Here is a 72,089-nt window from a genome sequence, read left to right as displayed (position 1 = left end):
CCGTGCAGCACAAAATCGTGTATAATACAAGCAAATTCTGTGGCGCACTAAGAAGCAATTCCGTGGCGCACCCTTTTCAGTGGCGCACCTAAGAAAAAGTGCGCCAAGAAACCTTATTTTTGTGGCGCACGATCAGGTGCGCCACAGAAAGCTTATTTTTGTGGCGACGTTTCTGTGGCGCACCACCCGTGCGCCACAGAATCAAATTTTCGTGCGCCACTGATGAGGCTTTTCCTACTAGTGCAAGCATCCCCAAGCTTAGTTCCTACTCGTCCTTGAGTAGGTAAACGATAACAAGGATAATTTCTGAAGTGACATGCTGCTATCATAATCTTGATCAATACTATTGTAAAGCATATGAGATGAATGAAGTGATTCAAAGCAATGGTAAGATAATGACTAAACAACTGAATCATATAGCAAAGACTTTTCATGAATACTACTTTCAAGACAAGCATCAATAAGTCTTGCATAAAAGTTAACTCATAAAGCAATAGATTCTTAATAGAAGGTTTTGAAGCAACACAAGGAAGATATAAGTTTCAGCAGTTGCTTTCAACTTCAACATGTTTATCTCATGGATAATTGTCAACACAAAGTAATATGATGAATGCAAATAAGCAAGTATGTAAGAATCAATGCACACAGTTGACACAAGTGTTTGCTTCTAAGATAGAAAGAAGTAGGTAAACTGACTCAACATAAATAAAAGAAAGGGCCCTTCGCAGAGGGAAGCAGGGATTACTCTTGTGCTAGAGCTTTTTATTTTGGAAACATGGAGACAATTTTGTCAACGGTAGTAATAATTCATATGTGTTATGCATAAAACATCCTATAAGTTGCAAGCCTCATGCATCGAATACCAATAGTGCTCGCACCTTGTCCTAATTAGCTCGGATTTCCATGGATTATCATTGCATTACATATGTTTCAACCAAGTGTCACAAAGGGGTACCTCTATGTCACCTGTACAAAGGTCCAAGGAGATAGATCGCATTTGATTTCTCGATTTTGATAGATCTCACCTTAAGGACATCCATACCGGGACAACATAGAAAACAGATAATGGAATCCTCTTTAATGCTTAAGCATTCAACAACAGATAATATTCTCATAAGAGATTGAGGATTAATATCCAAACTGAAACTTCCACCATGATGCATGGCTTTAGTTGGCGGCCCAATGTTCTTCTCTAACAATATGCATACTCAAACCATTTAATCATGATAATCACCCTTACTTCAGACAAGACGAACATGCATAGCAACTCACATGATATTCAACAAAGGTGTAATAGTTGATGGCGTCCCCAGAAACATGGTTACCGTTCAACAAGCAACTTATAAGAAATAAGATACATAAGCAACATATTCAATACCACAATAGTTTTTTAAGCTATTTTCCCATGAGCTATGTATTGCAAAGACAAAGAATGAAATTTTAAAGGTAGCACGGAAGCAATTTACTTGGAATGGCAGAGAAATACCACATAGTAGGTAGTTATGGTGGACACAAATGGCATAAGTTTTGGCTCAAGGTTTTGGATGCACGAGAAGCATTCCCTCTCAGTACAAGGCTTTGGCTAGCAAGGTTGTTTGAAGCAAACACAAGTATGAACCGGTACAACAAAACTTACATAAGAACATATTGCAAGCATTATAAGACTCTACACTGTCTCCTTGTTGTTCAAACACCTTTACCAGAAAATATCTAGACTTTTAGAGAGACCAATCATGCAAACCAAATTTCAACAAGCTCTACAGTAATTCTCCACTAATAGGTTCACTCTACATTATGCAAGAGCTTAAACATGATCTACTTGAGAGCTCAAAACAATTGCCAAGTATCAAATTATTCAAGACAATATACCAATTACCACATAGAGCATTTTCTGTTTCCAACCAAATAGCAATGAACGAAGCAGTTTCAACCTTCGCCATGAACATTAAAAGTAAAGCTAAGAACACCAGTGTTCATATGAAACAGTGGAGCGTGTCTTTCTCCCACACAAAGAATGCTAGGATCCGAGTTTATTCAAACAAAAACAAAAATAAAAGCATACAGACGCTCCAAGTAAAGCACATAGGATGTGACGGAATAAAAATATAGTTTCACTAGAAGTGACCTGATAAATTATCGATGAAGAAGGGGATGCCTTGGGCATCCCCAAGCTTAGATGCTTGAGTCTTCTTGAAATATGCAGGGATGAACCACGGGGGCATCCCCAAGCTTAGACTTTTCACTCTTCTTGATCATATTATATCATCCTCCTCTCTTGATCCTTGAAAACTTCCTCCACACCAAACTCAAAACAAACTCATTAGAGGGTTAGTGCATAATCAAAAATTCACATGTTCAGAGAGGACACAATCATTCCTAACACTTCTGGATATTACCCAAAGCCACTGAAAGTTAATGGAACAAAGAAATCCATCCAACACAGTAAAAGAGGCAATGTGAAATAAAAGGCAGAATCTGTCAAAACAGAACAGTCCGTAAAGACGAATTTTTTAGAGGCACTTAACATGCTCAGATGAAGAAGCTCAAATTGAATGAAAGTTGCGTACATATCTGAGGATCACTCATAAATTTTCGCACATTTTTCTGAGTTTCCTACAGAGAGTTCTACTCAAATTCGTGACAGCTAGAAATCTGTTTCTGCGCAGAAATCCAAATCTAGTATCAACCTTACTATCAAAGACTTTACTTGGCACAACAATGCAATAAAATAAAGATAAGAAGAAGTTGCTACAGTAGTAACAACTTCCAAGACACAACAAAACAGTAGCAAAATAAAAACATGGGTTATCTCCCAAGAAGTGCTTTCTTTATAGCCATTAAAATGGGCTCAGTAATTTTAATGATGCTCTCGCAAGAAATAAAAGTTGAAGCAAAAGAGAGCGTGAAGAGCAAATAAGAAACACTTTTAAGTCTAACCCACTTCCTATAAAAAGGAATCTTGTAAATAAACAAGTCATGTAAGCACAAAGCAACAAGCATAGAAAGGCAACACAAGCGCAACTTCAAGATTCTCAACATAAAGAGGGGAAACTTAATATTATTAAGATGCATATAACCATGTTTCCCTCTCTCATAATAACTTTTCAGTAGCATCATGAACAAACTCAACAATATAACTATCACATGAAACATTCTTATCATGAGCTACATGCATAAAATTATTACTCTCCACATAAGCATAGTCAATACTATTAATTATAGTGGGAGCAAATTCAATAAAATAGCTATCATTATTATTCTCATCACCATAATCATCATATATAGGAGGCATATTGTAATCATAATTAAATTTCTCCTCAATAGTAGGTGGACCAAAAATATGATAGTCATCATCGTAATCATCATATATAGGAGGTAAAGTATCATTAAAGTAAATTTTCTCCTCCATGCTTGGGGGACTAAAAATATCATGCTCATCAAAACCAGCATCCCCAAGCTTAGAACTTTCTATATCATTATGGAAAGAAACATGGATAGTACTAATACTATGGCAATTATTAATATCATCATTTTCAGAATTAGTGTCCCGGAGATCTTCAATATCAAAGGTAGTGTGCTCTTCCAAATCATGATCACTAATATAGGTAAAGGGCATAGGAAGATCATTGTACTCAGATTCATTATCATAATAATCATTAGGAGAAATATACTTACGATTACCTATCGTTATCTCGTACACGCGGGGGCATGCCGTTACCTCTTTCTTTTTATTCCCCCTCTTCTTCTTCTTCTTCTTCTTCTTCGTTCCCTTCTTCTTCTTCTTCTTCTTCTTCTTCTTCTTTTCCTTCTCCTCATTCCCTTCTTTAGGAGGAAGAGCCTTGAAGGGAGGCTTCTCCACATAACCTGATTTATTTCCAGAAACAATGGAAGAAACTTGGGAGGATTCCTCCTTTTCATTAATAAGTTCAAAACACACAGCGGTCCTATCATATTTTGGCAAAGTGTCATCTTCTAAAATATTTTGTATGTAAGTATTTGTGTAGCAATTATCAATGCAATAATAAAGACACCCATGCAGGACACTATTAATATCAAGAGCACTCATATCCACCAAAGAAGTTTTTCTCAATAACTCTTCACATTCCAAAAATAATGTAAGTTCATCATGCTGATTAGGAGTGATTTCATCATCACAATACAAATTTGCAGCACTCATGGGGTTCGAATTATCATTGGAGGAGCATTGAAAATTAAAATGACCCACTCTATGGCAAAGTTCACAAATAAAAGGATAGAGGGCACAAAGTTTTTCACCAAGATCATCTAGAGCCCTAGACCACTTTCTAGTTTTTTCATTCCTGTGATGGATACAATATTCTTCTTCAATTTCATTATTTTCACAAGGTCTATGAACTCCACAAAAATTAACATGCTTATAGGAAATAGCATTCTCAGAAGTTTGAGCATGTTCATTGCAATCATTAACAACAATTTCATTTTCCATGCAAGTGTCTTTAAAAGGTTCATGATACATGTACCAATTTTCTTTAGGAACATTAATATGAGAAGCAAAGGCTCTATAGCAATCGATCATAATTTGAGGATCAAGACCATATTTAGCACTAAGCTCTTGAAAATCAGCAGTTTCAATGAAAGACTTAATGCATTCATATTCATAGTTTATACCTGATTCTTTACCTTTGTCGTTCTCCCAATCTCCAGTATTCTCCTGAATCCGATCAAGAAGGTCCCATGTAAACTCTTCTTTATTGTGCGTGAATGATCCAGAACAAGTAGTATCCAGCAAGGTTTTATCTTGAAAAGAAAGTCTTGCATAGAAATTATCAATGGTGATATTACCAGGAAGCTCATGAATGGGACATTTGAGCATTAAAGACTTCAATCTCCCCCATGCTTGGGCAATACTCTCTCCATCATGAGGCCATAAATTATATATGCGGTTTCGGTCTTTGTGAATTTCACTTGGAGGATAGAATTTAGAATAAAATAGAGGCATAATATCCTTCCAATCAAGAGAATGCCTATTCTTCAGCAATTTATACCAATGCGCCGCTTTACCAGGCAGCGACATAGAGAATAGTTTCTTCCTTACTTCTTTCATAGAAATACCTGCAAACTTGAATAACCCGCATAATTCATGTAAAAACAGTAAATGATCTCCAGGGTGGACAGTTCCATCCCCTTCATAGCGGTTATCCACAACACGTTCAATAATTTTCATAGGTATTTTATACGGAATACTTTCAGCAGGTGGATTTAAAATATCACAAGCATCATTAGAGTTATCGCATATGGGAGATAAAGTATTATCAGAGCAAATTTTCTCCCCCAAAGCTGGGAAGCTAAAAAGATCATAAGAACTAGCTTCCCCAAGCTTAGACTTTTCCATAGCATTAGCAGTAATTGCGTTCATACTAATAACATTGCTACTAGCATGCAAATAAGGTTCCATAGGTTTTTTAATTTTCGCATCAAACAATTCATGTCTTAACTCAGGAAAAAGATTAAAAAGCTCACTAAATTTGTTGTTTTCCATTATGCCTAACTAGTGAAAATAAAAACAAGAAACAAAAAGATATAATTGCAGGATCTAAAGGAAATAGCTTCGAGCACTCACACACCGGCAACAGTGCTAGGAAATAGCTTAGTAGTCGGGGGATGTGAATACCTTTTACCTTACCTCCCCGGCAACGGTGACAGAAAATAGTTTGATGTCTACGCACGCTTCTATTCCTGTAGACAGTGTTGGGCCTCCAAGAGCAGAGGTTTGTAGAACAGCAGCAAGTTTCCATTAAGTGAATCACCCAAGGTTTATCGAACTCAGGGAGGTAGAGGTCAAAGATATCCCTCTCAAGCAACCCTGCAATTAAGATACAAGAAGTCTCTTGTGTCCCCAACACACCTAATACACTTGTCAGATGTATAGGTGCACTAGTTCGGCGAAGAGATAGTGAAATACAAGTAGTATGGATGATTGTAAGTAGTAATTGCAATCTGAAATAAAAATGGCAGCAAGCAAACATGTAACAGAACTTGTTGGAAACGACTTTTCAATACTTAGAAACAAGGCCTAGGGATCATACTTTCACTAGTGGACACTCTCAACAATGATCACATAACTGAATAAATAAATGCTAATCTCAAACACTCTCTTGTTGGATAACAAACACCATTCATTGTGTAGGGCTACAAGAGCACCCTCAAGCCGGAGTAAACAAGCTCCACAACTTCATAAACGAATCACACACGATGCGCACACTGTCACCGTCACACCGTGGAGAGTGAATCCAGAGTTCATATGAAAGTAACCTCTAGAGTGCATAATAGACAAGAGTAACATCTACATATTCAACTATATTACAAAGCTCATGATCACATAAAGATCACATGGGAGAGAGAGATGAACCACATAGCTACCGGTAGATCCCTCAGCCTCGGGGGAGAACTACTCCCTCCTCATCATGGGAGATAGCAACGGCGATGAAGATGGCGGTGGTGTCGATGGAGATGACTCCGGGGGCAATTCCCCGTCCCGACGACGTGCCGGAACAGAGACTTCTGCCCCCCGAAACTAGGTTTCGCGATGGCGGCAGCGCCCCTGGAGTCTTTCTGGAGTATGATTGATTGATCTCGGGTTTTCGTGTCGCGAGGGATTATATAGGCGAAAGGGGAGCGTCGGTGGAGTCCCGAGGGGCCCACACCATAGGGTGGGGCGGCCCCCTCCTGGCCGCGCCGGCTGATGGGGAGGAGGCCCTGGGCCTCCTCTGGCCTGGCTCTTCTGGCTCCGTGAGTCTTCTGGCGAAATTGAATTTCTGTGATTTTTCTGGATTTTTCCGAGCACTTTGGTTTTTGGGCCTTTTCTGCAATAGACAGACATAATAAACAGAAACTGGCACTGTGGCATCTTGTTAATAGGTTAGTCCAATAAATGCCTTAATATGATGTAAAGTGCATATAAAACATGTAGGTATTGTCATAAAACTAGCATGGAACATAAGAAATTATAGATACGTTGGAGACGTATCAGTCCTTAGCGAAGTCATCGCTTTGGACATCTCCAAGAATAATGCAGAGGATCTTGTCGCACGTGCTCACAACACCCGCAAGCCCAACCTCACTTTGAAGATGAGGGAACATGAAGCAAGTGAAAGTGATGAGGATCCCATGGAGTGGGGTCCGGAAGATCTCAAGACCAAATACCATGAACACATGGCTCTCGCCGCCAAGAACTTTTGGGATGGAAACAAGACTAGAAGCTCAAGACGAAGAGGAAGCTCAAGATACTCGCCTCGCGACTCTCCGAGAAGTTTCTCCAAGAGCCCAGGGGAAGGGAAAAGGGGGGGAACTTGCTACAGTTGTGGCGACAAAAGTCACTTCATCGCGGATTGTATCTATGAGAGAAGGGAAGACAATGGTGGGAGGCTCGTCCGCAAGGACAAGTTCAAATCCCTCTCCAAAGGATTCTCCAAGTTCTCCTCCATGCCCGGTGACGCAAAGGTGTCCTTCACCAAGAATCCTAGAGCTTTCATCATCCGTGAGGAGTATTCCTCCGATGAAGGTGGAGAACATGAAGACAAGAGCTCGAACAAGGATGAAGAGGGAGTGGCTGCCATCGCCATCTGCACTCCCTCCAACTCCCTCTTCGACTCTCCTAATGAGAACCTCGTCGCCAACAACTCCCGTTGCCTTATGGCAAAGGTATCTTCGGAGGTAGCATCCCCGTCCAAACCTACATCTTCATCTAATGCCGTATCTATTGATGATGCCACTATTCTTACCATTAAGCGTGAGATTGTGGGTTTGGATGCTTTTCTCACTAACATGCAAGGGGTTACCAAGACCCATGTTGAGGCTTTCATGGCTCAACTTGGTGCGGCTCAAGACCTTCTAGAGGAAAATGAGAGGCTTGAGAGGGAGGCGGCAAATGAGATTGCCTCTCTCACTCAAGCTCATGAGGAGGAGCAAAACTTGCGCATGTCTCTTGAAGCAAGTGTTATTACCCTTGAAGTCTCTAACAATGCTATCATCTCCCAACTCACCAAGGATCGAGATAATGCTCTTGCCTTGGTGGATGAGCTCAAGAAGAAGAAGCTTTCTCTTGAGGATGACCACGATAAGGTACTTGAGGAATTGCAAACCCTCACCAAGGACTACAAATCCTTGGAGAGTAAATTTGCAATTCTCTCTAAGTCAAGTGATCATCCTCAATGGGAAGCCCACAAGGAGAAAGAAGTTGAAGTGCCTAACTCTTGTTGTGATGAACTTGTAGATAAAGTTGCCTCCTTGAAAAGGCATAATGCATTGCTCTTGGTGGTTAATTCCCTTCAAGAAGAAGCCTTGGATGAGTATTATCGCTTGAGCAAAGAGAAGGTACCGTGTTGCAATCATGAAGAAGAAATCACAGCTCTAGAGAAGACCAAGGCCAATCTCTTGAGTTGAATGGCTTGCAAGATGGTCCTTGATGGAGTGCCTCCGCATGAGCAAAGAGAATGTCACTTGTTGTGATCATGAGGAAGAGATTGCCACCTTGAATAGGAGCAAGGCCAAGCTCATGGAGATCAATTCCATGCAAGAGGAAGCCTTGAAGGAGTACTTTCCCTTAATAAAGGACCGTGTTTGTTGCAATCATGAAGATGACATTGCCACTTTGGAGAGGCACAAGCGCTTACTCTTGAAGATGAACTCTCTCCAAGAAGATGCATTGAAAGAGCATTTCTGGATGAACAAGGAGAAGGAGATCCAAGTGTTTGATATCACTCACCCTCTCCCGGAACATGAAGATGAAGTCAATCGTTTGAAGGTGAAGATTGATAGAGTCCAATTCCAAGCCAAAATACTTGGAAGGAGTCCTTGAAGCTAAAGATGGAGCCAATGAGGTCTCTAGCAATGAAGGAGGTGTACCAAGCCAAAGAGAAAGAGAAGAAGAAGGACCAAGAAGAAGAAGAACAACAAGAACATGGGTATCACCCGTGAGGGAGGTGACTCTAGCCCAAGGAGGGGCGGAGTTCCCGCTTCCACCCCAAGGGGCTATGCCGGTGCTAACAACCCTTCTCATGCTTTTTTGTTGATTACTATGGTCGTATTCGTGCTCTTTTCGTTGGTCCTTGTGAGGAAAATGTTGATTGGACTATTTGGGTTCCCAAACCCCTTGTTACTAACATGATAGGACCCATTGAGAAATGGTTACCTAAATCCAAGACTTGATTCCTTGTAGGACTATGCTTCCGGTGGTGCTAAATGGGTGGTTGATAGTGGAGCCACTAGTCATATGACCGGAAGCAAGGAAATTATTGTCGACCTTGAGCCATCACATTCTACCGTATCATATGGTGACAACAAAAGCTCAAAGGTATTGGGTCTTGGCAAGGTGGTGGTAACACCCGACATCTCACTTGTGAATGTTCTCATTGTTGAGACCCTTGGTTACAATTTACCTTCCGTTCATCAAATTGCACACATGGGTCTTTGTACCTTTTTCGATGAACATATGGTGGTCCTCTTGTGGAGCAAGACACTCCGTGTAGCCTTTGTCGGATATGTTGAGAGCGGGTTGTATGTTGTTGACTTCTCCGGAAAGACAACTTCATCCGCTCTTTGCCTATTCGCTAAAGGTGACAAGGGTTGGTTATTGCATCGTCGACTAGCTCATGTCAACATGAGGACTTTGCAAAGTCTTCACAAGGGGGCCACATTCTCGGACTAAAAGAAGATGTTTCCTTTTGCAAAGATCGTGTTTGTATAGGGCTTGCGTTCAAGGAAAGATGCATGGAGCTCCACACAAGGCCAAGACAACCAAATCTACCACAAGGTGCTTGGAGCTTCTACATGTTGATCTCTTTGGTCCGCCGTCTCATGAAAGTCTTGGAGGAAAGAAGTATTTCCTCGTCATCATCGATGACTATTCAAGATATTGTTGGGTATTATTCTTCAAGTACAAGAGTGAGACTCAACGGACCATGATGGAGTTTGCCAACCAAGTTCAACGCAAGTACGACACCACGATCCTCGCAATAAGGAGCAACAATGGATCAGAGTTCAAGAACTACACCTTGGATGATTTCCTCGGCGAAGAAGGCATTCAGCATCAATACTCCTCACCATATACTCCCCAACAAAATGGGTTCGGCAAAAGGAAGAATCGAACCTTGATTGAAGCTGCTCGAACCATGATGATGGAGTACAAGTCCAACTATAACTTTTGGGCGGAAGCTATCTCAACCGCTTGCCATGCTACAAATCGCCTCTACTTTCGCAAGGGTTTGGACAAGACACCATATGAGATCCTAATTGGTAACAAGCCAAATGTTTCCTACTTCAAGGTCTTCGGATGCAAGTGCTATGTGCTTGTCAAGGACACGCGCCTATCCAAGTTTTATTCAAGAGCACAAGAAGGTATCTTTGTTGGCTATGCAACGGATTCTCACGCCTATAGAGTCTTCAACAAGTCCAATGGACGAGTTGTGGAAACTTCTGATGTGACATTCGATGAAGATGATAGTTCTTTGGAGGGGCGAAGTGCTTCTTGTGAGAAAGGAGATGCAATTCCGCCGGTTACCGTAGCGAGGACGGGTGTTGGCATACGCCAACCTCAAGAGCTACCTCCTATGAGTGCTGGGGAAGGACCAAGTTCTACTCAAGTAGAGCCATATATACCACAAGTCCAAGCTTCTTCCATTGAGCAACCAAGTGCAATTCAACTGCTACAACAACCTCAAGTTCGACATCGTCAACAACAACAACCACAAGCTCATCAACAACAACCACCACCACCAAGTGATCAAGGGCAAGCTTCAATTTCTACACCGGATGTCTCGGGGACAAACATTCTGGATACTACATTCCCCAACTGCTCCGAGTCATCCGACTCTCATGATGATGATCATGATGATGATGCCCCCGACAACAACAATGATGGTCAAGGCGAGGATCCAAACCATGATGAACATCAAGTGGCTCACAAGAATCTATCCCCAAGGACAACACTCGCTGTGAAGATACTACAACAAGACATTTATGCCTCAAGTCTCATTCCTTATGCAATGTCCTTGGAGATCTAAAGAGCAGGGTGTCTACCCGGAGGCAACTAGCAAACTTTTGCAAACTCCATGCCTTTGTATCCATGGTTGAACCACTGTAACATCCCAAGTTTTCAATAATATGAACAAGAGAGAGAATTCAAGACTCCAAAAATCAGAGCCAACAAAAACTTTTTCTCATCATATAGGACAATGCATTTTAGCTCACCTTATTAATTTATTTGAGTGTGCTTGTGCCATGATGCTTGTTTATGTGTTACTCCCATTCTAAAACCCTAGCAATGATCCTTTGATCATCTAAAGTCAAATAAAAATGAAATAGAAAGGATATTCTAAAATTCAACTTCACACTCACATAAGGCCTAGGCCATTTTTACAAATCTTGGATCTAGGCCAACTTGGTTTGCACCATCACTCGTAAATGGATACTAAACACTTATTAACACTTTTGGAATCAATCAAACTCTTTTCAAAACAAAATTGAATCAAAATGGAGCTCACATATGATTATGGTCATATGTGTCAATTTTACCCTGATGACCACTTTGAGCCCCTGGATTTTTACTTTTCACTTCTACACTTTGTCAACCCTTTTCACCTCATCCAAGACAACATCAAGCACTTCAACTTTGCCCAAAACCACCACCCCAAATTCCTTACCAAATTCAAATGAGAATCAAGCAAAGTTGGAACAAACTCGCATATGCAAGATCATATGCAAAATGTGATTTTGCATCTCAATTCTATTTTCATCACCACCACCACCAAAATGCTCCATTTAATATATGTTTACACTCCACCAAAATTTTTCTCAAAATTCGAAAATTACTTTCTTGCGGGCATTACATCAAACACCTAGCTGACAACAGTAAAAATTTAGCCCATGCTGGTTTTGGAGAGGACCAAGTCCAAGCTCTGTCCCTCCTCAGATGCCCTGGTGCCCCCTCTCACCCCTCAGCACCAGTAGCACCACTTGCACTAAGCTTTGTGTGATCAAATCATCAAAATCTGGCCATGCCGTGGCATGACATGCCACCACCATGCTCCTCTCACCTCTGGCCACCTCTGGCCCGAACCCTCATGTCCACTGGCTTCCTCTCACCTCTCTGGACGAGCTCATGCCAGCCCTTGACCGAGACCAGGCTCACACGCGTCAGAACGCGAGCGCCCAGACGCGCCCAGGACTTGCCCATGCCGCGCCAGAGCGCGCATGGCGTTCACCCTGGACGCACCAGAGCGTGACGACGCCCCGCGTCCTCGCGTCACCTCGACCCTTCCTCTCAGCGCCAGTCGACGCACAACGCATCACTGGACCGCCTGGACACGCTCACTGGCCCGCGGGAACGCCAGGCGCGACGACCACGACGACGAGCTTCCGCCACGGTGACGCACACTCCCGTCAAGCTCACCGTCGCCTCAGAGCCTCGTTTTCCCCACCATCAAGCGCGTCAGCCTCGCCAGGACACCAGTAACACGATTGATACGTCTCCGACAACAATATTCCTGGGATTGCGATGTATGACATAATAGGCACTCGGACTTAAAAATCCGGGTGTTGACAAGTTGGTATCAGAGCCATTGTTTGACCTTAGGAGACCCTAGTTAGAAATGGACGTTCTGAAAATTTAGTTTCAAAAATGAATGAAGTATTTCTGAAATTTTAAATCTTCGTCTTCTCTTTAAGTTCTTTGGAAAAAGAGAAGTCATGTTCTTCCTTAGAAATATACTTAAAATTTTGCCACACTTGTTCACTTCTCTAACTTAATCCTTCACTTCACTTTCGCATGGAGCCCGTGAACACGAAGTTTTACCAGCTCGGGAATGGGGGAAGCTTGATCTTCGAGCACGACCTCAACGCCCTGTCCGACCACCTTGGTCGCCCGCACCCGGAGTTCCACGGAGCCCAGATCGCGAACCAGCCAGGGAGGCGAACTGCAGTGGATCATCACCGCGGATTTGAGGGGCAAGATGGAGCCTCCCACTTCGAGAGGATCCTCTTCTCCTTCATGGAGAGCAACTCGGCTGGATGGACTTGCCCGCGCCCTTCGAGAAGGACTCGCACGCTTGTGCGGGATGAGCGGGGAGGCACTCAACCACCCTCGCTTTTCTCACCTCGCGAGGCGTAACTCTGCCGGAGAGCCCATGGACATGTCATCCCACCCGGAGCCGAAGCACCATGTGGAGCATCTCGACTTCATGCTGTACCACACGCAGCAGGATCTCGACCACTCCCGTGAGTACGCCAACCAGACTCACGCCCGCATCATCGAGCAAGGCGACGCCATCAAGATGCTCGCCAATGACCGCAGGACTCTCCGCCAGCAGCGGGCGAAGAGGGATGCCACCATCACTCGCCTCCGCGCGAAGATAGCAGCACTCGAGGCCACTGTCAAGGCCCAGGAGGAGCAGATGAAGAAGATGGAGGAAGATGGAGAAGACATTCAGGGAGGAAGCGACTACCTGAGTGACGACAACGACTTCGAGGAGGATGAGAACACCGAGGGGGAAGACTACGACTTCCTGGACGACGGAGATGATGACCTCACCCCCATCGATGTTGATGAGGATGAGGAGTAGTTCACTTGTGCACTATCGTAGGTGTGAGTTGTATCCCGCCCCAATGTATCGTAGCTTGGAGAAAGAAGGGTTCTTAAAACCCTTAGTGTGTTAGCTTGTAATGTGTGTTGTTTGTTATGAATGAATGTATGTTTGTCATCATAAAAAGACTTCAAGTTTTAAGCTTTTTGAACTTAAACACAAAACAAGCCATAGAAAATTTCCCTCTTATCTCATGATCTCTCTCAATGCTCAGATGGCCCCTCCAACTCGCAACGCGAATCAAGACGCTATGATGCAGATGTTGCAAGTTATGCTGGAAGATAGAGAAGCAGAAAGAGCTGAAAGGCAAGCCAACATTGCAGCACTTCAACAGCTTGCCAACAACAATCAAGGCCATCATGATCACCCAGGATCAAAGCTCAAGAACTTCCAGAATACCAACCCGCCAGTTTTCAGCAAGACTGAGGAACCCCTGGATGCAGATGATTGGCTCCAAACTATGGAAAACAATCTAGAAGTAGCTGGAGTTGAAGAAAATGAGAAAGTGATGTTTGCCACACACTACTTAGCAGGACCCGCAAGAGCTTGGTGGACAAGCACCCGTGCCATGAACGCAGGACAATTCATGACTTGGGCAGAATTCAAGCTCAAATTCAGCAAGTACCATGTGCCCCCGGGTCTGATAAAGAAGATGAGAGATGAATTCCGTGAACTGAAGCAAGGCCGGATGTCCGTGGTGGAATACCGCGACAAGTTTCTCACACTATCAAGGTACGCCCCGGATGAGACCGACACTACTGAGAAGAGGAAGGAAAGGTTTCTAAATGGACTGCATGATGAGATGCAGACTGTGTTGATCAACATCCCCTTTGCCGACCTCGAAGCCCTTGTTGACTCCGCCATCCAAATGGAGGGCAACCGCACCAAGCCAGCGAGAACCGCAAGCGCCGCATGATGAACCGAGTGGGCCTAGCAATGCCCCAAGGTATCGCCCCAACTCAGGCGGAGGCTTCAGGACCAACAAGCCCAATGCACAGATGTCACGTCCGGTTTATCAGAACCGGAGTGGAGGAAACCCCAGGCCAGGAGGCCACTACAACAACAACCCCAACAACAACTTCAACCGCGCTCCGCCGAGAGCCCCCAACAACAACACCAACAACACCAACACCGCACTAAGGACCGGGAGCAATGCAATCCCCGTCGCGAACAAGCAAGACAAGACCACCATCACTTGCTATGAGTGTGGTGTAGTGGGGCATTACTCCAATGAGTGTCCCAAGAGGCTCGCCAAGCTCGCAGGCAACCCCGCACCACCAGCTCAGCAACAACGCCGTGTCTCCACCGGCAAGAAATTCGCCCCCAACAACCCGAACAACCGTGGACGTCGCCTTTACCACATGAACGCCGAGGAAGCCCAGGAAGCACCTGACGTGGTGCTGGGTATGTTCTCTGTTAACTCAATACCAGCAAGAGTACTGTTTGATTCTGGAGCATCGCATTCGTTCGTTACAGAAGATTTTGTGTGCACTAGTAAGATTCAACCAATCAGCTTGAAACATGTCATGGTAGTTCAAATACCTGGATCAACAACTAAAGCTAGAAAATTTTGCAAAGATGTGCCCATCAGAATCCATGAAATAGACTTTTATGCAAACTTGATTGTTCTGGGAACAAAAGGATTGGAAGTAGTCCTAGGTATGGATTGGATGGCGAAACATCATGGATTGATAGACCGCGCCAAGAAGGCCATCACCATGACTAGTAGCACCGGAATAATAATAGAACACTTGTCCGAAAAACTACCCGTAAATTTCACCCGCAACCAAAGTGTAGCTAAGCCAACTCTGGATCAAATCGAGGTCGTTTGTCGATACCCCGATGTGTTTCCGGATGATCTACCCGGTATGCCCCCGGATCGGGATATCGAGTTCATCATCGAGTTAATCCCTGGAACAGGACCTATAGCCCAGAGAGCCTACAACATGAACCCCTCAGAACTAGTGGAACTGAAGAAGCAACTAGATGATATGCTGTACAAAGGTTTGATTAGACCAAGTGCGTCACCTTGGAGATCACCAGTTTTGTTTGTGGATAAGAAAGACGGTGCCACTCGTTTGGTTACGGATTATCGTAAGCTTAACGATGTCACCATCAAGAACAAATACCCCTTGCCAAAGATAGAAGACCTGTTTGACCAGCTGACCGGTGCCCAAGTATTCTCGAAGATTGATTTGAGGACAGGTTACCATCAACTGAAGATCCGGGCAACTAATATTCCAAAGACTGCCTTCACCACCAGATATGGACTGTATGAGTACAATGTCATGTCCTTCGGACTGACCAATGCCCCCGCTTACTTCATGAATCTCATGAATAAGATCTTTATGGACTTTCTGGATAAGTTTGTCGTTGTCTTCATCGACGACATCCTTATCTACTCCAAATCGAAGAAGAGCATGAGCAACATTTGGAAGTGGTTCTAGAAACCCTTAGGCAGCATCGCTTGTACGCCAAGTTTAGCAAATGCGAGTTTTGGTTGAAGGAAGTAGGATTCCCGGGACACATCTTGTCTGGCAGGAGGAATTGCCGTAGATCCCGCTAAAATCAAAACCGTTGAGGAATGGAAAGCCTCAACCACCCGCACCGAAGTCCGGGCATTTCGGGATTAGCGGGATATTACCGCAGATTCGTTGAAGGATTTTCCAAGCATCGCAAGACCAATGACTCAACTGCTGAAGAAGGACAAGAAGTTTGACCGGAATGACAAATGTGAAGAAAGCTTTCAACAACTCAAGCTCGGATTAACCACAGCCCCAATTCCGATCATGCCCGATGTCACCAAGCCTTTCGATGTCTATTGTGATGCCTCCAAGATTGGTCTTGGATGTGTGTTGATGCAAGAAGGCAAGGTGATATCATACCTATCAAGGCAACTCGAAGCAACATGAACAGAACTATCCAACTCATGACTTGGAGTTAGCAGCCGTAGTTTTAGCCCTGAAGGTGTGGCGTCATTACCTCATGGGTAATCGATGCGAGATATATTCAGATCACAAGAGCCCGAAGTACATTTTCACCCAGAAGGAGCTGAACATGAGACAGCGCAGATGGATTGAATTAATCAAGGATTACGACATGGAAATTCACTACCACCCCGGCAAGGCCAATGTGGTAGCGGATGCTTTGAGCAGACTGTCGTGTCAGTTAAACTCCATGATTGCAATAGAGCAGCCAAGCCTGTATCAAGAGTTTGAACAATTCAGACTAGAGCTAGTGAGCGAAGGATTCCTCGCCAGCATTGAACTCCAACCCACTTTGATGAGTCAGATAAAAGAAGCCCAGAAGGGAAATGCCAGCATTGACGGAATAAAGAGTCAGATAGCTGCAGGAAAGGCACCAGGATTCACCCTAGATGAAGAAGAAGTTCTTTGGTACAACGGACGCCTGTGCGTACCATCAGATTCAGAGTTGAAGCAAGTCATCCTGAAGGAAGCTCACGACACCCTATATTCCATTCACCCCGGAGGAACCAAGATGTACCAAGACCCGAAAGAGCAATTCGTGGCACGGAATGAAGCGAGAGATAGGAAGCTACATCGCCAAGTGTGATATATGTCAACGAGTCAAAGCAGTAACATCAACGACCCGCAGGATCTGTTGCAACCCTTACTGCATTCCTGAGTGGAAATGGGATTCTGTCGGTATGGACTTTATCACAGGATTGCCCAAATCTAGCAGAGGAAATGACTCCATTTGGGTAGTTATTGATAGATTGACCAAGGTTGCACATTTCATCCCCGTCAAGACCACATACCAAGGCCCAAAGCTAGCTGAGTTATACATCTCCGTAATAGTCAGCCTGCACGGAACCCCCAAGTCAATTGTGTCAGATAGAGGATCGCAATTCACCTCAAGATTCTGGCAGAAAGTACATGAAGGACTTGGAACCCGTCTGAATTTCAGCACAGCCTATCACCCGCAGACTGACGGACAGACTGAGAGAGTCAACCAGATACTGGAAGATATGTTAAGAGCCTGTGTGCTAGAGTATGGATCCAAATGGGAAGACTGCCTACCTTACGCAGAATTCTCCTACAACAACAGTTACCAAGCCAGCTTACAGATGTCCCCCTTTGAAGCCCTGTACGGAAGGAAATGCCGTACCCTCTCGAACTGGTCCGAAGTCGGAGATAGTCAAGTCTTCGGCCTCGACATTCTCGGCGAAGCCGAAGAGAAGGTGCACAAGATCCGCGAGTACCTCAAGACCGCCCGACCAAGACGAAGAGCTACGCAGACAAGAGACGCCGAGAGATGACATTCGAGATTGGAGATTTTGTGTATCTCAAAGTCTCACCCCTCAAAGGAATGCAGAGATTTCAACTCAAAGGAAAGCTCGCCCCCAGATATGTCGGACCCTTCAAAGTTCTGAGTCGCCGAGGAGAAGTTTCATATCAGCTTGAACTACCGGAAGAGATGTCCGCAGTGCACAATGTGTTTCACATCTCACTGCTTCGTAAGTGCCTAGAAGTACCGGAGAAGACCGAAGTGTTCAAGAACATCGACCACAGAGCCATTGATATCAACCAGGATCTAACATACCGCGAAGTGCCTATTCGCATCCTTGAAGAAGCTTTCAGGACCACCCGCACCAGAAGTATCAAGTTCCTGAAAATACAATGGAGTAATCACACCGAAGAAGAAGCCACTTGGGAACGTGAGGAAGATATGAAGAAGGAATACCCAGATCTCTTTAGTACCTAGTTTTCTCTAGATCTCGGGACGAGATCTTTTGTAAGGGGGAAGGGTTTGTAACATCCCAAGTTTTCAATAATATGAACAAGAGAGAGAATTCAAGACTCCAAAAATCAGAGCCAACAAAAACTTTTTCTCATCATATAGGACAATGCATTTTAGCTCACCTTATTAATTTATTTGAGTGTGCTTGTGCCATGATGCTTGTTTATGTGTTACTCCCATTCTAAAACCCTAGCAATGATCCTTTGATCATCCAAAGTCAAATAAAAATGAAATAGAAAGGATATTCTAAAATTCAACTTCACACTCACATAAGGCCTAGGCCATTTTTACAAATCTTGGATCTAGGCCAACTTGGTTTGCACCATCACTCGTAAATGGATACTAAACACTTATTAACACTTTTGGAATCAATCAAACTCTTTTCAAAACAAAATTGAATCAAAATGGAGCTCACATATGATTATGGTCATATGTGTCAATTTTACCCTGATGACCACTTTGAGCCCCTGGATTTTTACTTTTCACTTCTACACTTTGTCAACCCTTTTCACCTCATCCAAGACAACATCAAGCACTTCAACTTTGCCCAAAACCACCACCCCAAATTCCTTACCAAATTCAAATGAGAATCAAGCAAAGTTGGAACAAACTCACATATGCAAGATCATATGCAAAATGTGATTTTGCATCTCAATTCTATTTTCATCACCACCACCACCAAAATGCTCCATTTAATATATGTTTACACTCCACCAAAAAATTTCTCAAAATTCGAAAATTACTTTCTTGCGGGCATTACATCAAACACCTTGCTGACAACAGTAAAAATTTAGCCCATGCTGGTTTTGGAGAGGACCAAGTCCAAGCTCTGGCCCTCCTCAGATGCCCTGGCGCCCCCTCTCACCCCTCAGCACCAGTAGCACCACTTGCACTAAGCTTTGTGTGATCAAATCATCAAAATCTGGCCATGCCGTGGCATGACATGCCACCACCATGCTCCTCTCACCTCTGGCCACCTCTGGCCCGAACCCTCATGTCCACTGGCTTCCTCTCACCTCCCTGGACACGCTCATGCCATCCCTTGACCGAGACCGAGCTCGCACGCGTCAGCACACGAGCGCCCAGACACGCCCAGGACTCGCCCATGCCGCGCCAGAGCGCGCATGGCGTTCACCCTGGACGCACCAGAGCGTGACGACGCCCCGCGTCCTCGCGTCACCTCGACCCTTCCTCTCAGCGCCAGTCGATGCACAACGCATCACTGGACCGCCTGGACACGCTCACTGGCCCGCGGGAACGCCAGGCGCGACGACCACGACGACGAGCTTCCGCCACGGTGACGCACACTCCCGTCAAGCTCACCGTCGCCTCAGAGCCTCGTTTTCCCCACCATCAAGCGCGTCAGCCTCGCCAGGACACCAGTAACACGATGCGCCCATCCCTTGCCTCTTCGCCGACCTGGAACGACGACGACGACGATGACCCTAGCCGGGCGCCACAGCCACCTCTCGCCGCTATAAAAGGAGGACGCCTCCTCTCAATCCGAGCACACCAATCGCTTCCACTCATCCTCACAGCTCTCCTCGACCGCTCAATTTCACCAGTTAGCCACTCCATCGCCCCAATCGCAAGCTCGCCGCCGCCGCCGCACACGGAGTCGCCGGAGCAGGAGGCCACCATTGGAGACGCAACTGCTTCCAGGCGCTTCCTCATCCACTCCAACGTTGCTGCGCACATCGCCGACGACCGCCGGAGCTCCGACGAGCTCGCCGACCCCCTACCGCCGCCGCCAGTGAGTCCCCTCTTGCCGGAGACGAAGGCCTCCCTCGACCGTGCGATCTCCTTCTAATCGCACGGCTCTCCTCTCCCCGTACCGCTTCGGGCGTTAAGTCCCACTGACGCGTGGCCCCCACGCTGTCAGGCGGCCCGCTGCGCTGGACGCAGTACTGGGCCGGCCCATTTCCTTTTTCTCTCTGCAGCCCAGCTAGTTTCCCGCGCGAGCCCACCTGTTCAAATTCAAATCTCCAGAATAAATGAAATATGCAATCTGATGCCAAGTTTAAATTTCAATAGGGACAAATCTACTCGGCCAAATTTTACAAACTTTATATTTTTGGAAACCATAGGAAATTATCTACACAATGCCACTGGATAGAACCCTAGATCTATTGTATAATTAAATTGACAAAATAAACAAGGCAGGGACTTTGCTGCCTTATTATAATTCTTAAAAATCAACCATAAATGCTTTTCAGTTAATTACACCTCCAATAATTCACATTTCACTTATACTAATTGTTTCTACAAAAATATGCCATGCCTACTTTGAATGATCATGGCTTAGTTGATTTAAATGACTTTATGGCTATTTCTAGTCAAAGATATTGTCCAAAACTATTAAGAAATCTTATGGGAGTGTTTCTCTCATTTAAATCTTGTCATGAACAATTCAAAATGAGGTAGAGACTCTGGTCATTTAGGTCTCATATGAATTGTTGATGATCTTAAATCTTTAACATGTTAGGATTAAATGGTATGAGGTGTTCACCTCATTTAAATCATTTTCTTAAATGATAAGTGTGAAGAGGTTGACTTTGGTCAACCTAGGTCACATATTATTCATAAGAGAAATTAAATCTTAAGAAGATAATGAGAGGAAATTATTTCTCTAAGTAATTGAAACTAACACCTAAGTTAGTATGAGAGGAAATTATTTTTCTTAAATAATAAGAAAAACACATCCACCCACTTAATAGTAATGTGTGATGCTAGTTTAAGTGTGTGAACCATGTTTGTACTTAGTTTAATTAGATAAGTTTGGTGTGATGATTGTGTACGCCGTATTCGTATTTTAGACGCTAGTACCGAGGAGTACCAGGAGGAGGAGGAGGTCTACTTCCAAGGAGAAGAAGACCACTTTGACCAATTCCCCAACCAAGGCAAGATAATACTCTTGCAAAGTGCAAAGCTCACCATGAGCAAGGCATTACCCCATTTACTTTATGCTTATGATCCTATTTCCCAGTTTTACTTTACAAGCTTTATTTACCTTTTGTTTTATCAAAGTACTTTTGATTCATGCTTCACTTGGTTAGTATTGAGTTAGTACAAGAATATCAAACTTAGCCTAGCAGCAAAGCAAGTACTTAGCACCCCTCATACTTAGATGCTAGTGCTAAATTAAAAATGACTACTCTAGATGGGAACATGTGTTTATGAAATGATGATGGTGAAAACCTTGGAATGATGAGCCATTTCCATTGAAAGATTTTGAAGGTGAATATGACATGAAATTGACTTGGTGATTTTGGCTGAAAACTGATGATTGAGTTGGATGCGATACCATTCCAATTTTTGAGTACCCCCACAATACCTGATTATGGGTAAGGCTTAGCTGGAAACTTATGTGTCTTAGTATGGGTTCCCTCTAAACAAGCGTCATCGGGGTTATGCCGAAAGCTGCCTCTACAACAAAAGAAATGATGAGAAATGACGTGAAACGAGGTGAATGTCCGGCCCAAGCCCTGTGCAGTTCCCAGGTTGACAGTTGGTCTTCACTGGGAGGCCAAGCTCATGGGGAGAGGTGCCTATACTAGGATATGTAAGTGAAAGGTTATGGTTGATGATCCGCGTACCGAGTTACGATTATTCAGGGTTATTCTCGACGGATGTAATCAAATGTTGTGGCATAAGTGTGCAACCTCTCAGAGTGTAAACCTATTCGAATAGCCGCGTCCGCGGTCATGGACAGTTGGAAAGGCCATTTTGTTTCCGTCATCAGAATTTACATCTTTTTGAACTTGAACGGTGACTTGGAATTTGAATCACAACTGAGTTGTGGGAATGACACTAATGTTCCCACTTGAGTTAGTTAGCACATGAGGAGTTGTTTACAAAAATGTCTATTCAAATAAAATTGGCTTTATGCAAATAACCTTAGAGCTTAGAACATTTCAATAGCAAGTTTAGTACTTACATTAGTATTAGATTGCGAGTACTTAAAGTACTCACGGCTTTGTCCCCGGCTATTCAAATGGCCGGACTATGAAGCCGAGCAGCAAGTACGAGGATGACGATCAGCAGGACGTCTACCACAACTAGGAGCTTCTAACGTCAAGCGTTGGCCTCGTGGACTAGAGAGTCCTTGTATCTTACGCTTCCGCTATGAACTTGTGTTTGTTCGTTGATCAATAGATCAACTATTCGTGTAATATGGATCATGTGATTCCAAGTTGTAAGACATTATGGTTTGTAATGAATGATGACTGTGATACTTAACTATTATGCCTCGCAACAACAATATTCCTGGGATTGCGATGTATGACATAATAGGCACTCGGACTTAAAAATCCGGGTGTTGACAACCACTCAAGGTCAACGACGCTCTTGAAGATCTAGATTGGTTGATAGCAATGCAAGAGGAACTCAACAACTTCAAGAGGAATGATGTGTGGACTCTCATGAAGCGCCCGATCATTGCCGCAGTGTTATCGGCACCAAATGGTTCTTCAAGAACAAGCAAGATGAACATGGCATCGTCATCCACAAAAAGGAAGATTGGTGGCACAAGGATATTCGGAAGTGGAAGGCGTGGAATTTGGCGAGACATTCGCACCCGTTGCGAGGCTCGAGTCCATCCATATCCTTTTGGCCTTTGCCGCTCACTATGGTTTCAAACTCCAACAAATGGACGTAAAGAGTGCTTTTCTTAATGGTCCTTTGGATGAGTTGGTATATGTGAAGCAACCCCCGGGGTTCAAGGACCCCATTTCCCGGACCATGTCTTCAAGCTTAATAAGGCTCTATATGGTCTCAAACAAGCTCCTAGAGCTTGGTATGAGCACCTAAGGGAATTGCTTGAAGACCGTGGTTTTAAAGTTGGGAAAATCGATCCCACTCTTTTTACTAAGAAATTCAATGGGTTTTCATATGCCAACTTTATGTAGATGACATCATATTTGGCTCAACTAACACAAAGTTTAATGATGAGTTTCCTAAGTTGATGACCAATAGGTTCGAGATGTCAATGATGGGGGAACTCAAGTACTTCCTTGGATTCGAGATCAAGCAAATGCGTCAAGGCACCTTCATCAATCAAGGAAAGTACATTCAAGATATGCTCAAGCGCTTTGATATGAAGGGGGCCAACGGTATTGGAACCCCAATGCACTTGAAATGTCAACTCACCCTCGACGAGACTGGCAAGGCGATGGACCCCAAGCTCTACCGTTCCATGATAGGTTCGCTTCTTTACCTTAGTGCTTCCCGTCCGGACATCATGTTGAGTGTTGGTATGTGCGCACGGTTTCAAGCAAATCCGAAAGAAAGCCATATTATGGCGGTGAAGAGGATCTTCCGATAGTTAGTTTGATACCCCAAACTTCGTACTATGGTACCCAAGGGACACGGACTTCTCATTGGTTAGCTTCACCGACTCGGATTGGGCGGGAGACAAGTCTACATCCGGCGCTTGTCACTTCTTTGGGAGATCTTTGGTGTGTTGGTACTAGAAGAAATAAAATTGTGTCTCCGTCTCTACCGCGGAGGCCGAATATGTTGCCGCGACGAGTAGTTTTGCTCAACTCTTATGGATGAGGCAAACCTTGCGGGATTATGAACTTGACTATAGCAAGATTCCTATTTTGTGTGATAACGAGAGCGCCATCAAGATCGCCTGCAATCCGGTACTCCATGGCAAGACGAAGCACATTGAGATAAGGAATCACTTCATCCGGGATCACATTCCTAGGGGCGATATTGTTCTATCCTTCATTGGCACCAAGGAGCGGCGGACATCTTCACGAAGCCCTTGGATGAGAAGCGTTTCATTTAGTTGAGGCATGAACTAAATATCATAAATCCGACGAACTTTGCTTGACCGTCGTGCGCACATACCACTCTTTAAATAATGTCTTGATGGAAAGTACGCATGAACATAGGGGGAGTGCGGTTTAAACTTATTGAGATATCCCTCCCCCATAATGCATAACAAAATCAAAAACATACTCTATTTGTCAATCAAGTGACTAATGAGCTTCATGCTGAGTCTTAGTTGTGAGTCCTAGATACATCTACGCGACCTCACGCTATTATACTCTTACACGGTAGCCTCGGCCACCAACCTCCTCCTTGAGGAGTTTTGGTTCTCTTTGGTTCTTCTTGATTTTGTTTGAGTTTCTTTTGCGTTTGGTTTTTGTTTTTGTTTCTCTATGTTCTTTGTGGGAGATTCACCCAAGCTTGGATTTTCATGCTGATCATTGCAAGCTTGGTTGAGTAGTACATTACCAGTTTCTTCATCTAATCCCAAGCCAATACCTACCTCTTGAGCCATTTCCGTCTAAAAGCACAAGCCTACACCATAATCTGGGTTTCCTGAACTTTGGCAACCGGTACTACCGGTGGTCAGGCTGGTACTACCGCCCCTATGCAGTGTCCTGACGACTGTCAGGATTTTGCCCGGGAGCGGTACTACTGCGTGAGATACCGGTTAAGTACCGGGAAGCGGTACTAGCGCTCTCACGACCGGTTCTACCGCTTCTGGCTTTAACTTAAGGTACCGGGTGGGACGGATCTATCAAATCCATCACTTTCCCCCATCCACCTCAAGTCAAAGGCGGCGCCCAAGCTCAAGGAACTCGAGGAGACCGGCCCAGATCTCCTCCTCCGGCCATCCCCGGTCAATTCTCCTCCGTGGATAAGCTTCCCCACCCTCTTCTTCACCATGGCCTTCGGTATGAACTCGAACCTCTCTCTATAGGGTTTGTTGGATCCCCTAGATGCATAGGTTAGGGTTTGTTGGAGTTCTTGGTGGAGATTCATCCAAGAAAGCTTTTCCATGTAGAGGGATACTAGCTAGCAACACTATGTGAAGTTTGTGCCACAATGCCATGGACCAAAACCTAGATCTAGTGGTGCTGTGCTCGAGTGGTAGTACCGGTCATTCTTGACCGGTACTACCGGTTCAAGCGGTACTATCGGACCTGGTTGTGGTACTAGTGCAATTTCACTATTGTTGCTTGTTAGTGTCCTTTTGCGTTGCAACTCCACGGCTTGTGCACTTAACCCCTATTCCATCTACAACATGTGCTATTCATAGGTTCATCCAAGCCTCGTGGTGGTGCCAAAGTGAAACCTCCCGTCCCTCGTTGTCAAAGGGAGCAAGAAGAAGAGGAGATCATCTCGCCAAGGTCTACTAAGCGCCAACGAGCAGCTGTTGCCGCAGCCATGAAGAGAACCACCTCGGTACCTCTCAAGCGTATGAATGAGCTATCCAAGGGTCAATTCTTGGAGGTCCGCCAGGTCAATCCGTACTTGGTGGAGAAGAACCACCGGCTGTGCCCCAACAACTACTTCTATCATCCAAATCAAGAGAGGATCTACAATAAGGTCTACGGTGGCAAGAAAGAATTCAATTGCTACCCCCAATGCTCTATAAGTATGGAGAAGCTAAAATCGAAGCCCGACTACTTTGGTGAAGCACTAGAGATTTGCGAGGAGCAAGGACTTATCCCCTTGATGACCTTCACTCATGATTACTCCAAGCAAGTGATTTGCCAATTCTATGCCACGGTGGTGTTTCTTGAGGATGAGAGTGGTGTCCGCTCTCTCAAGTGGATGACCAAGGAGTATGTGAACATGTTTGTGCTAACGACGCGTCGTAAGGTTTTGCAGATGAGATGAGTAACCATGAAGTGGAATGGCCGTCTCTCCAACTGCAAGTTGCATATGTAGTGGACTTCATCACCGAATCTACCAACCCCAGGATGAGCTGCAGTGATTCCCACAAAGTGCTTCTCCTAATGTAAGTCCCTTGTTTTAGCGCCATGTCCTGGGTTCAGATGCTTGTTTGTTTGAAGCTCTTTAAGCTCATTCATTGCTATGAAAGTAACACCCTGCTATTTTTTTAGTTCATTGCTAACTTGAACATTTTGTTTTGCATTCCTACTCTATAGATGTTTCCATCATAACTTCTATCTTGCTCAGTCGTTGTTACAAAAATTATAGCATGCTACTATGTTGTGCATGCCAATTTTGTACTCCTTGAACATGTTGGTTTGCATTCCCTGTACTACACATGTGATGCCAATTTTATTTCTATCTACTTCGTCGTAAGCTAACAAAGTAACTGGCTACTATTAGTTCCTGCATGTTATCGCTCTGATATCTTGCAGTACAAATTTATTTAAACTCGTCACACTAGATACGTCGATAATAATGTTGTGTACCATCGGATTCTTCAAAAGCTACAACATTAACTTGGTTCTCTTACTTTGAATGTCACTCACACATGGAATACTGAACATATTGGTTTGCATTCGCTCTTCAGCTCTTCTACAAGTTCACATGTGATCCCACTATATTCTGTATCTGGTCCATCCTTAACTCCACCATTAACTATCCTATGCCGCTATGCGTGTTGCTCATTACAAATTTATATCCCGAAACATATTGATTGGCATTCTCTTCACTACAAGTTCATGAGTGATGTTGTTATAATTCCTATCTGGTTCATTCCTATCTATTACAGTAACGTCCTGCAATTATTTAGTTCATGGCCAATTTTAATTAATTTCACCTGTTGGTTCACATTTCCTGCTCTATAGCTTTTTTCCATCTTATCTTCTATTTGGCTCATTGTTTGTTACAAAAGTGTAACAACCTCCTATTACGTAGTTCATGCCAAATTAAAGTCACTGAACATGTTACTCTGCATTCCCTGTACAAGTAATATCATTATTATTTGTACCTGATTCGTCGTGAGCTACTAAATTAATTGCATGCTATCAGTTCATTCACTACCCTCTATGTGTTGTCTGTTACGAATTTTAAGTCCCTGAACACGTTGATTAGCATTTCCTGCACAACAAAGTTCAGATTATAATTCATGTATGGTTCATTACTAGCTATGCTAGTAAAATGCTGCTATTATTTAGTTCATGGACAATTTATGTAATTGGGCATATTGGTTTGCATTACCTACTCTATAGTTTTTGACATTATAACTACTATCTGGTTATTCTTTGTTACAAAAGTGAGTGCCTTCTATTATGTAGTAGTTCATGTCAATTTGAAAGTAACTGAACATGTTGGTTTGCTTTTGCTGCACTGCAAATGATACACCTATTATATCTATCTAGTTTGTCATAAGCTAGGCCAGTAACTGCTAGGTTCAAGTACGTGCACCTTTTGTATTGCTATATGTCTGCGTGTGTGTATATATGCATGAACACAAATTTTGAGAGATTCCAACCACATATATAGTGTAATGATGTAGCTCATAGCTCACTATATATTTTTGGTGTTTAATGCATGAATACCATCGGGATGGAGGAAGTACATATATATTGTTTATCATGCTGGCACTTGTATGTGTATGACTAATCATGTCTTGATGCAGAGTAACAAAAAACTCCCTTTAAATAAGGGCAACATCGAACATCTTCAACGAGTATAGCAACATGGTGAGCTGCATGAGACTTGACAGTAGTAAGTCTGTTGGTTTATTTTGACGTGCTCAGTAATATAAGCCACAAAATAATTCAATTGCTTGTTTATCTTGCACAATCTCAGTTGCTTCATGATTAGAACATCATTTTTTTATGTTGGTATAGACCATACACATTAAAAGGAAGCTCACATCTTAGTATTTGTCATCGGTCCACCTTAAAATGTTATGGATGTTGATATGCAGCATGCACTCTTTGTTTGCTTATTGGTAGTCTATATTAGCCCCATACCGGAAAACTATCTGTGCGCATTACAATTATCTTGTTATAACGAGGAAATGGTGAGTTTCAAATTCTTTGGCGAACAACATTGTAGTGTATTTTCCTTGCCATTCTTGTTATCTTAACTTGTAATATCTTTGTTTCAAACAAAGGTGGTGCACGCACAACATAAAGATTTCCGAATCCCTTCGTTGTATTGCTAGGTATAATTATCATTCAATTTCTCTGGGTTTTGTAATATTTTTTCAAAGCCTTACAACCGATGTAATATTTTTCAAAACCTTGCAGCTGATGTAATATTTAGTTAGTTTCCTGGTTCTTTCGCGCATTACTTCCTAAGAGTAATTAGTTTGTGCTTGTGGTAATTAAGGCTATAAGATTGAAATCATGTGATGCGTAAATATTCTCAGAATATAACGGGCCATTATTGGGCCAAACTAAATCACAAATTTCCAGCCCTGGTACAACCCAATTAAGCAAAATCACATATGGGCCAGCCTGCAAAATCCTAAAGCGCCTTACAGGTTGGCATCTCACGCAAATCGCAGATGGGATGGCCTAATAAATAACAATGGGCCTCACGCATCTCGGCCCAACAAGGTTATTGGGCCTTACTACGCCCATATATATTATGTAGTGGTCTTATGTGCCGACCCATCAACTAAACGGGCCGACCCGATCAACGTTTTGACTGGACACAAGATTAAATAGGGTCAGCCCATTAACTAAATGGGCCATTAAAATTTTCGGTTGACCGGTGAAACAAATGAATTTAGCCCGGCCCACCACCTAAATGGGCCGGTCAGTTATTCTTCTGACCGGTCAAACGAAGACATTAGGCCCGGCCCACATGCTTATTGAGCCGAAACAGTTGACATGTTGACCGGTCAAGCGAAGTAATTCGGCTCAGCCCACATACTTATTTGGCTAGCCCAGTTATCCTATTGACCGGTCAAACAAAGACATTCGGCCCGGCCCACGTGCTAAGTGGGCCGGTCTAGCTCTCCTGTTGAACGGTCAAACGAAGACATTCGGGCTAGCCCACGTGATTAGTGGCCCGACGCATTTAGGTTTTGACCAGTCAAACTAAGAAATTAGGCCCAACCCACATATCTAATTGACCAGCCCAGTTATATAGTTGATTGGTCAAACCGAGTCAGCTGGCGGCCCGCAAACTAAATGGGCCGGTCTGGTTAAGCCATGGCAGGCCTTGTGTGGGCCTACCATCTTCCATGGGTTTTTAGCCGGTTAACGGCGTTAACAAACAGTTAACAGCGTCTGCCACATGTCAGTTTGCATGACGTCAGCAGTCGACGGCCTCCCGAAAACTCTTTCGCAACGGTCCAATTTTTCGTGGCCGAAAGGTGCCCAAGCGCGACGCAGCGAAAAATCCATGGTAATCCCTTACCTGAGGCAGTATGCACCACATAACCCATATTGTCGGCTTAGGCTCATAGGCGACGAAAAAGAGCCTTTACCTGACGAAAATTTGATGTTGTAGATAAGAACTTTTCTTGTAGTGCCTGCAGGTTTTCTCCTCCTCCACCACCACCTTGCCGTCGTGCTACTGGCATTCGGAGGGGATCTACTACATCCGCTGCCCCACTGGAACGGGGAGAGGACGTCTACATCGACATCATACGTGTGACCGAGTATGGAAGTGTTGCCCGATTGCAACACCGAAAAGGACTTCAACATGAACTGGAGTTCATCAAGTGAACATCTGTATTAACCACGAGATCTGATCTAATTAACACTTTGGATCTGCGAGGGTTAGTTTCTCATCTATCTCATTGCATAGGTTTCATAGATTAGATTTTGGCTTTTTCATAGATTGGATTTTAGTTTTATTCGTTCTTGCGGTAGATTTTTTTTTCTATTCTATGAACCCTATAGTGGTATCAAAGTTGTGTCTATACGTAGATCTGTTGTACAAGTAGAATACAATGGTTTTGTGGGCGTTGATGCTTTTGTTGTCGCTTACTTTTCGTGTAATTCACATCTCGCGGGATGGTGGGTTGAAGCGGCTGGGCTAACCTTACATGTCCACGCACATGAGACTTACTCCATGCTTGACGTTCAACTTGTATTCCACAAGTGGCTTTGCCGGTGTTTGTATCTCCCACCATAGTTAAGATTCAATTTACAATTGGTGGCTTAACAACATTTGTATCAACGTTGTGGTTCTTGTTCGTAGGTAAGATTAGATCTTATTCAAAAGCCCTAAGCCACGTAAAATATGCAAGCAAATTAGAGGCGTCTAACCTGTTTTTATAGGGGCATGTGATGTGATATGGCCATTATGTGATTGTGATTATATTCGATGTATGAGATGATCTTTATTGTAATATGGCAACCGACAGGAGCCTAATTGTTGTCTTTATATTTTATGACATGCGTGTCAATTCATCATGTAATAGCTTTATTTCAAGTAGTTTTAATAGTTGCTATAAGTGATGGACAACCATGAAGCGGCGCCATGGAGCTTGACACCTCGTTGGTGATGATGGAGATCATGCCCGTGCTTTGGAGATGGAGATCAAAGGTACAAGATTAAATGCCATATCATATCACACTATGAATTGCATGTGATGTTAGTCCTTTTATGTATTTTATATTGCTTAGATCGCGATGGTAGCATTATAAGAAGATCCCTCTCACTAAATGTCAAGATAATAAAGTGTACTTCCTTAGTATGCACCGTTGCTAAGACTCGTCGTCTCGAAGCATCACATGATAATCGGGTGTGATAGATTCTACGTGTGCATACAACGTGTAGAAGCCAGATTCGCACATGCAGAATACTAAGGTTTAACTTGACGAGCCTAGCATGTACGGACATGACCTAGAAACACGGAAAAATGAAAGGTAAAGCATGAGTCATATGAATGATATGATGGACACGTCATTGTTCGCCTTTGAAGCTACATCTTCTCTCGTGAAGATCGGACTTGCTGTAGTGGATTTGGTTTGTGTAATCACTAAGGTAACGTGAGGGAGTTGTTTTGAGTCGGAGTTCACCTAGTAATTTAGAATTAAAATTTGAACTCTATTTATCATGAATTTAGTCTAAATATCTTTGGAAATATGTTGTAGATCATGGTGCCTTCTGCAATCAACTTTAATGCGTACATAGAGATAGAAAAGTTGAAAAAACACTAGAAGCAACTTTATAGATTGGTTTCATAATATGAGGATTGTCCTCAATGCTTGCTAGAAGACCTACGTGTTCGATTGACCGCTAGGTGACCCACCTGCAGAGAATGCTCCCGATGAGGTTAATAATGTTTATCTACCTCAGAAAGAGGACTAGTCATTAGTTCAGTGTGCCATTATGTACGGTTTAGAATCGGAGCTTTAAAAATGCTTTGAGAACCGCGACCCATCTGAAATCATCAATGAGCTCAAAATGATATTTGAGACTCATGCGACCGTGGAACTATGAAGCTTCTGAAAAGTTCTTTAACTGTACGATGGAAGAGAACAACTCCGTTAGCGAGCACGTGCTCAAGATGTCTAGCCATGCGAATAAACTCCAAGAATTAGGAATAACGATTCCTAATGAATTGGGGGTTCATCGTGTTCTCGAATCACTGTCACCTAGTTATAAGAACTTTGTAATGAATTACAACATGCAATGCATGAACAAGATGCTGCCTGAACTCTTCTCAATGCTTAAAACTGCTAAAGTAGAAATCAAGAAAGAGCACCAAGTGTTGATGGTCAACAAGACCACCAGTTTCAAGAAACAGGGCAAACCTAAGAACAAGGGCGACTTCAAGAAGGGCGGTAAGAAAGCTGCCGCGCCTCCTAAGAAGCCTAAGGCTAGTCCTAAGCCCGACACTAAGTTTTCTACTGCAAGTGCGATGGGCACTGGAAGCGCAACTGCCCCAAGTATCTGGCAGATCTGAAGAATGGCAACATCAAGAAGAAAGGTATATTTAATATACATGTTATTGAAGTGTATCTTACTAGTAATCGTAGTAGTGCATGGGTATTTGATACTGGTTCCGTTGCTCACATTTGTAACTCAAAACAGGAACTGCGCAATAAGCGAAGACTGGCGAGAGACAAGGTGATGATGCCCATTGGAAATGGATCCGAGGTTGATGTGATCGTCATCGGCACACTCCCTCTTCATCTACCTTCGTTAGTTTTAAATCTAAATAATTTTTATTTGGTGCCTACGTTAAGTATGACCATTAATTCTGGATCTTGTTTATTACAAGATGGTTATTCATGCAAGTATGAGAATAATAGTTGTTCGATTTATATGAGTAATATCTTTTATGGTCATGCACCTGAGATGAATAGTTTATTCATATTGAATCTTGATAGAAGTGATACACATGTTCATAACATAGATGCTAGACAAATAAAAATGAATGATGATTCCACATACGTGTGGCACTGTCATATCGGTCACATTGGTGTGAAGCGCATGAAGAAACTCCATTCCGATGGACTTCTTGAATCACTTAATTTTGAATCACTTGAAAGATGTGAAGCGTGTCTTACGGGAATATGACTAAGACTCCATTCTTTGATATAATGAAGCGAGCTACTGACTTATTGGAAATAATACATACCAATGTATGCGGTCCAATGAGTGTAGTGTCGAGCGGTGGATATCGTTATGTTTTGACGTTCACGGATGACTTGAGTAGATATGGGTATATCTACTTTATAAACCATAAATTAATCCGGAACTTTCGAGAAGTTTAAGGAATTCCAAAGTGAAGTAGAAAATCAATGTAACAAGAAGATTAAGTTTCCGCGTTCTGATCGTGGAGGAGAATATCTGAGTTACGAGTTTGGCATGCATTTAAATAAATGTGGAATACTTTCACAGTTGACGCCGCCAGGAACACCACATCACAATGGTGTGTCCGAATGTCGTAATCAAACTCTCTTGGATATGGTTTCATCTATGATGTCACTTACAGATTTGTTGTTATCATTTTGGCATTATCATTAGATACAACCGCATTCACTTTAAATATGGCACCATCTAAATCCGTTGAAACGACACCGTATGAATTATGGTTTGCGAAGAAACCTAAGTTGTCGTTCTTTAAAGTTTGGGGCTGCAAAGATTATGTAAAGAAGTTACAACCTGATAAGCTCACACCCAAAGCAGAAAAATGTGTCTTCATAGGATGCCCTAAAGAAACAATTTGGTATACCTTCTATCACAGATCCGAAGGCAAAGTTTTCGTCACCAGGAATGGATCCTTTATTGAAAAGGAGTTTCTCTCGAAAGAATGGAAGGAAAGTAGAACTCGACGAGGTTGTTGAACCTTCTCTCGGAATTGAGAGTAGCATAGCGTTGGAAGATGTTCATGTTCCACCTTCACCAACAAGAGAGGAAGCTAATGATGATGATCGTGAAACTTTGAACGAATTTGCTACCGAACCTCCAACGTCGACAAGGACTCGTACTACTCCTGATTGGTACGACCCTGTCATGAATGTAATGTTGGTGGACAACATTGACGACCTTGCGACGTATGATAAAGCGATGATGAACCTGGATTCCAACAAATGGCAAGAGGCCATGAAATACGAAATGGGATCCATGTATAAAAACCAAGTATGGACTTTGGTGGACTTACTTGACGGCCGCAAGGCTATCGAGAACAAATGGATTTTCAAAAAGAAAACAGACGTTGATGGTAACATAATCGTCAATGAAGCTCGACTTGTTGCGAAAGGGTTCCGATAAATTCAAGGAGTGTACTAGGATTAGACTTTCTCACCGGTAGCGAAGCTTAAGTCTGTGGGGATTTTGTTAGCAATTGTTGCATTTTTCGATTATAAAATTTGGCAGATGGATGTAAAAACGGTGTTCCTTAATGGAGACATTAAAGAAGAGTTGTATATGGTACAACCCTAGGGTTTTGTCGATCCTAAAGATGCTTACAAGGTATGCAAACTTCAGCGCTCCATTTATGGACTGAAGCAAGCATCCCGGAGTTGGAATCACCGTTTTCATAAGGTAATCAAAAACTTTGAATTTGTACAAACTTATGGAGAAGCTTGTATTTACAAGAAAGTGAGTGGGAGCTCTGTAGCATTCCTGGTACTATATATGGATGGCATATTGTTGATTGAGAATGATATAGAACTTCTTGAAAGTGTCAAAGGCTATTTGAATAATAGTTTTTCAATGAAGCATCTTGGCGAAGCAGCGTACATATTAGGCATCAAGATTTATAGATATAGATCAAGACGCTTAATAGGGCTTTCACAGAGTACATACCAGGACAAAGTTCTAAAGAAGTTTAGAATGGATGAAAGCAAGAAAGGGTTCTTGCCCATGTTGCCAGGTAAGACTTTGAGTCAAACTCAAAGTCCGCCTACAGCGGAAGAAAAAGAGAAAGGATGAACAAAATCCCCTATTCCTCGGCCATAGGCTCTATCATGTATGCCATGTTGTGTACAAGCCCGGATATCGTACATGCTGTTAGTTTGACCAGTAGATATCAAAGTGATCCTGAATGGAACATTAGACAACGGTCAAGAATATCTTTAAGTACTTGAAGAGGACTAAGGATATATTTCTTACTTGTGGAGGTGATGAACAACTCGTTGTGACCAGTTACACCAATGCTAGTTAGAACACTGATCCAGATGACTCAAAGTCACAATCTGGATACTTATTTATTTTGAATGGTGCAGCAGTGAGCTGGAGAAGTGCTAAGCAAATCGTTCTGGCAAAATCTTCAATTGAATCAGAATACATAGATGCTTCAGAGGCTTCACAAGAAGCGATATGGATGAAGGAATTCATTACTGAGCTTGGTGTGGTTCCTAGTGCATTGGACCTGTTGGCTATCTATTGTGACAACATGGCCAATACACATAACCTAAGGTCACACAAGACGATGAAGAATATGAAGCTATGTTTTCATTCTATTTGCGAGTATGTCGAAGAAGGGAACATAAAGATTTACAAAGTACACATAGATCTGAATGTGGCAGATTCATTGTCTAAACCTCTCCCTAGAGCAAAACATGACCAACACCAAATAATCTAGACTCTAGATTATTGACTCTACTGCAAGTGTGACCGAGTACGGAAGTGCTACCCGATCGCAGCACCGGAAAGGACTTCAACATGAACTGGAGTTCTTCAAGTGAACATATCAACCACGAGATCTGATCTCGTTAAGTCTTTAGATCTACTAGGGTTAGTTTCTTATCTATCTGGTGGCATAGGTTTCATAGCTTGGATCTTGGCTTTTTTATAAGTTGGATCTTAGTTTTATTCGTTCTTGCGGTAGATTTTTTTTATGCTACGAACTCTACACAAAGAGCTGTTATTCTGCGGATACTTCTGGTCCATTTACGTGGAGTGCAGACAGTGGAGATACCGGCCTTATACTTGTAGGTGCATTTTCCTTGGACATCACTATAAAAAAAAGTATAGCTGTATACGGCACTTCTTTTTGGCGGTACATAGCTCCAAAACCTTGACATGCTTGTTGCCGGTTATAAATACGGCTCCCTTCTGTGCTCGTCCCTCACACTGCTCAGCTACGAGTTCCCCTACGACATAAATAGTACAGCAAACAGCATGCAGCTCATCACTCGGCTCCTCCTCATGTGCGCCACCGGATTCCCCCTGCTGCTCTTCTTCTGTGCAGGTAAATCACGTTAGCGCCAAGTATAAGTTGAGGTTGATGTTTCAGGAATAGGTGCAGCTTTGTAACATCAGCGACGTTTCTTGGTGTACAATGCAGATGCAGGCGAGGTAGGCGTGTGCTACGGGAGAAACGGGGACAACCTGATGAACCCAGCGTCGGTGGTGCAGCTGCTGAAGAAGAACGGCATCACCATGGTGAGGGTGTACGACACCGACCAGGCGGTGCTCACCGCGATGGCCAACACCGGCATAAAGCTGGTGGTGGCGCTACCCAACGAGATGCTGGCCTCCGCGGCCGCCGACCCGAGCTGGGCGGTGCAGTGGGCGAAGAGCAACGTGAAGCCCTACTACCCCGCCACCGATATCCGCGGCGTGACCGTCGGCAACGAGGTCTTCCAGCAGGCCAAGGGGCTCACCCCGCAGCTCGTTCCGGCCATGAAGAACGTGCAGGCGGCGCTGGCTGGCCTGAGCCTTGCCGACGCCATCAAGGTGACCACGCCGATCGCGTTCGACGCGCTCAAGGCGTCGTCGTTCCCGCCGTCAAAAGGGGAGTTCCGGGACGACATCGCGCAGTCGGTGATGAGCCCCATGCTCGACTTCTTGGAGCAGACCGGCTCGTACCTCATGGTGAACATCTACCCGTACAAGGCGTACGCGTCCACTAATGGCGCCATGGACATGAACTACGCGCTGTTCCGCCCCAACGCCGGCGTGGTCGATAGTGGGTCTGGGTTCACCTACCATAATCTATTTGATGCCCAGCTCGACACTGTGTACTATGCGATGGACGCAGTGCGTTCCTCCGGCAATCGCACGGCGGAGACGATGCTGAGGGGAAGGCGCAAACCACCTCCACCGCCTGTCCCCGTGAAACACGGGGAGCACAGCTGGTGCACCTACTGCGACGGCGTGGAGAACTCCCAAACGTACACCAATAACCTCATCAAGCACGTGGTTTCCGGCGGCGCCAGCACCGCCTCCTCCTATAGCTATAGCCCGCTCGACGCCGGCGTCGGCACCCCGTACCGCCCCAACGAGGACATCTCCGTGTACATCTTCGAACTTTTCAACGAGAACGAGAAATCGAACGCCGAAGAGAGCAACTATGGTCTGTTCTACCCGAACGGCCAGCCGGTGTACCAGGTCGACTTCATGGCCGGGGGCGCCCCCAGTCCAGCCAGGTCCAGCTGGTGCGTGGCAAACGCGGCGGCCGGGGATGCGCGCCTCCAGGCGGCCCTGGACTGGGCGTGCGGCCACGGCGCCGACTGCAGCGCCATCCAGCCCGGGAAGACGTGCTACCAGCCCAACACCAAGCTCGCGCACGCATCCTATGCGTTCAACGACTACTACCAGCGCAAGGGCCGGGCCAGCGGGACGTGCGACTTCGCCGGCGCCGCTTCCATTGTCTACCAGCAACCGGCAGGTGAGCTTCTTCTTCTGCTCGTGGTGTTTTAAGTTGTGGTGCTACAGATCGAGCTTGGTGATCTCACTGGGCGGAGTATATATATACTACTATTAGGCACCTGCGACCCGAACGCCGGGAGTTGGTGCGTGGCGAACGCGGCCGTCGGGGACTCGCGGCTCCAGGCGGCGCTGGACTACGCCTGCGGCCACGGCGCCGACTGCAGTGACATCCAGCCCGGCGCGCGTTGCTTCAATCCCGACACCAAGCTTGCCCACGCGTCCTACGCATTCAACGACTACTACCAGCGCAACGGCCGCTCCGACCAGTCGTGCGATTTCGGTGGCGCCGGCTCCGTTGTTCACCAGGCGCAAAGTGAGTTCATCTACTGAGAGTCTGAAAACTAGCGCGCGCGTTTTGGATTGAAAAACTACTAGCAAACAGAGATATTAATGCTCACCCAATAATCCATCTGATTTTTACGTTTAAACTTTTTTTTACCACAAGTAATAATGCACTCCTTGATTTTTAATCCGCAGGTTTAATCTTACCACTAGTGTTTATTCATTTTTTTGCAGAGATAGGCAGCTGCGTACTCCGATCAAGGGCCTGAAGCCCTGAACTGACGGCAGGTAGCAAAGATCAATAATCTCAGCACTCTGTCAAGGAAACTCTAGTAATTTGCTGCAAAACTAGGCAAATAAATCCATGTACTTCACAATCCGCATGTCTAATACGGAGTATAATATAATGGTATCATAGCCTCTTTGCTGCATGTATATTTATGTACCGTGCCAAGCAGTCGCACAGCTCCAACAGAGCAATGATCCCTGTTGATCTTTTCATTCTCATATTAGGGGTTGTTTGTTCAATAGTTGTCTGAATTTCTTTTTTACACTGTGGGTCACGCTTCTATGTCTTTGTATCAACATCTTACCGTCTCATTTCAGGTCACTCCATACATAACCTACAAACCAAATCATGGACGAACATTTCACTAAAGTGCCACAGCTTCAAAGAATGCAATTTTAGTGTCAATTGTGAATTGTGATACTTCAAGTGAATGGGATTTTAGAACTTTGGGACAACCAGGAGTTAGCAAAAGTGTTCAAATATTTTTCATAAAAATATAGTCACGTTACCAGATGTTTTTTTGCTGAAAGCTCGAAACCTGACCATAAAATTTGAGATCCAATTTGTTTATGTTATGTTCAATGTTCTGGCCGAAACAGTGGCAACATAGTGTCAATATGGATTGCACCTTGTTGAATGCTTTTGTATTTGTTTGTATCTACACTTTCTTCAGCCAAATGTCAAATGGAGTAACTAGTCTAGCCGAACTTTTGGCTTCAGCCTCCAGAGCATCACATCACCCCCACCCATAAATTGCATAGCATAAAGCTCAGTGACTGTAACCTCATTCACAGAGGCGTTCTCGTTCAATATGATATCCGATTGGTCGTATGACAACAAACAAGCTAAAGGTGATTCACCAAAATTTGAAAGCTAGTGAACATAGATCTTAATGCTCACCACCGTTGGTTGATTCATGTTGCAACCATGGCTGACCCATGATTGTAATCTTTATTTCGATCGTACTTTGAACGCTGAATATTTCAATAAAATGGCTGTGTGCATCATTTGATGCAGAGGCCGGGGCTCCCTTTATCTAAAAAAAAACCAAACAAGAGTTAATGGCACCCGCGGTCACACAACTTGTCTCGCATGTGCACTTAAGTCACACATGTTGCAAAACGAACTAACCGATCACACAACTTGTAAAACATGTGCATCCAAGGTCACAAAATGGTTTGATGCCGGTTTTCGGCAAAAACCGGTCAAGCACGGGGCAAGTGAGGTACATGGTTCAGTCAAAATTTACATAAACTAGTGTGTCAATGTTGAAGGTATTTCTGTACAAATTGTCAAACCAGACTGTGCTTTTCTCATCCAAATAGCTAACAGTCTACCCAGGTCCCACCAAATAACCACCATAGTGAACTTCAATACTGAATTTAGTTGACTCCGGACCTACACAAACTAGAACAAAACTCAGTTAACACTGTTCATTCCTAGATTTATTCAGGCAGGCGGTATGTGCCGTGCATGTTCACCAGGACGAGAGGCAGCCAAAAGAAAATGGCCAAGGATTTTTTTATTAGGGACTAATTGATCTTATTATATACCTCACGTGCCCTTCCCTTGACCGGTTTTTTTCTAAAAACTGGACATCAAATCATTTTGTGACCTAGGATGCACACGTTTTGCAAGTTATGTGACCGGTTAGTTCGTTTTACAACATGTGTGACTTAAGTGCACATTTGAGACAAGTTGTGTGACCGCGGGTGCCATTAACTCCACCAAACAATCCATCTAATTCTTAGGTTTACAATTTTTTTACAACAGATAATGCAGTCGTTGATTTTTACTCTGCAGGTTTAATCTTATCACCATTGTTGTTCAATTGTACGTTAGGTAACAAAGAGCAATAATCTCAGCTCTCTGTTTTCTTCGTGTAAATTCTAGTTTTTTTGCTGCAAAACTAGGCAAATAAATCCATGTATTTCACAATCCACCGGTGCATGTATAATATAATACAGTGGTATCATAGCCTCTTTGCTGCCGGTATATTTATGCACCATAAGGTTTTGCTTGTGCAGCTCACACAGAGCAATTATTGATCCTCTTTTCGTTTTTTAGATAACATTTTATTTCTTAATATGTGTTCTTGATTTTTTATAAAAATGATTGTTAGAGTTTGTAACATATTGGTATACGGTGTAGTACACCGATCCACTACGTATTGTACATGCCACGCCAGGGTTTTTTCCTGTGCTATATAAACACGCAACCGATACCGAACGAGGGTATCGTTCGAGTCTAAACATGGACATGGTATCAGAGCCACCTCCCTTCATGACCTAGCTGCCGCACGACCCAGCCGCCGCCGCCGCCTACAACCAAGACAAACATCGTCGCCGCTATCCTTCACAGCCGCCGCCCATGACCCACGACAAAACCTGCTGCCACCGCCCACAACCATACACGACCTAAACCCTAAAAAAATCCACGGCCGCCGCAGCTTCTCTAGCCGCTGCCGCCGCCCACGAACCTGATCGCCACCGCTGTCTGTCAGCCGCCGCCATCCTCACAACCCAAAACCCTAGATCATCATGAGCTCGTCCAATTCCACCGCCGCCGCCATGGCTGCTGCCCTCGGCACCCCCCCCCCCCCGGCCCAACCTCTCACGCGCAACAACTATCTCCCATGGAAGGCCTTGGTGTTTCCCGCCTTCCGCAGAGCTGACGCCTTGGGGCTGCTCAACGGTACCGACCATGCGCCGCCCAAAACTCTGGACTCCGAAGATGCCGACAAGAACAAGATCACGGTGCCAAACCCGGCCTATGGTGCATGGCTCGCACGAGATCAGCAGGTGCTTCGGTTCCTGCTGAATTCGTTGTCCCCCACGTTCTTGATGTAAACTCCACCGCCGATGCATGGAAAACCATCACTACTATGTTTTCCTCTGCCTCCAGGTCTAAGGTGCAGCATCTACATGACAGGCTGAACAACACCAAGAAGCTGTCCATGTCAGCAGATGAGTACTTCACGAAGATGAAGCGCTTCGCCTATGAGCTGGGTGCTCTCGGCAAGTCTCTTGATGAAGATGAGGTCATCAGCCATGTCCTTAATGGCCTCGACAAGGGACACTACAACTCCCTCATCACCTCCGTCAACGGCAACCCGGGCACCTCCCTTGACGAGCTGTACGACCAGCTGTACGCGTACGACTTGCGCAATGGCGTGGAGGAGTCCACTGACTCCTTCTCTTCAATAGCAAACATCGCCAAGCGTGACTACCGCACGCGTGGGCGCACTCCTCCCCCGCACGGTCGCTCGCCTCCGCGTGGTGGTGGTGACGGTGGCTACCGCGGTCGCTCTCCTCCGCGTGGTGGTGGTGACGGTGGCTACCGTGGCCGCTCTCCTCCGCGCCGCTATGATGATGACCGCGGAAACCGCCGCTATGATGATGACCGCGGCAACTGGCGCCGCGATGACATGCGCCATGATGACCGCCGCGATGAGTGCCATGATGACAGGCGTCACGATGACCGCCGTGATGGTGGTGGTGATTGCCCTCGAGGCCGGCGGTCTGACCTGGCTCCCACTCCCTACGTCGACACTGAGTGTCAAATCTGCAAAATCCATGGTCACCCTGCTAGTGACTGCTGGTGGCGCTACTCGGATGACAAGAAGAACAATAGTGACCGTGATCGCGAGCGTGATGACAAGGGTGCAAATCTTGCATCGTATGACGTTGACACCAATTGGTATACAAACACGGGTGCAACTGATCACATCACCGCTGAGTTGAGCAAGCTCTCTACACACGACAAGTATCAAGGCCAAGACCGTGTGCGCACGGCATAAGGTACGAGAATGCATATTAGTCATATTGGTCATTCAGTTTTGCGCACCCCTCATAACTCGTCCAAACTTAATAACATATTGCATGTTCCTACTGCCTCCAAAAATTTGTTATATGTTCACAAGTTTACTATTGATAATCACATCTTTATTGAGTTCCATCCTTTCTTTTTTTTGATCAACGACCAGGAAACACGAAGAACTCTGTTTAAAGCCCCTGCTATGGAGGTCTCTACCCTTTGATGCCCATATCTAATGAATCCTCCAAGCATGCTTACTTCACAATAAAGCCGTCTTCATCCACATGGCATCGCCGCTTAGGACATCCCTCTTCGTTTATTGTTCAACAAGTTCTTAGGAGAAATAATATAGCTTACACCCCAGAAAGTACTCCATATGTATGTAATTCTTGTTAGCTTGCCAAGAGTCACCAGTTGCCATATCCTATCTCCACCAGTTGCCAAGAATCATTTCTGTTGGGAAACATGCATACTATGTAAGCTTCATTGATGATTATAGCAAATTTACTTGGATCTACTTGCTTAAAAAGCGTTCAGATGTTTATCAAGCTTTTCTTAATTATCAACAGTATGTTGAGCGCAAATTTGATAGGAATTTTTTTACTATGCAAACTGATTGGGGTGGTGAGTATGAAAAACTCAATGGTTTCTTTCAAAAGATTGGCATTGTTCATCATGTCTCCTGTCCTCATGCACATCAATAAAATGGTTCTACTGAAAGAAAACATCGTCATATAGTAGAAGTTGGTCTTGCACTTCGTGCCAATGCATCCATGCCTCTTAAGTTTTGGGATGAAACTTTTCTTACCGCCACATTTCTCATAAATATTCTTCCTACCAAAATTCTTGATCTTAAAAATCCAACCGAATGTCTTCTGAATGTTACACCCAATTATGATGCTCTTTGCACTTTTGGTTGTGCGTGTTGGCCTAATCTCCGTCCATACAATAAACGAAAACTTGCTTTTCATTCTACTCGGTGTGTCTTTATTGGCTATAGTCCACTTCATAAGGGTGTCAAATGTCTTGATGTTTCCACTGGCAGAGTTTATGTTTCTCGAGATGTTGTTTTTGATGAGAATGTCTTTCCTTTTGCCTCGCTTCATCCTAATGTCGGTGCCCTCCTAAAGAAAGAAATTCTACTTCTTCCTACATCCTTCACATCCACATCACATGGGGATGCACAAAATACTAATGATCATATGTCTCCTATTATTCATGTTCCTAATGTGTTGCAGAATATTGAGCATGCTGAAGAAAACCGCGCTGAAAATGGAGCTCCGAGTGCGACAGAAACTGAAGAATCAGAGTCAGAAACGGACGAAAATGGCGCAAGACACGAGGAGGAACATTCCTTTGATTCGTCGGATTCCGAGGCTGATTCTGGCGCTGATCCCAGCGCTGATTCTCGCACGCCGCCCGAGGGGATTCTCCCGCCCAGGACCCGCCGTCGCCGCCCCTGTCTCTGTCCGCCACGCGGCCAGCTCGGGCTGGCTCGCCCCGCGTTGACTCTCCGTGGCGGGCGTCCCCTGGTGGGCGCGAAGAGGCATCGCCCCCGCCCACGCCGTCAGCTTCCTTGTCGCCCAGCGAGGACACGACGTCGCGCCTGCGGTCGGATCTTCTGCGGATGAAGATGTTGTAGCATCCGATGGTGCTGCTGATTTGGCACTATCATCTCCTGAACAATCTGCACCACCACCATCACCTCCTCGCACTCGACTTCAGCAAGGTATAAAGAAACAAAAAAAATATTGATGGTACAGTCAGATAGGCATGCTTTCTTCTACAGGTGAACCTTTTACTTTGATTGAGGCTCTTGGTGACTCAAATTGGAGAAAAGCGATGGAAGAGGAGTATGATGCCTTGATGATCAACAAAACATGGCACCTTGTTCCTCCGAGCTCCAAGAAAAATTTGATTGACTGCAAGTGGGTCTATCGCATCAAAAGGAGAGCAGATGGGACAGTTGACAGATACAAGGCAAGGTTAGTAGCAAAAGGATTTAAACAAAGGTATGGCATTGACAATGAGGACACTTTCAGCCCAGTGGTAAAAATTGATACCATTAAAACTGTTTTGGCTATTTTTATTTCCCGAGGATGGATGTTAAGGCAGCTAGATGTTAAAAACGCGTTTCTTCATGGTGTTCTTGAAGATGAGGTCTACATGAAACAACCTCCAGGTTTTGAAGATCCTCGCGCTCCGCATTATATTTACAAACTTGACAAAGCATTATATGGGTTGAAACAAGCTCCTCGTGCCTGGTATTCAAGGTTGAGTTCAAAACTGTGCAATCGTTTTACACCTTCCAGAGCTGACACCTCACTATTTCTCTACACCAAGTCAGGTATCACCATATTTGTGCTAATTTATGTTGATAATATCATAGTTACAAGCTCCTCTGATGATGCTATTTATGTTCTTCTTCGGAGTCTCAATGAGAATTTTGCTATTAAATATTTAGGTGATTTACACTATTTTCTTGGCATTGAGGTAAAGAAGACACAAAATGGTTTGTTGTTAACACAAGAAAAGTATGCTACAGACATTCTTACTAAAGTTGGCATGATTGCATGTAAACCGGGCCCCACACCATTTTCATCATCTGAGCAATTGTCTCTTAGAGTTGGTACACCTCTTGGCTCTGAAGATTCATCTCAGTACATGAGCATAGTTGGAACTTTATAGTATCTGACTTTGACACGGCCAGACTTATCCTTTTCTGTCAACAAAGTATGCCAGTATGTTCATGCTCCAACTACAGAACATTGGTCAGCTGTGAAAAGAATTCTTAGATATATGAACGATACATTAAAACTTGGAATAACTTTTACAGCATCCTCATCCACACTTCTTAGTGCCTTTTCAGATGCAGATTGGGCAGGTTGTCTTCATGATCGACGTTCCACAGGTGGTTTTGCTATATTTGTTGGACCTAACTTGGTCTCTTGGAGTGCTAGAAAGCAAGATACAGTGTCTCGGTCTAGTACTGAGGTTCAATATAAATCTCTTGCAAATGCTACATCTGAGTTGATTTGGGTAGAACCTCTTCTTGCAGAACTTGGAGTAAAATTGAAGTAAAAACCAAGTCTTTGGTGTGACAATTTAGGTGCTACCTATTTGTCTGTTAAACCTGTATTGCATGCTCGTACCAAGCACATAGAAATTGACTTTCACTTTGTTAGAGAAAGGGTTGCAAAGAATCAGCTAGCCATTCGTTTTGTTTGTAGCAAGGATCAAGTTGCAGATGGTTTTACCAAGGCTCTTCCAGTTAAGAAGCTAGATGAATTCAAGCGTAATCTCAACCTCTCCAAGGTTTAGATTAAGGGGGGCTGTTAGAGTTTGTAACATATTGGTATACGGTGTAGTACACCGATCTACTACGTATTGTACATGCCACGCCAGGGGCTTTTTCTGTGCTATATAAACATGCAACCGATACCGGACGAGGGTATCGTTCCAATCTAAACATTGACAATGATCACACACTCACACCGGAAGTCTCTGTATAATTGTATCAATATCTAACTACCTCATTTCTGGTCACTCTATGCATAACTTAAGACCAAATCATTGACGAACATTTCACTAAAATGGCACAGCTCCAGAGAATGCAATTTCAGTCTACTGTGATACATTCTGAGTGATTTGGATTTTAGAACTTCAGTAAAACTTGGAGTTAGCATAAATTCTCAAATAATTCCTTCATGTCCAATAATTTTCATAAAAATATAGTCACGTTACTACCGGATGCTTTTTGTTTAAAGCTCCAAAATTTGATTATGTTCTGTTGAATACTCTGGCAAAACAATGGCCATAAAGCTTCAATATGGATTCCAACTTGTTGAAAGCTTCTTTCAATTTGATTTTACTTACACTTTCTTTTACCAAATGGCAAATGGAAAAACTATTCTAGCCAAACTTTTGACTTTAGCCTCAAAAGCCTCACATTACCCAGACCCATGACTTACCTAGGATACAGATCAGTGATTGTAACCCCATTCACAGAGACGTTATCGTCCAATATGATATCCGGTTGGTCGTACGATGATAGAGAAGCTAAAAGTGATTCCCTCCGGAAGAAGAATGCAGGTTGTGCCGGTGCCTGAATCTCCATGTTGTCCCTAGTTAACATGAAAATGACGGATAATATCAAAGGACGGTCGTCAGGGTCTGGTTGGAGACACATCAACCCGATGTGGATGCAGCGTAATGCTTGGCTTCGAGCGTATTCATCGAGTGATTGGTCTATCATTTCAGATATCGACCCTTTTGTCCAACAATTCCACACCTGTTAGATGCTTATTCAGATATGATGACATATAATTTACATGAATCTTTCAATTTCAAATGAACTAAAAAGAAGTAAATCAGCACTTACATCGGTAAGGAGATTCACTGCGTCATGATCACCAGAACTGCTGTTCTTTCTCCTAGTTACAATTTCAAGAACCAACACACCGAAGCTGTAAATATCGATCTTTGGTGACATGCGTCCGTGCATTGCCTCTGGTGCCATATAACCACTGCAGGAATGAGCAATTAGCAGGCTTGTACACACGCTGGATATCAACAATTCTTGAATGTTTCATGACAGATATGACCTTACAGTGTTCCAGCAGCTCTAGCTGTCTTAGTATGTGTATGACCTTCTCCTAGCAGCCTCGCCAGTCCAAAGTCTGCGATTTTTGGATCCATGTCGTCGGCAAGAAGAATGTTGTTAGGTTTGAGGTCTCGGTGGATTATCCTCAAGCTTGAGTCCTCGTGAAGATACAATATTCCCTTGGCAATTCCAAGAATGATGTTATACTGTTGCTCCCAGTTGAGTGCACTTTCCTCCCTAGATTCTGTTGGAACGAAATGTTGAATTCATATGAGGTGGTGCAAGGTAAATAAATAATCATCATTATAACTGTTGTAAAAAAATAATATTCAAATTGTATCTACAATATTGGCTGTGATAACTTATAATATCGAATGCTACAGTACATATTTATTGGCTTATACTGAACTTCTAAACAAGAAACTTAGTTATATAGCTATTTATTCAGAAATTCAATTCGGCTCCCGGGTGCATATGCTCCCTCTATCGGAAAGTTGTATTTTGAAATGTCGAAAAAATTTGACAAAAAATTATGCATGTACATCTCCACAATATAGGGAATGCATGCATGTATTCCCTATGTTATTCGTTTATATTCCTATTCATGTTTTGCTTTTCTACATAGTATGTATGGATAGTGTCTCTCATGGTAGGCATATATTACCGGTAAATGCATCAATCATGCATATCACATATAAGACTTACGGGGGGTCGGGAGAGTAGAGAGACACAATTAAGCGGCGCAATACTAGTCACAACTGACCAAAATTACGGATATGCATGTCTGTAACCGGAGAGCTAGAGATGTTAGTGAAGGAGACAATACCGAACAGAAAGTTGTCGAGGCTCCCATTCTTGATATACTCGTAAACTAGCAGCGTATCATCCCGATGCGAGCAATACCCATGTAATCTAACAAGATTCTTGTGCTGCAGCTCTGCCAATAGCAGCACCTCATTGTGCAGCTCCTTCAAACCATGCCCAGTTCTTTCCAAAAGTTTCTTCACTGCTATTTCTTGCCCATCTGGTAGTATCCCCTGCAATATATGCCTTTTGAGCTAGAGAAGGTGTGATGTGATACATGACCGCCTTTTGTTAAGTGCGTTCCTGCTTGGACTACTTACCTTGTATACAATACCAAAACCGCCTTCGCCAAGCTTATTTTTCTCGGAGAAGTTTTCAGTTGCCTCTTGTAGCGTAGGTAAATCGAAGATCGTGCATTGTGCACCCGCAATTTTCTGCAATGCTGGTGCTGTATGACAAGAATGCCATCAACAAATTAACTGTAGTCATTCCAGCTCTTAAACAGACGGTTAACATGCTAGTAGATGCTACTCACGGTGGCCGTCCTTGGTAGCCTTAGCTCTTCTCTTGCATACAACAAAAGCGAAAATGCAAACCAATATCAAGACGACAGAACAACCAATGCCCACAGAGATTCCTACTGCTTTCGTTTTCGTCCCTGCAACAACAGCATACACCAAAGTACCAGACGTGAAATGTAAACTTGTAGGAACACTATGAACTGAAGCAGAGTAAACTTTCAGATAAAAGTAAGCACTGAAAATAACAAGAACATACACCGAAGTACCAAACGTGAAATGTAAACTTGTAGTGCCAAATGAAGAAGAATATAATCTTTTAGATAAAAGTTAGAACTGAAAGTAACAACAGCATACACCAAAGTACCAAAACGTGAAATGTAAACTTGTAGTGACACTACGAACTGAAGCAGAATACAACCTTTCACATAAATGTAAGAAGCGAAAGTGTTTGCTTCCTACCTGCTCCTCCAGATTCTGGAGCTGCAGACGGAGGCACCACTGCCGGCGGTGGCGGCGCCTGAAGCTGCAGCATTGACCGTCCCTCGTAAAGCGGCTGCACGCTGTACCTCAGGTTGCACCACGCCACGAAAGACATGATCCACCGCGGCTTGGTGTTGACTAGGAGCCCAGTCGACTGAATGACGAGGGTCCGGAGGCAGCTCTGGCACTGCGACGGTGTCATGTCCGGGACGCATTGCGCGATCGCGTAAATCTTTGGCTGGAAGTCCATCTCACCCGTGGCGAAGTACTTCATTGCAGTGGAGTTTCCCACCGCAGCCACCGCGTGGTCGACCACGGCGGTGAGGATGACCGTGGCGGCGGCGCTGAACCAGGCTCCCGGCACTGTCGTGACGTTCCCAAACGCCGGGGTAATTTGAAATCTTGAACCAGTTTTCAGAACCGTATTTAGATACTAGTAGAATTATGTATTCAAGAGAAGAGACGGATTTGAAAAATTTAAGATGCATGTCTTGGGATAGGCCGTACGTACGCAAGCTCGCCGGGCTGCCACTGGTCCGCTCTGAGGAAGTCCAGGAACTGCACGCTGGAGAATCGAACGACGCAGGCGTCCTCGTACATGGTGACGCCCGTGTTGTTGGGGCAATTCCCGTTGGCGCCAGCGGCAGTGAACGCCGCCGCCACGCAGGCGTCGCAGGTGGAGGCCTTGACGTCGCCGCGGCAGAGCGCCATGGCGTATGCCCGGTTGGGGCTGGTGCCTGTGGTGGTGGTGGCGAAGCCGGTGGGCATGGAGGAGGCGTTGCCGGGGAGCGCAGCAGCGACGAGGTTGAGATTTGCCTGGAAAGTGCTGTTGGGCGCGTACTTGCTGCCGTCGCACTCGGAGCCCTCGAAGGGCATCGCCGGCGGCAGCAGGAGCAGGAGGACGGCGATGACGGCTAGCATCGCTGCGGGATCGTGGACTGATTTTTTTTTTTTGGTTCCTTTTGGCACGGCGCGTCAACGACGACGAGCGGGCAAGATGGCCCGCTTTACCTCAGCCTGGCGCCGGCGAGGCGGCGATAGATGGATGCTAGATTATAGTAGTAGTAGATAGTACGACGAGCCACTCACTGTCATTTTTTTCACGGGTGCGCATCCCTCGCAAGTGGGGCAATTATTCTACTTGACGAGTCAGAGTTGATAGGCTGACTACGACCACCGTTTGAGCACGATAAAACCAACTTCTTTCCAAAAGTTTAGCCCAAACTAAACAGAGTAAACAGAGGCTTCCAGCGACCTGGACCAGACCGTCCGGTTGATTTTCCCTCGAATATTGATGTTGCTACTCTCTTGCCGATGTTGATTGATTATTTTAATAGGTATGCATGTACACGTAGCTTTAACATCGTAGTCTAAATTAAATTTATGTGAGAACCCTTGCTGGTAATTATAGGTCTTTGGTTTGGCCCTATTTTATTTTTCAGATGCTGCCTTTAGAAAAGTATAAAATTGTTTTCTAAGAAAAAGAGTTTGAAAACCTTCAAGATTGTTCCATGGGTTCGGCACCGGGTCACCACCATCCTCCGTCTCCGGCCGTGCTGCGCTAGGCCGGAAACATGCACAACCCGTGTAGGCCTTCCTGAGAGAGGATCCTTCGAAGGACAAGGTCGCCAGCTTCAAGCGTACGAGGGCGGATGTTGCGGCTGTGGTAGCGGCGCAAACCTTGCAGGTACCGGGCTACGCGAACAACGGCCTGGCGACGAGCATCCTCGAGTAGGAGCAGGTCATAGTTTCGCATGTCGTCCTGGCGGACCTCGTCGAAGGCGAGGACCCGCAGTGACCCATGCTTGAGCTTGGTGGGAAGGACCGCTTTCCCCGTAGACGAGGAAGAAGGGTGTCTCACCTGTAGGCTTGGTCCTTGTAGTGCGAATCGACTGTAGTACGAAACGTGAGAGCGTTGAGCCAGCCTTTGCTGCTGGCTTTGAGCTTGTTCTTGAAGCTTCTGGTCTTCGGACCCTTGAGCACCACAACATCGGCGCGGTCAGCCTGACCGTTGCTTCTCAGGTGAAGACCCTATGTACTTGAACAAGCCACTGGTGAACTGGCTGCCGTTGTCGGTGATGATGTGGATGGGTATGTCGAAGCGGCAAACGAGCCACTTGATGAACTTGAGAGTGAAAGTTCAATGTCGGTAACCTAGAGGGGGTGAATAGGTTCTAGGAAATTTTCCCTGACTTGTTTGCCATTTTAGGCTATGCAGATAAATAATGTGGCCTATATAAATTACGTGGAGCACCCTATATGACAAAATAATATATCAAGAACTTCAAACTCGATGGCTATCGCAAATTAAATACGTGAAAAGAAATAACCGAAGCACGCGGAGACGACAATGTATCCCGATGTTCACTTCCTTCAGGGGGAGCTACTCACCGTTGGAGAGGTGCGTTCACCACGAAGGACACCGAACGCCACGAAGGCTCACCTTCTTCTCTGTGTGCTCCTTCAACGAAGTAGGAGCCCTTTCCACTATGTACAAACTTTCCGGCTCGATCACAATTTGATTGCTCCCGGCAACCTCTACCGCCTAGCAGTCCTCAACCTCCAAGAGTAACAAGATCGAAGCTAAAACTTGACACAAGGCTCAAATTGCAAATTTGATCGGTGGATAGAGAGGATGAAAAGATCTTTCAATTGGATGGATTCACTCTCAAAGTTGTTGGTTAAATCTCTCTTGATCCAAAGATTGGTGGAGAAGAGTGCAAGAGAGAGTAAAAGGATGAAGAACTTGATATGAATCTCAAAATAATGGCCAAGGTAAAGATCCACGGAATTAGTCTCTTTCATATATAGCAAAACTAGCCATTTTTATGCCAAAATCGTGCAGGAACGTGTATGGCCGGTCATACCGGCTCCATACCCAGTATGATTGGATAAAACTGTTGTTCGGGGCGTGTATGCCCGGTCATACCGACCGACCATGCAAAACAGCAGGAACACTCGACACGGAAAAAGCCATAACTTTTACATCCGGAGTCCGTTTTTGATAATCTAGGGCTCGTTGAAATCACAGCAACGAGGTCTACAACTTTATGCATTGAAACATCATAGTCCAACCATGTAATAAGAAAATAAATAAGAAATATTTGACCAAACTAAAAAGACAAACCGATAAAAACTCCAAACTCGAAAATGCAATAGAATTTGCATATGGAATCAGTTTTCGATGAACTTGGTCTTGTTGAAAAGCTACCAACAAGCTCAAGAACCCCACACAGAGAAATGCCACGATGAATGCGGAAAAGTCTATGGAAAAAGATGGAAAACTTTGATGGAAGTAGAGAGGAAATGATTTGAGCCAAGTACCAAATAAAAGCTTTGCTCCCCTCTTAATAGTGCGGGGTCCTATACTCAAGAAAAAACGAAAGGGGGAGACTAAATTATTGCTATCTTCCAAGCTCCGTCTTCTAGTTCATTTGTCGCTTGCTTTGGAACTCCGTCTTCGAGTTCCATTGTAGCTTTCTTCCTCTAACTTTTCCCATCGTGACCCGACACCATAAGAGTGCGAGACAATTAACTGCACCCCGCTTGATATTCATGAGAACGCTCATGCTTCATTGAAGCCAGAACACCTCAATTATTTGCATGCCCTAAGTCTTGGTCACCAATGGCTCAACTCATGAGACTTGGAGGATTGTGACATCGACTTCTAGCCAAAACTTCTCTCTTGACATCAACTATCTTGAATCCAACATATGGTCTTCAAGCAAAACCTGTGGAGTATTCATTCAAACAAAAACTCAACTCAACGAAAACATTAGTCCATAGGAATTGTTATCAATTACCCAAAATAAACATAGGGGCAAAGTACCCTTATAATCTCCCCCATTTTGGTAATTGATGACTATCTCAATAAGAGGGTTTATATAATGAATACAAGAGGTTGTATTTGATAAGATCAAGTAGCACAAACCTACTATTATAAATCAAAACTGATTCTACTCACACATACTATAACTAATGCAAGAGATGTGAGTATAACCAACATATATAGGGTAAACTCTCCCACAATATATGCTCGTGTAATGGACTTGAGTTTTTTTTTGAAAGGAATACGGTAGGGGAAGCCCCTACAGTGACTTTGTTTTTTAAATAATAAGAACCCAAATTCAGGTCCCTGGGGACTTGAACTTGGGTGGCTGGGTTGTACATCCACTTCCCTACCCAAGTGAGCTAGGCTCACTTCTTAATGGACTTGAATTTCATTGCATATATTGTCAAGCTTAACCTTTGGAAAATTTACACTATATATTCAACCATGGAAAACATAATAAATATGAGATGCATGAAAGGCAAACACTTAAGAACAAACCAATCTTAAGAATAAGCCACTTCCCTTAAACCCTCTAAATTTCTCCCCCATTGACAACAAATACCAAAATGGATGAAGAAATTTGGAGACAAACATAGGATGAGTTCCTCCCCAATGTGTGGCATTTCTCATAAAATGAGTGAAGTTATATGCACTTATGATGCATGCAAAATGCATACATGAACTTTGTCCTTTATCATATTGAATTCCCACATATTTGCAACACATATGATGTTATTACCATGTTTTACATTGATTTATGGGGATTTACCAATGATCCTATTTATTTGGTTTATAACTCTGCAGAAGAAGAATTCTTTGATTTGTGTATTTTTCACTTTCAGAGACCTATACGGAGTCAAATTGACCTGAGATTTTTGTAGCGTCACTTTTTCATCGGGAGAATCACCCTGGAGCTTTGGAAGAGGCCTGGATGGGCCCGAGGCCCAAAAGAGCACAGGTGGCGCGCCCAAACATCTAGGGCGCGCCACCCCCCATACTCTTTTAGCCGTTGATCGTCCAATTGACCTGATTATTTCGGCCACCGACGTATTTTGACCTAAAAATCACTATATATATGGCCCCAAAGAGTTCTCGAGAGGAGAGCGCCGCATAAGACAGAAACACGAAAAGAGAGGCATGCAGCAGAGAAGATTGGAGGGGGGAACTCCGCTAGGATCACCGCCAGAGGGATCTCAACCTTCTCCAACGTTTTCATCATCATCACCATGTTCAAGGGAGAGTAGACCACCTCTAGACTACGGGTTTGTGGCAGTAACTTGATCTATTTCTTTCATGTTCTTCATAGTTCTTAGTGTCATATGAGCTACCTCACATGATTATGCTCATATTAGTAATACCTATGTGGTGGATACTTATTCTATGATATTGTGCTATGAGATATGATAGAATTATATGTAAGATGTATTGATAGATGCATTTTATGTACCCCGTTCTTAAGTATTTGTTCTGATCCAACATCTATGCAAGAGCGTGTGTGGGGTGATGTGTGTATTAGATGGAGTAACATGGTTTTAGTGATTGAATAGTGACAACAAATTCATGATCTATTATGGCTTTGCCCTTTTCTTTTGCTACCTCACTAGGGATAAAGTGAATGCATGTGCTATGTTCTTCACGTGACAAAAGTGATAATCTTGTTTGGTCAAGGTAGCATATTTGATATTCAAACATCATGTCAAAGTACTTATCGCTATACTTTGTTAATTCTTAATACAAGATTGCATGGAGTTTTCCCTTTCTTGTGGAGTATAAGAGAGGTGTGTTGCATCATCTCTATGTTAGGACATGATGCCCATATGAATGCTTATATTACTCATGTTATTATTTTGCATCCTCGTATCTCATTGATAAATTACTATTTGTCCAATACAACTTAAAAGAGAGAATAGTCAAGTGAACCCATGAACCCGGTCCACTTTATTATTATAAGAAACACATTTATATTGCTTTTATCTTGTTTTCTATTTGCTCCACTATTTTAATCTGAAAATACAAAAAATATTTAATTTTCTTATTTGCATCCAAAACACCAAAAACAATCAACCCATTTACAGTTTTTACTCAGTTACTATATTTTATCTAGTTATACTCGCTTTATTTTTACTTGTGTTTTATTTACTTACACGAAACCTTGTGCTTGACAACTACACCGTGGAGTTGGGGAAAGAAGGCTTCTATTTTACTTTGCAGGATTGCTAGAATAAGAGAGAAGAGAATACTGTTTGCTCAGTTCCCCGAGAGTTCGATTTAAACCCTCGAGTCACCCTTGTGGGGAAAATACTCTGCTGACACAACACTCTGCACTTGGAGTCCCAACGTCATCAATTTATCCAAGTATGAATAGGTGGAAGAACTCAAAACATATTGAGGATCAACTATTGCAAATAAATAACAAGGATAACAAACTTTAAAGAAAGAAGCAAGCAATCAAAGAATCCAAAGAACCAATTAAAGGAAACAAGATGTCATGATAAGAGAGAAATAATGCTCTAAACGAAATAAGGAAGCTCCCCAATGTTCATTAGAGAATTCTTACTCCCTCTGCATCATTTAGAAAAAGAAGATACAAACTTGAGTCCAAAAACATTCAAGAGATATAAGTGCAAGAAGATTCAATCAAAGTAAATAAAGCACTCATAAAACAAATTCTTACCAACACACCAAAAACCAAATGGACAAGAAGGGTGGTCGGAAAATAACGAGGATATCAAGACAAGAGATTAATACTCTCGTGTATATAAGTTTCTAGGTCGATAGCATGGTGAAAAATCCAAAAAGAAACATGCACATGCAAAAGGTAAGATAAAATAAAGAACACATGATATCCAAGATGAAATCATAAGATATGCCAAACGGATTCTTACTTGAAAGCATATATAGCCAAGGGCTCCATTTTCTCTCATGGTATATTAATGAACTTCATCCAATCAAAATCTCAAAAATATCACAACTAGCAATAAGGGAACTAAATCTAGTTGAGATGAATTAAGAAAGGCAACAAGTATCAAAATATGGATTCAAGATGCAATTTCAACAATATTGCACATGAGAGATAAATTGCTAAAGAAAATATTTGGGATTGATGAATCATAAACATGAATTTATATACTCCCCATTATATCCGTCATCTCAACTTACTCACATAAGAAACAAAGAGTTTTTATTTTAAAGATCTTTGCAAAAACTGCAACATTTGCAAATAAAAACTTGCATGCCAAGATGCAACCTACAAGATGTTAGATGCAAAAAGAGTTAAAGTAACAAGGATGCCAACAACAATGAGTGTGCCAAGATGCAACCTGATAATGTGCATAGTTAAAGTAACAAGGATGCCAACAACAATGGGTGTATATTGTTAGAAGAACAAGGGTACTGAACTGATTGACTGATATGCTTTACTACGAGATAGTTTCGCCATTCATCGTCGTCGTCACCACCACCACCACTGTAATCATTATGTTGTTCTCGTATGCACAAGTCTTTGGACCATGAGAATATCAAATGTCATCTAAAAGGTGTGCCTTGGTTTCCATTAGACGTTCCCACAACAAGGTAATAGTAAATGTTTTATCAGGTGCATCGAAAGGTAGGTATAAGAACTTAGATAGTTTAGGATGATATATTGCTCCTCCCGAATGGTGGAGAGATACACTTTGAGCCCTTTTGGTACTACGGTGTGTCGGTGTCACTTTATCTTCGTGGGACATGCGCGTGTGAAAGAGTTAAAACCTGACATATTTTCAAAACGGGTTTATTTTGTGGTAAATGTTCAGATAAAAAAGGCTAGTCTATTTTTGTTAGTTTTGACCCTGCGTGGAAAAGTGGTCACCAATTTCTATATGCAATGTATATTACCCAGTGCCCAACACTCAAGACTTTAAGAATTGAGTTGACTCTATATTCATGGCATCCACACTTGAATCAAACGTATGGACTACAAGAGGTCTATGAAATATCCCTGCATATAAACACAATAAAAACATTACTAGTTCGTAGAAGATTATCATTAATTAACAAAAACATGCTTAAAGGCAATGTTTTCTTACATGTTTCCATAATAAGGTAATCAAAAAGGTTCTAATCAGGTTTTTGTTAATTAAGAAACATGTAAGAAAACATTGCCTTTAAGCATGTTTTTGTTAATTAATGATAATCTTCTATGAACTAGGTGAATTCTCATTGGCTCTAAATTTGCACGTTAAAACATGCAAAAACTTTGCCTTTCACATGCATGGAGTACTAGTACGCGGTGGTTTCACATGCATGGAGTACTAGTGCGTGGTGAGAGATGAAAAGAGGAGTATTTGCATGCAAAAATAAATTAGTTTACTCCCACATTAAATGCAAAATGTGCCTAGGAGGTGAGAGATTTTGGGACAAATATTTTTTGGAAATTTGCCTTGCGAACTGGGACGGAGGGAGTATATGAACTTGGATAGTTTATAATGATATATTGCTCCCCCAATCGTGGAGAGATACACTCTGCGCCCTTCTGGTTTTACGGTGTCACTCTATCTTCGTGGAGCAGGCGTGTGCGAAAGAGTCAAAACCTCAAATATTTTCAAAAACAGGATTATTTTGTTGTAAATGTTCAGATAAAAAGGCTAGTCTATTTTTTGTCACTTTTCACCGTCTGTCCTGCGTGGAAAAGTGGTCACCATTTTCTATATCTATATGCAATGTATACTGGCCAGCACTCAAGACTTTAAGAATTGAGTTGACTCTATATACGCATGCGTGCTCAATGCGGCTGCATTCAAGGCCTTCGGTGCTAGAATGGCGGCTCACGAGCTCCTCCTGACCTTGGCCATCGTTGCCGTCGCGTTGCTAGCTTCCCCCGCGGCGGAAGCGTACCCGTGGGTAATTTGCGGCCCGAGCACCTACACGGCCAAGAGCCATTACCTGGCGAACATCAACCGCATCGGTGCCACCCTCTCCAAGAACGCCTCCCAGTCCCCGGACCTCTTCGCCACCGCCAAGGTCGGCGCCGCTCCGGACCAAGTATGGGCTCTCGCGCTCTGCCGCGGCGACGCCAACGCCTCCTACTGCTTCGCCTGCCTCGACCAGGCCTTCCAGGACCTGCCGAACGCGTGCCCCTTCAGCAAGGAGGCCACCGTCTTCTACGACTCCTGCGTGCTCCACTACTCCAACATCCATTCCCACCCCACCGACGGCAGCACATACAGCCAGAGCCGTCCGGTCCGCAACATATTCAACGCCACGGTCGAGCCGGCCCGGTTCCAGCGCCTTGTGGCGGCGCTCGTGAACGCCACCGTGAGCTACGCCGTGTACAACTCCACGCGGTTGTACGCGTCCGGGGAGGCCGGCTTCGACCGGGAGTTCCCCAAGGTGTACGCCTGGGCGCAGTGCACGCCGGACCTCACGCCGGCGCGCTGCCGGGACTGCCTCGTCCAGAACATGGACTACTTGGCGGATCTGTTCACGGACTCTATCGGAGCCAGGGTTGTTGGGATGAGGTGCAGCTACCGGTACGACACGGTGCCCTTCTTTGATGGCCCGGTCATGGTGCGGCTGGCCGGAACGTCCGCCAGTTCTCGAGCACCGGCCTCAGCGCCGGCCAGTTCCGGAGAACCGGCCTCAGCGCCGGCTGGGGTGCCCAATGTTTTGACGCCTGTGACGGCCGCCGGAAAAGGTACCTTCAATCTTTCTAGAGTACACATTTTGGAAGCTGAAATCAAAGATACTTTAGCGGCACAAAAGCTTTGTTCCCACTCAGTCCTTGCGAAATATAGCAAGGAATTGTGAATTGTGATACACAACTACACAAGAGACTACCATTTCATAAAAGTTAACTGTTATAATTGAGATGCACAATAAACGAAGAACGAAAAGTAAGACACTGCAGGGGACACGAGATTTTAACGTGGAAAACCCTTGCAACACACAAGGGAAAAACCACGGGCGCCAGCCAGCAAAACTTCACTATTTCGGTGGTGTTTACAAACGCCGTGGGTGTACAATGATGCGATGATTACCCTAACGGCGGCTTACAGGGAATATAAATAGGCGGTGGCAACGATCCGTACGTCAGAAGTTAGCCTCCCTTTAGTATATGAATTTGGATCACAAAATAACAAACTCCACCTTGAGACAAATTCCTTGTAGCATGAACTTCAACAATCACCTGAATCAACAAAGAAAACACTTGCTGGCGCCAATAGCCACTTGGGCTAAACAAGTTATACCAACCAAGCTTGAGCAAAGCTCAAACTTGGACACAGGGACAGAGCTTAGTCATCATATCAGCAGGATTATCATGAGTACTAATCTTGCATACCTTCACTTTACCTTTTGCAACCACATCTCTGATTGCGTGGTACTTAATATCAATGTGCTTTGTCCTATCATGGAACATCTGATCTTTAGTAAGATAAATAGCACTTTGACTGTCACTCGAACAACTTAATGCAAGAATTATCTCCACAAAGCTCAGCATATAACCCTTTCAGCCAAACAGCCTCTTTACCTGCCTCGAGCAATAGCCATGTACTCAGCCTCGGTAGTAGATTGTGCAACAAGCATCCCGCAAAGTAGCCTTCCAGCTAACGAGCACATCCACCAACAAGTAAACACATAACCTGTGAGGGACCTTCTCTGATCCAAATCGCCAGCATAATCTGAATCCACATATCCGGCGAGCCCCTCACCAATCCTGCCAAACCTCAAGCAAGCTTTTGATGTGCCGCGAAGGTACCTGAAAATCCACTGAACAGCTTTCCAATGTTCTTTACCAGGATTAGCCATGTATCGACTGACCAAACTCATAGCATATGATAGATCAGGACGTGAACAAACCATGGCATACATCAAGGAACCAACAGCACTAGAATAGGGAACTCGAGACATGTACTCAATATCATCTTTAGAGCTAGGACATTGCAAAGCTGACAACTTGAAATGAGAAGCAATAGGAGTAGTAACTGACTTTGCATCATGCATATTAAAACGATGAAGAACTTTCTCAATGTACTTTTCCTGACTAAGAAACAACAAACTAGACTTTCTGTCCCTTTTGATTTCCATGCCTAGTATTTTCTTAGCAGGACCAAGATCCTTCATCTCAAACTCCCTACTTAATTGATTCTTTAAAGTAGTGATCTCTTTCATGCTCTTGGCAGCAATCAACATATCATCAACATATAGCAGCAAATAAATAGGTGATCCATTAACAAACTTGATATACACACAACTATCATACCGAGATCTCTCAAAACCATGTGTAAGCATAAATGAATCAAACCTTTTATACCATCTGTCGTGGCGACTGTTTCAGACCATAAAGGGACCTCTTTAATTTGCAAACAAGATCCTCCTTACCAGTCACAACATAACCTTCAGGTTGGTCCATATATATATCCTCCTCCAACTCACCATGCAGAAAAGCAGTCTTTACATCTAGCTGCTCAAGCTCAAGATCATGCATAGCAACAATACCAAAGAAAGCACGAATAGAACTATGCTTCACAACCGGGGAGAATACATCATTATAATCAACACCTGGAATTTGACTGAAACCTTTTGCTACTAACCTTGCCTTAAACCGTGGAGGCTCATTAGGAGACAAACCTTCCTTTCTTTTGAATATCCACTTGCAGCGGACAGCCTTCTTTTGTTTAGGCAAGTGCACAACATCCCATGTGCCATTCTTCTCAAGCGATTGCATCTCTTCTTGCATCGCACCTACCCACTTATCTTTATCAACCGAAGCAATGGCTTCAGTATATGTAGCTGGTTCAATATCATGCTCCACCTGTTCAGCACAACTCAAAGCATAAACAACAATATCACATTCTTGAATTAATCGGGTAGGAGGTGTAATATTTCTCTTAGGGCGGTCAGCAGCAATAGACCGTCCTTGTCGCTGAACAAAAGGTGGTGAAGGTGGAACATCATTATCATCATTGTTGGTTTCAGGAAACACATTTTCATTCTCCTTTGCGTGCTCCACCTGCACGCCAATTCTGTGCTGCTCATCATCAGAAACATCGGGAGAATCAATAGCATCGAAATATCGGTAGACGGACTATCATTAAACATAACCGCCTCATTAAAAACGACATTCCTGCTCAACACAATTTTCTTAGTTTCAGGATTCCATAATCTATAACCAAGGAAGATGCACTTAACAGCCCTTGGCTCCAACTTTCCATTATCAACATGAGCGTAAGCAGTGCAACCGAAAACTCTCAAATCTGAATAATCAGCGAGGCGAACCAGACCATACCTCAATTGGAGTTTTCTTATCAAGTGGAACGAAGGTGACCTGTTGATGAGATAACATGCGGTGGAGGCTGCTTCAGCCCAAAAACCTCTATGCATCTTTGCATTAGACAACATGCAGCGAGCCCTCGAAATAATGGTCCTGTTCATGCGTTCAGCCACGCCATTCTGTTGAGGGGTGTACGGAATGGTATGATGTCTTACCATCCCATCATTGCTGCAAAACTCATCAAATTCATTTGAACAAAATTCCATACCATTGTCGGTACGGAGTATCTTAACCTTCTTTTCAGTTTGGGTTTCTACCATAACTTTCCACTTCTTAAAAGCATTAAAAACATCAGATTTATGTTTCAGGAAATATGGCCACACTTTTCTTGAGTAATCATCAATAATTGTAAGCATGTAATTAGCACCACCATTAGAAGTTCTACGGGACGAACCCCAAACATCAGCGTGTACATAATCTAAAATGCCTTTGGTGGTATGAACGGAAGCATTAAATTTTACTCTTTTATGCTTACCAAAGATGCGAGTGCTCCACGAACTCAAGATTACCTAAATCGCAGCCATCAATTAGCTCTCTCTTTGCCAATTCTGCCATGCCAAGCTCACTCATATGTCCAAGACGCTTGTGCCAAAGGTTAGTCTTACTAGTTTCATCGGAACTAACGAGCAGCAGCAATACCAGGCAAAGTGCTACCTCTAAGGACATATAATTTCGCAGAATTCATATCACCAATCATAATAATGAGAGAACCCGATGATACCTTCAAAAGTTTGTTCCCACCTTTGTACTTGTACCCGTCACAATCAAGGGTACTCAAAGAGATCAAATTCCTCGCCATGGAGGGTATGTGTTTCACTCCGTCAACGTGCGTGTCATCCCATCATGGGTCTTGATCCGAACAGAACCAATGCCAACAATGCTGCACTGGTTGTCATTCCCCACACGCACAAAATCTCCACTCTGCACAGACTCATAAGAACTGAACCAATCTTTGTTACAGCAAATATGAAAGGAACATGCGGTATCAAGAATCCATTCATCATCACGTGAAACACATGCAGCCAAAACAGCTAAGCAATCTCCATCAGAACTATCACTACCAAGCAACAACAGCAGCCTCACCCTTACCGGTGACAACGGCAGCCTTACCATTACCATCATTATTTTTCGGTTGGTAAGTTCCGTTCCTTTTCTCCTTGTTCTGCAGCTTCCAACAATCATCAATATTGTGGCTAGATTTCTTACAATACCTGCAGAACTTGTCACGTCCTTTGGACTTTGAGCGACCTCTATCGCCCTTGCTCTTATCTCTGTTGTTGTGGTAGTAGTTATCTCGCTGCTCGGTCCTGCCACGGACCTCTAACGCCTCCGCCTTGGAGGACGAACTTTCAGCCTGCACCATAGATTTCATTTTCTCCTTTTGTTGGAGAGCATCATAAACTTCCGCGAGAGTTAGTTTGTCGCGGCTCAATAATATGGTGTCACGAAAATTACTGAAAGAATTAGGCAGCGAGCATAAAAGAAGAAGACCTAAATCCTCATCGTCATACTTAACTTCTATAGACTGCAAATCAGAAACAATCTCTTTCCAGGAAGATAGGTGATTCATTACCGAACCTCCCTCTTGCAACTTATGCGAGAACAGCTTCATCTTCACGTGCAATCTGCCCGTGAGATCCTTGGACAAACAGATCTCCTCTAGTTTGACCCATAACTCGGCGGTGGTTTTCTCCTGCAGCACTTCCTGCAGAATATTATTGGACGAGATGGAGTTGAATCAACGATAAAGCCTTACGGTCTTTCCGCTTCTCCGCATCGGTCCAGGTATCCTTCGCTTTCTCGCCGAAAGCATCGATCGCTTCATCCAGATCTGAAGATTGGGCGAGAATCGCCCTCATCTTCACTTGCCACAAAGCAAATCTCGTGGTGTAGTCCAGCTGCGGTAGATCGAACTTCAGTGACGACATCTCGTAAACCCTAGATCCAAAGAACACGGGCTCTGATACCACTTGTTATAATTGAGATGCACAATAAACGAAGAACGAAAAGTAAGACACTGCAGGGGACACGAGATTTTAACGTGGAAAACCCTTGCAACACACAAGGGAAAAACCACGGGCGCCAGCCAGCAAAACTTCACTATTTCGGTGGTGTTTACAAACGCTGTGGGTGTACAATGATGCGATGATTACCCTAACGGCGGCTTACAGGGAATATAAATAGGCGGTGGCAACGATCCGTACCGCGACGGGCCTCGCTCCGCTCGTCAGAAGTTAGCCTCCCTTTAGTATATGAATTTGGATCACAAAATAACATTAACTTCTATATCTGAATTAGTTCTCCATCCTATCCCTTTTCTAGTCTTATTAGTTAGGTGCAATTTTTTTTTTTGCTGATCTCAAGTGTTCAATATACTTCAATAACATTCTGCTATTTCGTAAAATTTTCTTCTCTCTGGAGGAAATAGAGGTAAATTGTACGTTTGAATTAGTTCTCCATCATATATTTTTCTCGTCTTAATTAGGGGCAAAATTCTGCTTACAAGTCCAGCTCAACACTAACCTAATGTCATTTCAGTTCTAATTTGTAACATCTGTCCTGTTACATTGGTTAATTCACAGGGAGGAACTACAGTGTTCCTGCTTGGGTTCTTATAGTTGTTCTTCCTACTATAGCAGCAATTAACCTTTTCGCTTGCTTGCTTCTCTGGAGGAGGAGGCGGGCGCTAGCACAAGCAAAGCAGCCATGTATGTCCTGCAAAATTTATCTAATTTTGTAGCGCATAACAATTCACGGTGGGCCAAAAATCATATCCAACTTGTGGTAACAAATAGCATTGATGTTTAAACAGATCCAAATTATTCTACTGAAGCTGCGGATATCGACAGTGTAGACTCCATGCTGATTGACATTTCAACATTGCGTGCTGCAACGGGTGATTTTGCGGAAATCAACAAGCTCGGAGAAGGCGCATTCGGTTCGGTGTACAAGGTACATACCAAGTGAACATATACCTGAGAAAATCAGAAAATACTAGATTTTTTATAGCTCAGCTTAGTTTTGGTTCCATTGTGCACAGGGTACTCTGCCCAACGGCGAAGAAATAGCAGTGAAGAGACTGTCAAAGAGCTCAGCACAAGGAGTGGAGGAGCTGAAAAATGAGCTCGCCTTGCTTGCTAAGCTGAAGCACAAAAACCTCGTTACGCTTGTTGGCGTCTGCCTGGAGCAGCAGGAACGGCTGCTCGTCTACGAGTTTGTCCCAGGCCGGAGCCTTGACAAGATCATATTCGGTGCCAACTCAGAATCTCATTTACATATTTATTACTATTTCAGTTACTATCTCCATTTTCTGCTCAGCATTTGGTACTGATCCTACGTTCTGAATTTATGGGCGTTGCGTAGACACCGAGAGACGTGAGCAGCTTGACTGGGTACATAGGTACAAGATCATAAACGGAATCGCCCGAGGCATGCAGTACCTCCATGAAGATTCCCAACTCAAAGTAGTGCATCGTGATCTCAAAGCCAGCAACATCTTGCTTGACAATGACATGAACCCCAAGATCTCAGACTTCGGCCTCGCCAGGCTCTTCGGACGAGACCAGACGCAGGCCGTCACGAACCGTGTCGTCGGAACATAGTCAGTACCTTAGAAACTATATATATATATTCTCGTTCACGTAACAGTAATTACCTAGCCATTCAGTACTTAGAAATTTAAACTAAATTGATTTTCATATGATGTTTCTAGTGGGTACATGGCGCCGGAGTACGCGACGCGAGGAAACTACTCAATGAAATCAGACGCGTTCAGCTTCGGGGTCATGGTTCTCGAGATCCTGACCGGGAGGAAGAACAACGACATCTACAATTCCCAGCAATCGGAAAATCTTTTAACTATGGTAAGTGCCTTGCAGATCGTGATCATGAATATATGTATCAGATGTTGTTGCGACCCAGTTTACCTCATGGCTACTGTAAATGGCAGATGTGGGGGCATTGGACGGCCGGGACAGTGTTGGGTATGATGGACCTGTCCATGAGAACCAGCTTCTCGGAAAGCGAAGTGTTGAAATGCATCCACATAGGGCTTCTATGCGTTCAGGGTAATCCGGCGGACCGGCCGGTGATGTCGTCGGTGGTCATGATGCTCGGAAGTGAAATCGTCTCACTCAGAGCTCCATCCAAGCCGACGTTCTATGGAAGGAGCAATGTTGGTGCCAACTCGGGCATCGCGTCCACGTCAAACATTTTGGATGGCCCTCGAGATTCCATTTAACAAAGGTCTTGTTTGATACTAAATATTTCATGAGGAATTGGAATAACCTCGACAGAGATGGGTGAAAACACTTCACCCAATCCCCTTAAATCACCGTGAAAACTCCAATCCACAACCCACTAGCACTAGGTAGGGTAGAGTATTTGGTTATTGAAAAAATACATTAAATTTGGAAAAAGTGGAGAAAATGTGGATTAAACTAGGCTGATACACTAAAACCAATTATGCTTTCAAATATAAGTGTGAATTTGGGGTTTGGCGAGGTTTTTTTTTTTACGAAATGGGCTTCACAAGTCTTGCAAAATTTCAGAAAAAAGAAAATTATACAAAAGACTGAAAATGTATACAACCCATCACAACTAACAACCTTACATTTTTGCCACCAAGCAAGGGCTACACACATATCCGCCATCTCTCAGACAAGAACGGGGACAAAAGTAAGAAGAAACCATACACACAAGAACACACGCTTCGAGCACCAGTGATCCTAGCTATCGCATGAACACAAAGCTGCTCATTTCCCCCCTTCCTCGCTCTCCCTCAACCTTATCCCTTGAGAGTCTTCTCCCCCCCCCCGGCTCCTCTCCCTCTCCTCTCCGGCGGCTTCGCCGGCCGAAGGGGATATGGGAGAGGAGGCCGGTCGCCTGTATATATTAGTAGTAGAGTAAGAGTTTGTTCATTAGTGGAGTATGGCGTTATGCCGTGGTGGCTGTTGCTCCTAGTGCCTCGGCGCGGCACTGGGTGGTGGCTGGCGGCGATCTCCGGCGGATCTCCATGGTGGAGATCGGTTTCTGGAGGCGGAGCTGACCAAGTCGTCTTCAATAAGCGCGGTGGCGATCCAGATCGGCCAGATCCTGGTGGTTTTTCTTCTGATGTTGCCCATCGTGGGGATGGGGTTGGCAGAAGGACGGATCCTGGATTCTGTCGCAGATCTGGGAAGCGGGATCGTCCAGCAGCTGCATGCAAGGAGATCTTCGGGAGCGCATCCTCGGCGGCAACTCGTCGACGGTCTGATGCCGTCCTGCCGCCGACCTTTATGGCCGAAGGGCGGCCGCTCCGAGCTCTGGATCCGGCAAGACGCCGGAGCTACCTCAACTACTTCCTCCAGGCCAAAGAGCTAGAGGGGAAGATCTTCCTCAGCACCGTTAAGGCATCCATCACCTGCCCTGTCCCAAGTGGTTTCGTCCCCGGTGACGGTATGGGTGGCCATGGCGGCGTGATGTTCGTCATCTTCGGTAGAGAAGGACTCGATGGCGTTACCTCTTTTCTTTTCAGGGTCCTTAGCGAAAAAATAGAGGATGTATTTGGAATTTTATTTCTCTTACGGTGCCTCTATGTAATTTGTAACCCCACCGCTCCTTATTAATGCAGTTTCTGGAGCCTTCTAGGCCTCCCTGTGTTCAAAAAAAAAAAGCTATCGCATGAGCCTAACCATAAGATCTAGCATAAGATTCCCGAATCACCCGCTTTAGCCGCTCCAACCTGTCTTCAATTCTTCCCTTGTCTTGATTTTTCTGCAATACTATTTTATAGGAGTTAAGAAGATTTCACAATCTATAGACAACACTCACAGGATCATGGCGATTTACACAAAAATAACCCTTTTCTAAAACTATAACACAGACTGGCCCTCCGGGAAAACTATTTCACTCATCTAATCCTTTTGTGTGGCGCCCCTCCCATGGGCGACACACCTGGCAGAGTGGCACCCGTGCCTCCGGCGCCACACTCCCATCCGACGTGGCGCCCTCGACGCTGAGGTGTGCTCGGAACTGACGTGGTAGGATGTGTGGCGCCGCCCACATCGGCGCCACACTTTGAAAGTGTGGCGCCCGTGGCAAGGGCGCCAGACATCCACTTATGTGTGGCCGCGCGAGCCCACCCTAGCCCGACCCAGCCATTCTCCTCTCTGTTTCTTCCTCCCTCAGCTCCAAGGCGCCCGGTTCTCTCTCTACCCCCCTCAAATCCCTACTCAAATCCGTTGAATTTCGTCAGATCTGTCCGTGGAGATCGTTCCCAACCCGTTCCTTGAGGTAATCTTCTCTGTTCCCCTTCTTTTCATCCATTGATTTTGTGTATTTGGTTGAATCTAGATGTGAAACCCTAGATGTGGATTTGGTTGATTTTAGGGTGGATGTGGATTTGGTTGGATGTTAGGGTTGTTGAAGTAGGAGAAATGGTAGTGTGCTAGTTTGTATGGGTAGATTATGATGATTATGGTAACTAATGAATACATGTGTGTATGTGTTGTTCCCATTATGCTAGGGGGATGGAAAGAATTGTTCATATTCATCATGTGCACAAGGATGCTTTGTTGAAGGGAAACATAGAGCCGGACCCGGAAGAGGTTGACTTGGTGTTTGACCTTAGCCCTAGCTTTGCGGAGGTGGTAGCACAAGTGAGGGTTGAGTTGACTTGGAATGAGGCAAATGATGGTGTTGAGCTAGAGGGAAGACATAATGTGGGGGTTTGGAATGCACACCCGTTGGAAGACAATGCGTATCAACTCCGAGAAACGTTGGTCCGTTTACAAGGAGACGGTGGCCGGGTCACAAGACAAGGCTTTGGAGTTGTTTGCAACCAAGACGGTTGATGCTCGTATCGAGCTTGACCTTAACCGGCCCTCCTCCCCCGTTCAAGAGAGGATTCCACCACCCATGAGCCAAGAAGAAGCCACCCAATCTCCCATTGTCCAATCTCTGATTGCCCAACAACCTCCGTTGGAGAATGAGTATGACGGCTATGACGATGGTGATGATGGTTTCGAGATGAATGACAACAATGTCGGTGACTTGGATAAATATTGGACGCAAGAGGAGATGGACCACTCCATTCCTTATTCCCGATGCTATGCGTCGGACTCGGATGATGATGGACCCGAAGAGGAAGTTGACGAGGATGGCTTGACGGCTAAGGAAGCCGAAAGAGCCGAGATCTTCAAGAAGGTAACCGGACGGGATATTCGGGTACCGTTGTTCCGTGATGTTAGTCTTGCGGATGGAGCCGTGGTTGATGGTGGCAAAAGTTTACTTCTTGGAGCTAGGCCAATTTCCAAGAGAGATGTGGATGGTAGGACGGCTATGATCTCTAAAGGGCTCACGTTTGATACCTTCTTGGAATTGAAGATATGGTTGAAGGAGTTCTCCATTAAGCATCATCGCCCTTACATCGTTGTTCACTCGGACTTGAAGAAGCGGTACACGCTAAAATGCGTGGATAAAAGGTGCCCATGGGTTGTCCGTGCAAGACCTTTCAAAAAAGGGCCCTCTTGGCACATAACAAGTTGTGTAGCCACTCACATGTGCCGGGGGCCGAAGCTTGATGGCAAGGATGCACAGCCGGACCACCGTTAACTCACATCCGAGTTCATTGCATACAAGCTCTCGGCGGAGATATCATCACTTCCTATAATGAGCATTAGGTCTGTGCAAGATACGGTGATATCAGCACAAGTCACGCATCAAGTAGCCAACAAGCTTTGTCGTGTATGTGGCCACGGCAGATGCTACAGGGGGTAGCACTTCGTTGATGCGAGGGGAAGGGAACATCGCCATCTACGGGTCGAGGTGCAAGAGACGCAAGGGTTTTACCCAGGTTCAGCCCCTCCGGAGAGTAAAAGGCCTACGTCCTGCTAGATCTTTATTGCTCAGTGGAGGATTACAATGGGGGGGGGGCTCAGTCGGCGGCTACGCCGTGAGCTTACAAAGGGAGATTAGATCTCGAATCAGGTGTCCTCTAGGGTTTAAGCTCGGGGGTTTATATAGACACCCCCGATCTAGGGTTACATGGCGATAACTCCGAATCGTGTTCGTTGCTATTAATCCGGGATTCGTTAACCCCCTTGCAAGTAATCTTCTAATCCAGTCGCACGGATCTTCTCCTTAGGATCGCGGCCCGGTCGCTTTGGGCCCGGTCGCTTGGGCGGCCGGCAGTCCGCTCGGGCCTTCGTCTTCACGGCGAGTGGGACTGGCGACCCACCCCCTATGGGCATATCCCCATCAGTAGTCCCCGAGCGCGGTGGTGATGAAGCGTAGATCTATGGCAAGTCTTGGAGAGGCGCAGTCATGGATCAAGTTGAATCGCCTCCGGGCTCCCAAGGATAAAGTTGCGGGTTCGGTGCCAGTCTCTAATTGCCCGGCCTTGATCAGTCAGTCGGCGCAGGACAGTCGGCGTTAACCAATCGTCGCTGGCCAGTCGGCGTATGACAGTCGGCGTTAGCCAGTCGTCGTGGGCCAGTCGGCGCGCATTCACCATGAAGACACGTGGAGGAGCCAACGGCTGGATTTCACGTTGACCGAGGCGTGAACCACTTGCATGTTGTTGACCGTTGGACCTGACGTGACCGCTAACGGCTAGTTTAACGGCTATTCAGCCGGAACCGGCGCGGATCTCGACCGTTGATTGCGGGGCGGCGATTCCGGGACGATTTAACGAACGGATTTCATCCTTAATCTGGGCGAGTGCGGGCGGTATAAAGGATCACCCCTGGGATTAGGGTTCATCACTCCTCCGCACTCTTCTCCCATCTTCTCCCCATCTCATCTTCATTCCAAGCTTCACGCGCATCCATGGCGACGAAAGGCTGGGGCAAGTCGAAGGTCACGCGGGAGTCTCTCCTCCCGTACGTTGCTTCCGGGGTCATCCCCGAATTCAATAAGGAGCGATGGCGGGTTCCGCCGGCAAACGAGGTGGAGCCCCTCCCGCGGCCCGGGGAGTTCGTGCTCTTCCTGAGCTTCCTTGATCGCGGGTTCGCTCTCCCCACCTCCGATTTCCTCCGGCAGCTGCTGGCCTTCTACAGCATCAAGGTCTCCGACCTCGGACCGCACAGCGTCCAACAAATTTCTCTGTTCGTGGCGTTGTGCGAATGCTACTTGGGCTGTCCGCCCTACTTCCCGCTGTGGGTGTCCATCTTCCACGGGCGGGCGACTCGGGCCAGCAAGAACAACGAAGCACTCATCCCGAACGGCGGGATCACCTTCCAGGTGAAGTCCGGGGAAAGCTTCATCGACATGGCGCTCCCCAAGAAGGCGCGATCACCGTGGCGCCGCTTCGGTTTTATGCCAAGGAATACACTCCCCCGGCGAGGTCCGCATTCCCCAGTACAGCCCCGAGCCAAGCGTCCCGCGGCGCCTCAATGTCCGGTCGCTACCGCGCGAGCAGGAGGAGGTGGTGAAGGAGATGCGCCAAGCGATCCAGGCGCTGAAGGATAGTGGCCTGACGGCGGTTGGTATGTACAACTGCTGGCTTGGTCGGCGGCTGATCCCCCTGCGGTGCCGAGCTCACCCCATGTGGGAATACCGGGGGCAAAACGACTGCACCCGGTCGACAGCGACTGAATGGGACGAGGGCGAGTACCGGAAGGCGCTCGCCAAGATCACCACGGCCACTTTTACCTCCTTCGAGGACGGCCTGCAGCCTTACTCCGAAGAAACCCCGGCGCCCCAGGTATCATTTTAGTATAGTGACTCCGCATGGCTTGGCCTCGTTTTTCATTTCGACTCGTTTCCTTGATTCAAATGTAGCGCTGGCAGAAGATCGCTGACCACCTTCCCCCCCTTGCCGGGAAGGAGCCACCAGAAATGACCGAGGGCGAAGAGGAGGAGGTCGACGATGAGGAGGAGCGCACCGAGTCGGACTCCGAGGCGCGAGACTTCATCAGACTCCCGCGCGGGACGAAGAGGAATGCCGGGTCCTCGTCCCAGGGCGCGGTTGAGGAGGAGGCGACCTCGCGTCCGGAGGGCGAGGCGGAGCCTTCCAAGGAAGGGGCCGAGCCGCTGTCGAAGCGCTTGCGCCCCACTCTCCTGGAGGGTTCCATGAGGCTTCAGCGCCCTCTGAAGGACGCGATTGACGCGGGAGCTCGGGCCGGCCCCGGCGTAAAAGCAATCCCCACCGTGAAGTAAGTGCTCCTCGTCAAAACTTATTCTCCTTGTGGCGGGATTGGGTGTCGACTCACCTTGCCTCCCTGTAGGTCCAAGAAGAAGACCTTGGTGAAGCCGGCCGTGGCTGGGGCAGCGGCCACAAGGGCGGCTGAGGCGAAGAAGAAAGCCGCAGAGAAGAAAGCGGCGCCGTCCGATCTTGGGGGCGCGGGGTCGGCTCCGGAAGAGCCCGCCACCGCGAGCCAAGCTGAGAAAGTGGGAGCCCGCCACGCCGAGTCCACCGCCAAGGTCTTCCCTCTACCCAGCATGGCTCATGGGGGGATGGCGAGTGCGGCGACCGGATCGGATGTCGTTCCGCCCATGGTGGAGAAGGGGTCGGCGGTCGTCGAGTCGACCAAGGGGCAGGAAGCGCCCGAGGTCGAGGATATCGTCGTTGAGAAGGGCGGCCTCTCGGAGCCATCGAAGGAGCGCTGGTCCAAGGCTGCCAGGGACCGAGCCTCACCCAATGACGCCGACACTCGGGTGGGCGAGGCGCCGTCGACTGAGGCGGTGACGCAGGCGGGAGAGGCGACCGGGTCGCGCCATCCGCCGCCTTCTACCTTGACCTTCGCTGAGCTCCACACGGCGCTTGGTGAAGCACACGCGGTGAGTGTTTCCGAACTCGTAGTCTAGTCGCCCCCAGTCCCCGAGGGTCGACTTGGTCTGAAGGGGCGAGTCGAGTCTCCTTTTATTTGTTTCCTTTGTTGACCTTTTGCATTGTTCTTGGATTTTTGCAGGCGGAGGTTAAGAGATTGACCACGCTCGTGGAGGAGGCGGCTCAAAAGAACCGGAAGTTGATTGCTCTGGGCAGTAAGTCACGCCCACTTGCCTTCCTCTTTCGGTATCTGTTATCACCAAGATTTGACCGAGTCAGAGGTGGGCCGCAGTCAAGATAGGCTTGAGGAAATATACATGGAGAATTACATGAATCGGCCTGTTATACCAAGTTGGGCTTAATTGCCCGTGTATCTGTAACATATTAGATCTATTTTAGTTTAGAGATAGAATCTTACTCGTGCACGGTTTAGTGCACGCCCTCATTAGAAAGTCCCCTGGACTATAAATATGTATCTAGGGTTCATGGAATAAACAACAACTCACGTTCAACCCCAAAACAAACCAATCTCGGCGCATCGCCAACTCCTTCGTCTCGAGGGTTTCTATCAGGTAAGCGACATGCTGCCTAGATCGCATCTTGCGATCTAGGCAGCACAAGCCCCACGTTGTTCATGCGTTGCTCGTACTCGAAGCGCTTTTGATGGCGAGCAACGTAGTTATCATTAGATGTGTTAGGGTTAGCATTGTTCTTCGTTTAAGCATGCTTACGTAGTGCAACCCTTGCATATCTAGCCGCCCTCACGCCTATCTCAGGTGTGGGGGCGGCACACCGCTTGATCATTATTTAGAAGATCTGATCCGTTACGATTGCTCCTTGTTCTACAAGGATTAGTTTAATATCTGCAATAGTTAGGCCTTACAAAGGGGGGAGGATCCAAGTGGCACGTAGGGTGGCGTTCGCAAGTCCTAAACGGGATGTTCCGAGGATCAACTTCATGTTGGTTTTTAGGCCTTGTTTAGGATCGGCTTACGAGCACCGTGCGTGGCCGCGAGGCCCAACCTCGGAGTAGGATGATCCGATTATGCGGTGAAAACCCTAAATCGTCGTAGATCTCATTAGCTTCATCTTGATCAAGAAGGACCACCAAGTATTCGTGCACCCCGTACGAATCATGGGTGGATCGGCTCTTTGAGCCGATTCACAGGATAACCTGAGAGCCGATCGAGGCTCGTATTTAATGTTTACATGTATGCCCTGCA

The 72,089-nt window shown here is 45.0% G+C and overlaps 3 protein-coding genes across 3 annotated transcripts; 2 read left to right on the top strand and 1 right to left on the bottom strand.

The window, feature by feature from the left end:
• Positions 1-35,612: 35,612 nt before the first annotated feature.
• LOC124670454 (glucan endo-1,3-beta-glucosidase 13-like) lies at positions 35,613-37,846 on the top strand. The gene is made up of 4 exons (XM_047206952.1): positions 35,613-35,715; positions 35,812-37,137; positions 37,234-37,491; positions 37,695-37,846. The coding sequence occupies exons 1-4, from the start codon at positions 35,646-35,648 to the stop codon at positions 37,727-37,729; spliced, it is 1,689 nt and encodes a 562-aa protein (XP_047062908.1). The 5' UTR covers positions 35,613-35,645; the 3' UTR covers positions 37,730-37,846.
• Positions 37,847-45,406: 7,560 nt separating this feature from the next.
• Positions 45,407-48,894, bottom strand: LOC124670453 (cysteine-rich receptor-like protein kinase 44). Its single transcript, XM_047206951.1, has 8 exons — positions 48,485-48,894; positions 47,953-48,374; positions 47,508-47,630; positions 47,293-47,420; positions 46,995-47,205; positions 46,175-46,412; positions 45,947-46,091; positions 45,407-45,856 (listed from the first exon to the last, which is right to left on the bottom strand). The coding sequence occupies exons 1-8, from the start codon at positions 48,892-48,894 to the stop codon at positions 45,533-45,535; spliced, it is 2,001 nt and encodes a 666-aa protein (XP_047062907.1). The 3' UTR covers positions 45,407-45,532.
• A 7,708-nt stretch (positions 48,895-56,602) lies between these two features.
• LOC124670452 (cysteine-rich receptor-like protein kinase 6) lies at positions 56,603-64,534 on the top strand. Its single transcript, XM_047206950.1, has 7 exons — positions 56,603-57,479; positions 62,699-62,824; positions 62,929-63,068; positions 63,157-63,367; positions 63,480-63,717; positions 63,829-63,979; positions 64,066-64,534. Exons 1-7 carry the CDS (start codon positions 56,603-56,605, stop codon positions 64,354-64,356), a joined length of 2,034 nt encoding a protein of 677 aa, XP_047062906.1. The 3' UTR covers positions 64,357-64,534.
• Positions 64,535-72,089: the final 7,555 nt, after the last annotated feature.

The sequence above is a fragment of the Lolium rigidum genome, chromosome 7 (assembly GCF_022539505.1).
Source record: "Lolium rigidum isolate FL_2022 chromosome 7, APGP_CSIRO_Lrig_0.1, whole genome shotgun sequence".
Taxonomy (NCBI): Eukaryota; Viridiplantae; Streptophyta; class Magnoliopsida; order Poales; family Poaceae; genus Lolium; species Lolium rigidum.
The sequence above is the reverse complement of the archived record's forward strand: the minus strand, read 5'-3'. Positions and strand labels throughout refer to the sequence as shown.

Excerpts from the sequence above, each read along its gene's own strand:
- LOC124670454 (XM_047206952.1), top strand. The coding sequence starts at position 35,646 with ATGCAGCTCATCACTCGGCTCCTCCTCATGTGCGCCACCGGATTCCCC. Across the intron at positions 35,716-35,811 it reads GCTGCTCTTCTTCTGTGCAG|ATGCAGGCGAGGTAGGCGTG; the intron begins GTAAATCACGTT and ends TGTACAATGCAG. Across the intron at positions 37,138-37,233 it reads TGTCTACCAGCAACCGGCAG|GCACCTGCGACCCGAACGCC; the intron begins GTGAGCTTCTTC and ends TACTACTATTAG.
- LOC124670453 (XM_047206951.1), bottom strand. The coding sequence starts at position 48,894 with ATGCTAGCCGTCATCGCCGTCCTCCTGCTCCTGCTGCCGCCGGCGATG. Across the intron at positions 47,631-47,952 it reads TCCAGAATCTGGAGGAGCAG|GGACGAAAACGAAAGCAGTA; the intron begins GTAGGAAGCAAA and ends CTGTTGTTGCAG. Across the intron at positions 47,421-47,507 it reads GGCTACCAAGGACGGCCACC|CACCAGCATTGCAGAAAATT; the intron begins GTGAGTAGCATC and ends CTTGTCATACAG.
- LOC124670452 (XM_047206950.1), top strand. The coding sequence starts at position 56,603 with ATGGCGGCTCACGAGCTCCTCCTGACCTTGGCCATCGTTGCCGTCGCG. Across the intron at positions 63,368-63,479 it reads CCTTGACAAGATCATATTCG|ACACCGAGAGACGTGAGCAG; the intron begins GTGCCAACTCAG and ends GGCGTTGCGTAG. Across the intron at positions 63,718-63,828 it reads AACCGTGTCGTCGGAACATA|TGGGTACATGGCGCCGGAGT; the intron begins GTCAGTACCTTA and ends TGATGTTTCTAG.